Source organism: Lepidothrix coronata, unplaced genomic scaffold (genome assembly GCF_001604755.1).
Source record: "Lepidothrix coronata isolate B3197 unplaced genomic scaffold, Lepidothrix_coronata-1.0 Scaffold134, whole genome shotgun sequence".
Taxonomy (NCBI): Eukaryota; Metazoa; Chordata; class Aves; order Passeriformes; family Pipridae; genus Lepidothrix; species Lepidothrix coronata.
Genome location: NW_016690314.1, coordinates 612,877 through 680,357, shown reverse-complemented (window position 1 = coordinate 680,357; position 67,481 = coordinate 612,877). Strand labels below are relative to the sequence as shown.

General features: G+C 49.8%; 3 protein-coding genes across 5 annotated transcripts in view; all 3 read right to left on the bottom strand.

Annotated features, from left to right (window-relative positions):
- Positions 1–3,029: 3,029 nt before the first annotated feature.
- On the bottom strand, positions 3,030–4,100 carry OXTR (oxytocin receptor). The gene has a single exon (XM_017827043.1). The coding sequence runs from the start codon at positions 4,098–4,100 to the stop codon at positions 3,030–3,032; it is 1,071 nt and encodes a 356-aa protein (XP_017682532.1).
- Positions 4,101–14,597: 10,497 nt separating this feature from the next.
- Positions 14,598–45,585, bottom strand: RAD18 (RAD18, E3 ubiquitin protein ligase). 2 transcript variants are annotated; one of them, XM_017827114.1, is made up of 13 exons: positions 45,479–45,585; positions 44,983–45,064; positions 42,335–42,396; positions 40,894–40,964; positions 36,859–37,211; positions 35,020–35,119; positions 32,453–32,637; positions 31,269–31,345; positions 30,515–30,575; positions 27,930–28,064; positions 24,641–24,797; positions 17,800–17,862; positions 14,598–15,338 (listed from the first exon to the last, which is right to left on the bottom strand). In XM_017827114.1, exons 1-13 carry the CDS (start codon positions 45,536–45,538, stop codon positions 15,230–15,232), a joined length of 1,515 nt encoding a protein of 504 aa, XP_017682603.1. In that variant the 5' UTR covers positions 45,539–45,585; the 3' UTR covers positions 14,598–15,229. The 2 variants fall into 2 exon arrangements, with proteins under 2 accessions (XP_017682603.1, XP_017682604.1); XM_017827115.1 differs by having other exon boundaries at positions 14,598–15,335.
- Positions 45,586–61,294: 15,709 nt separating this feature from the next.
- SRGAP3 (SLIT-ROBO Rho GTPase activating protein 3) overlaps positions 61,295–67,481 on the bottom strand; it is an 84,112-nt gene continuing 77,925 nt past the window's right edge. For both annotated transcript variants that reach the window (XM_017827096.1, XM_017827097.1), the window contains exons 20-22: positions 67,039–67,188; positions 66,244–66,571; positions 61,295–65,370 (exon numbers count right to left, since the gene is read on the bottom strand). In XM_017827096.1, the coding sequence (XP_017682585.1) occupies positions 64,954–65,370; positions 66,244–66,571; positions 67,039–67,188 (895 nt within the window). In that variant the 3' untranslated portion in view covers positions 61,295–64,953. The remainder of the gene's footprint in view (positions 65,371–66,243; positions 66,572–67,038; positions 67,189–67,481) is intronic.

The window sequence follows — 67,481 nt, the reverse complement described above, 5'->3', positions numbered from 1 at the left end:
GGGATGGGATGGGATGGGATGGGATGGGATGGGATGGGATGGGATGAGGAAGGCTTCCCAATTCCCACACACTAACGCAGGCCATCACTCCCAGCCCACATGTCAGGGCACCAGACCCCGAGATGAAGGGAACAATACAAGGGGCACAGCACTTGACAGCCTCGCTGTTCCCTCCCGAGTGCCTTGAGCCAGCTCTGACTCCGAGCTCAGAATGCTGTGTGTGTTCCCTGGAAGGTGTGTGCAGCAGGAACCTCCTTCCAACCTGCGGCCTGTGGAGGACCCCTGGTGCTTAAACTGCCACCTGGATGTGACGTGTGGCTCCAACCCACCTTACAGAGGCTGCAAGTGTGTGTGGCCACCTAAGGAGGGGATCACACTGCCTGGCATGGGGACACAGCATCAGGCTGACACACCCCAGCCCTTCCCAGGCACACAGCAGCCCCACGAGCCTGGCAGTGCAGCTGGGCTCCGAGGAGCTGGGTGCTCACATTTAGGAACCTTCGTCTGCCCCATCAGCCACGGGGAAGGGACACAGAGGAGCTGCCAGGCCTGGGAGCTCCACGGTCCCAGGGTGCAGGGGCCGGTGGTGGGGCAGCAGCCAGGGACCAGCCCCATCCTGCCGCCCACTTGGGCAGGGCTGCAGCCTCCGTGCTGCCCTCACCTTGGTTTATGGACATTGTTCTATGGAAGTGAGGAAAGCGGCTGCAGAGCGGCCAGAGGCAGCAGGGTGAGCCCTCCCTGGTTCTCCCCTCGCTGCTGAGGAAAGGAGGGCACTGCCCTTGTTCTCTTTGCAGCCTGATCTCTCCCCCTGCACATGCAGCTGATGGCATCCTGCCGAGGTGGGAGCCCAGCTCCCAGCAGTGTCGGGGTTTCACCCAGGACAGACCAAGCACTTTGCATCCCACTGCTCCTGCCTGAGCTCTGCGGCTCGTCACGCTCCGGGAGGCTCAGGACAGCAGGGCCCCTGCTCAGCCCCTCATCAGGGCTCAGTCAGGTACAAACAGACCTTTGCTCACCAGGGAGACTGTTTGACATCCTGTGTGGAGAAAGCTAAACATTTTCTAAGGAGGTGACTTCCCTCCCCAGCCTGTGGGATGTGCTGGTCAGCCCCTGGTGCAGCCGTGCCCCCACTGCCACCCAGCAACCCCCTCCCTGCCTCTGCCCTGCCCTCCCTGCCCTGTGCCCACACAGCTCTGAGGTGAGGAACAGCCACATTCCCTTCCCACCACCTCTCCACCTGTCATGCTGCCCAGCCACAGCACCCAATCCTTGGCAAGGGAGGGGATCTGAGATCAAGGCAAAGCTATGGGAATGCTGCAGGCAAAGTCCGTATCCTCTGCAGAGATGTCTGACCCTGCCACCCCTCTCGTGCCTCTGGGCAGCCAGTGAGGGCATGGGAGGAAGGGCTGGGGTCTTCCAGCACTTGCTATCCACAATAAACCCCCCCCAGGCTTTTCCTCCCCATGCCACGAAAGCCTCCATCAAGTGCCCTGGCAGAGCTCCCACCCTGTGTCGCAGCCACGGGCTGCCTGGTCAGAGGAACATGGAGAGGGAAGTGTGGTACAGCTCAGTGGGGCTGGAGCTTCCCTTGATACCTCAAAGCAAAGAAGGAAAGAAAAGGGAAAAGAAAATTGAAAGGGAAAAGAAAATGGAAAGGGAAAGGGAATGGGAAAGGGAAAGGGAACACAAGGCCACTGGCACAGGGTGAGCAAGGGATGTTTCCCGGTGCAGCAGGCAGGCTGGGATGGGCAAACATCTCATCCACCGCCGCTCCACTGCAGGGTCAGTAAAGCAGCAGAGGTTGGGGTGCTGGGAAGGTGTGGGTGCTGCTGAGGAAGGGGAAGCCCTTGAGACTGCAGGATTGAAATACAGCACGAGAGAGCCAGCGTTTCACCCCAGGGCCCATCTAGGAACGCGAGTTTTGATCACCCCAAATCAGGCGGAAAACCCAGGGCCGGCTGCCTGGAGCATCCAGAGGGGTTCAAAAAGCCACACTCCACTTCCAAAATAAAAGGATCAGAGAGAAGCAGAGAGGCAGAACAAGACAGCCTGGCTCTGGCTCTCAGTCAGCTCGGCCCAGGGGGAAGAGATGTGCACAGGCTGCAGGAGACACTGGGTTTTCCACAGAGCACGGTACAACTGGAGTAGGATTGAGGAAGGGCAGAGTGGTCGGTGTGAGGGGCTGGGTTCTGGGAGCAGCTGTGCCCCCACTGCACAGCCCTGTGCCACGGCAGGGCTCTGGGGCTGGCAGGGAGCAGTTCCTCCTCACTCCTTGGCATCCCCAGATCGGGTATTTCTGTTGAGCCCAGGTCAGTCTATCCAAGGAGTTCTCATCCCCAAATACGCTTTTCTGTCCTTTCTCCTACCTCACAAAGTTGTGCAGAGTTTTAGTTTCAGCTCTCCCGCGTGGCTCTCCCTGCAGGGGCAGAGGGAGATGTGGGGAGCTCCGCTGGGGGACAGCTCAGACCTGCACAGACCCAGCTAGGTCAGACCAGGGAGGGGGATATGATTTATTCTACCTGCAACCTCCAGGATGACAGGAGCAGCCAGCCCAGCTATAAGAAATGGCAAATCCGGACACCACATCTTTTAGGAAAAGGCTTTGCCCATTAATCAGAGGCTTTCTGTGGGAACCGTGCTCTAGTCAGAGGCGAAAGAACAGCAGTGCAGTCCCGGGGTGTGTGGAGCGGGAGGAGGGGGAGAAGAGGGCAAAGGAGTAGAAAGCAAAGAAGTCAGTGAGGAGAAAACAATACAGCAAAGGGAGGGAAGTCGGGCTGCACAGCCTTCTCCTGAGCTCCCACACAGTCCCCAGCGTGCCCTGGCACCCAGCATGGCCAGTGAATCTCCAGAGACCCCTGGGTGGCTCCATGAGAGCTGAGAGCAGCACCTGGGGACAGCCACCACCCAGGGACAGCCACCACCATCCATGCAGCCTGACCCCTGAGCGCAGTGGCCCTGAATTTGCCAGGGTTAAGGTAACCCCTGACCCAAGGGAGCTCCAGCACAGCTGCTGCTGCCTGTCAGGGGGTTTACCCATGTTCAGGACTTTCTCCCATCTCCCTCCCAGTCCCAAAACCCAGTTTGGAGCAGAGTTTCCACCGTGGATGTCCCCAGGGCACTGAGCAGAGCCGTCCAGGCACGGCAGGCCGAGGGAGAGGAGAGGCCTTACCTTCCTGCGGAGCATTGGTGTCCCACACAGACCACATCTGCACGAAGAAGAAGGGAGTCCAGCACACTATGAATGCCAGCACGATGATAAAGGTCATTTTGACTGTCCGGATCTTGGCTTTGGAGATGAGCCTGGTGCTGCTGACCCTGGCAAACACCATCCCACTGCAGGAGCCTGAGCCCAGACCCACTCTGGGCCCATGAGCCGTCTTAAGCTTCACATTCTGCCAGATTTTGAAGCTGATTAAGCCATAGCAGACGCTCAGCATCAACACAGGGATGATGTAGACCATGAGGGTGATCCAAGTGACATAGGCTTTCGGTCCCCAGGGCTGGATGAAATCTGCCCAACAGTCATAAACCCCATTCCCCACATCCCTGAGAGAAAATATGTGGATCTGAGGGATGCTGACCAGCAGGCACAGCAGCCAGGTGAGAAGGACAGAGACCCGGTCAGCTCTCCTGTGCAGGGACCTCAGCGGCTGACAGATGGCCAAGCACCGGTCCAGGGACATGAGCAGGAGCATGTAGGTGGAAGCAAACATCCCCACTACCTGCAAGTACTTGATCAAGCGGCAGAGGAAATCTGGCCCGTAGAACCTGAAGGTGATGTCCCAGATGAGCTGGGGCAGCACCTGGAAGATGGCCACGACCAGGTCAGCGATGCTCAGGTGCTTCATGAAGAAGTACATGCGGGAGTGCTTGTGGCGGGTGGTGTGGATGGCCAGCAGCACGCACAGGTTGCCGGTCAGGGCGAGGAACAGGATGAGGCACAGGACCGTCACCTCCACCTTGGCCATGTCCTCGTTCCTCTTCAGGGGGTCGGCGGTGCTGTTCCTGCCGGCGCTCTGGTTCTCCAGCCGGAGGCTGCCGTTCCCCAGGGAGCTGTTGATGGTCCAGGCGCTGCTTCCCGCCAGGTACAGCTTCTCCATGGCCAGCGCCGGCCCGCATCGAGCCTGGGGCGGGAAGGGGGCAGAGAGGGGGCAGAGCCTCTACCGACCGCGTCCCTCTGCGGCAGCCGGGTGTCCCCGCCGCTCTCTCGCCGTGTCCCCTCGGCTCTCAATATCCCACCCGCTCTCCGTGTTCCCCCGCTCCGTGTCCCCAGCGTGTCCCCTCCCGGCCGTGTCTCTCTGCGGTCCCGGTCCTCGTCCCTGTCCCCGTCCGTGGGGTGGCGGCTCCCGCGGCTCCTCCCTGTCCCCTCCCCGGGCACTCGGCGTCTCCGCCGGCCCCTGCCCCGCCACAAGCCCCGGCGCAGGGGCCGGACGAGCGGCGGGGGCGGTGGGGAGAGGCGGGTCCCGGCGCGGCCCCTCGGGGTCCGCCCGCAGCCGCTGGCCCCGCACCCGGACCCGCCTCAGCATCTTCCCCCCTGCCCTCTCCGGAGCGCGGCCGCGGCGGGGCGGGGGCCGGTCCCGCTCGACCGGCGGCCCCCGGGCAGTCCCGTCACCCCCGGGCAGCCCCGTTACCCTACACAGCCCCGTTACCCCCGCAGTCCCGGTTCCCGCACAGCCCCTCTCCCGCCCGCCTCGGCCGTGCCCGGAGCGGGGAGCGGAGGAGCGGCCGCGGTGCCGGGCGGGGTCCGGGGCAGCGGGGCAGGCAGAGCCCCGGGGGCCGCCAGTGCCCGACAGCACAGAGACCTCCCGGCACCGGGCAGGCAGCGGGGCGGGGGAGCGCCCACCAGGCTCATCTCCCCGCTCCGGGCTCATCTCCCCCGTCCCAGGCTCACCCCCAGCACAGCCCTGTCCCGCTGGAGCTGCCGTCGCAGGACCCGCAGAGAATGTCCCCCAGTATCTTCCAGCCCAGCCTCGTCCAAGGAGCAGGCGCATGCATCGGTCACCTGGCAGTTAAAACATCCACCACCAACTTCACCTTTCTTTCAGGAGGATTATTTCAGAGTATTATTTCTATAAAAGAAGGAGAGGTGGCTGTGTGTGACACCATTTGCCACCAGCTCATCAGCACAGTTCACTGGTTTTCCCTGTTTTCAGGCTCTCTACAAGGGACCTAAGAGTGCAGGTGGGATGTTCAGAGGAGCATCAAACCCACCCAGCCCCCTGTCAGCCCAGTGGCAGCTGCCACTGAGTCACCCCCAGACCCTCAAACCAAAAAGGTGTCCCAACCAGCAGGGACCTGCCTGGTCTGGCCCTGAAGGCCCCCAGCATCACCCCCATGCCCCCCGCTCTAAAGCCACATCTCAAATCCTGCTCAGCTCGGCCTTAGGCCCTGAACAAATATCCCTGCAGTTATTTTTAAAGATTTTTGGGAACCTTTAGCTGCATGCAGGATGTAGAAATGTTAAATACTTTGGCAAGTTCTTCCCTCCAGGGTTCACGTTCTTCCTCCTTCAGGCAATAAAACTGCTGTGGGAATCGCTGTGGATCACAGCTCACCATGTGCAATGCTTTTTTCATTGTTCTGCCTTTTTTGGGAGAGCTCTGGAGGAGGAGGTGACTGGGGTAAAACTGTGGCTCCAGTGGAGGCAAGGAGAGGTTTGCCCTTGGCTTCTGTGTGGCTCGTTGAGCATCTCGCAGGCACCGAGGGATGGAAATGTGCTTGAGGATCCAGGTGGGGTGGCAGCACGGTGAGATGCTGCCTCAGGTGAGGCAGAGCAGCCACCGCTCCTCTTTGGCCTTGGAGGAGGTGTCACTCACAGCTGCACAGAGCCCAGCTCCTTCAGACCAGACCTGAACTGTCAGGAAGGAGCCCCCTGCCCCTTGTGCAGCTCCTACACATGGCAGCAGAGCACCTCCAGGGGTGGTTGTAACTGTGAAATACATTTGATTTCAGCAGCGAGTCACAGGTGCTCAGCTGGGGAAGAGCTCTCCAAGGATTCATCCTGTTTCTCCCTGTGCCAATGCCACACACTCCCAGGGCCATGTTCTCTGGCACGCTCTGTGCTGACCCGGAGTGCACGAGTGCTCGCAGTCGAGGTGAAGGATCACACGCCTGGGGACTGAAATTTGGGGTTAAAAGGCCAAGTCATGGAAGGGTTTCATTAGTTTTACTGTAAGTGCTTGGCTCCAGCCTGGGCTCCCTGCTCAGGGGCAGGGACTGAGCTGGGTGGGAGCAGTGCCGTGGGAGCCTGGGCCTGGATGCTCCAGGCACAGCCAAGCCCCGCAGTGCCAGGACAGCAGGACAGGGACCCTGCAGGGCTGAACCTCACCCCTGTCCCCATCAGCTTCAGTCAGGGCCACATGGTGCTCTGGACACAGGGTTGTGCTTCACCACGGTGCCCCTGCCCAGGGCAGGCTGCAAGGATCAAGGGGTCTCAGAAATCCCCCTTCCATGGCACTCCCAGCCAAGGTCCTGGCTTATTTCATCCCAGATCTCAAACTGCTAAGAAAAAAAAGGAACTCCCCCTGCAACTGCAAGGACTGTTACCTGCCCCAGGAACTCACAGCCCTGACACACATTAATTTGGGCAATTAACGCTGGCCCAGGCCCAGGTTGGCTGCAGCTCCTGGAGCCATCCAGCCAGTCCAGCCTCCCCGCCCACGAGGACAATAACACTGTCACTGGGTGACATTAAAATGCTTTACTGCTCATTGTGTGCAGTTGCTGCCTGCTGCATGTTCAACTGTGGGACAGGTTTGGTTCTGCTACTGGAAACCAGCACTGGAGCCAGCACTGCTGGGGGTTCCCTCATAGCAGAAGAGGAGACAGACAAGGTTTAATCATTCTCTCCATATGTCACTTTTCTCACATAAATTACCCAGTATTAAACCCACGAGGGGCTCAGAAATTGGCACTTCTGAACACAAGGTCATTGCTGCACTGGCACAGCCCCAGGCACAGCAAGGGTGGGGAGGCAGCCCCACGGCTGGAGCTTGGCCCCATGGACCCTCTCCATGGGCTCTGGGTGGCCATGGCTGGGTCTGGTCAGGGTCAGATAAAAGGATCCAGCCATAAGGTTTTAATGCCCTTCCCTTCCTCTGTAGTGGGAAGAGAGTGGAGGGAATTGCCATGCCAAAATGTGCCACCTACACCAAATGGGATGTGGGAGCTCAGGACAACAACCAGCTCCTGGTGCCCTTCCCTGGGTGATCCTGTCGGGTCTGGGCACTGGCCCTCAGCAGCCAGAGATGCTCATGGTCCCCTGTAACCCCTCGGTCCTTATTCAGGCAAAGCTGCAGTTGCCCCACAACTAAAACCCAAACACGTGATTTTAAAGCAAAGAATCCTGTGAGAATCAGAGGGTTTTCTGAGTCATCCCCTGCTCCTTCCAGCTTTAAACATTCAGGGATGCCATAGAGCTGGAAACATTCTTATTTTAAAAACACATGCTTTGGGATAATCAAAAGCACAAACACTACATAAAGCTAAATTTAATTGCATGTTGGTTCACTGCTGAATCTGAAATAGCTGTTTTTCCAATAGCTATCTGGAATCCCAACTTTACGGTCCCCATGACACAAGAGGTCTGGCAAAACGTCAAGGCCAGGCAATGGCTTTGCAGATGGAGCTGCAGCTGCCCATGAACTCCTGTGTGTGGCTGTGGCCCACAGCAGGCACTGCAGGCTGCAGAGCCAGGATATTTTATCTGGCTGCTCTTGCATGGGAATTTCTCTTTATCCTAGAAATTGTCCTAGTCCTCACGTGCTGCACTCAGCCTGCAAGAAGGCCAGTTTTGGTAAATTCACTAGAACCACAGAGATGAGCAGTCTCACTCACACACCTTCCTGGAGGAGGTGTCTCTGTGTGGAACACAGAGCTGTGAGGGCTCTGGGCCTTATGTGAGGCCTGGGAATACACGAAGGCCAGAGTAAATTACAAGTTTTCTGTGTCTTCCTTAAATGTGCACATGATTAAATCCCCAAGTCAGATATCAGCTTTCTCCATGGCTCACCAGCTGGTTGTGCTGATTTCCAGAGGAATACAGAGTCAATATTGTAAAATGTTCTGTACTGAAGGCAACAAGGTTTTGGAGACAAACCATGGAAATACCAGCAATGCGCAGAATTATGTGGACCCAAAACTTACTCAAAATTCATTGTGTTACTGAGTTCACTTATCAGGGGTAACATACCTCCATCTGAACATGCTGTGTGGACTGGGTTAACACAGTTACAATCCTGGATAATGTCGTGTCACCCATCACATCACCCACCTGAACTGTGCTCTGGCCGTGGTAATTCTTTCTGTTAGTTAAGAAAGAAAAAAAAAATCAAATGGCAAAACTAGTCCTCAGATTGATGATAGTAAATAAAAAATGAAAAGTACAACTGCAGTCCATGGTCAGTCCCAGCATTCCTGCCCCAGCACATGACCCCACTGCCTGGGCTCTGTGCAGGGCTGGGCCATGGCTGGGGGAGGTTCTGGAAACTGAGTCACTGGAAGGAGAAAAGGAGCTGGCAAAGCCACCTTGTACGTGGAGAAGGGAGGAACAACTTGGAACCTGAAGCCTCGAGCTCTAGACAGCATTCACAGCAGAAAGAGAATTTCCAAGGGTTCACGTATCAAGATCATTTCTTCTGTTCCCTTCTTTTTGTTTATCTGGGAACACGCTGAACTTACTCAAGGAACTCGGTGTTAAAGATCCCTTCACATCATGTCCCCGAAAGGTTCATGGGATTCAAACCACTTCCTTCGAAGAAATCCCCAACTCACCGAAATGTGTCAGCCCCTGCTCCAGTGGCCTCCTGCCCACACCAGTGCTGGAGCCCGGCTCAGGCTCACCCAGCTTTGGGACAGAACATCTGCAAAAAGAGCCTGAATTTAATGGCATTAAGCCGGCACCATTTCTATACCCATCACCACTGGCACCCTAAGGGAAGCCTTGGAGCCTCTGGAGACACACTGGGTTTCACCTGGTGCCCAGAGTGCAGTGGGATGCACCTCCTGCCCCGAGGCCCAGGGATCTCACCTGGGCTATGGCAGCAGTGCTGCCATCAAATCCATGAGCTTAAAGCCATTTAAACCAGAGCAGACTCCGGATCCCGCTGATCCCATAATCCACACTGATCCTATCATTCAGAAAGTCCCATTCAGGCTGGGGCAGACCCTCACAGGGTAGAGGTCTGTGATTTCCACAGGGAATCCCCCCTGCTCCCACCCCCCTGCTGCACGCAGGACACATCCAACCACTGAAAGGGTGACAAGGCTCTCCCCAGGCACCTCCCCAAGGAACTGGGTCTGTACAGGGCGCTGTTTGTGCTAAAATGTTTCTCACTTCATCCTGTTACAGCCTCAAAGCCATAAAAACCAATGGAGCCTGCACAGACCCTGGGAATAACAAGCTGGCCAAATACAAACATGAATCCATACGGTTTTTAACAAAGAGGATTCAGATTCAGCTGTTGGGAGATTATATAATGACTTTACTATTCTGGGGGGTTTTACTGGTTTTGTGAGTAACTTCAGGCTGTTCATTTCGGCTGCCCTGAAATCTCACTCACCAAATAGGAGGAAGACTTGCCTTAAATTAAATATCATTTATTATTAACTCCTGTCAGCAACACAGCACCCTTGGAGAAGTGGCCCTGAGGGACCTTGACCCCTGCCTGTCCCCTGCCCACCCTCGGCTGCTGCAGGTCCATCCCAGGGGTGCAAGGGGACCTCTCCAGTTCAGGGCAGCACATGGTCAGAGCACAGCCAGCCCGGAGCACCCTGTCAGTGTGATGATGGGAATCCCACAGGGATCCACACCCTCATTCCCACCCAGCACAGGCACAGCCCAGCACCAGCTCCAAGCCCCACCGTGTCCCAGCTGGAGCAGCTCGCTGAGCTGGAGCCCATTTCCAGCCAGCAGCAAGGGTGGCTCACAGGATCCAATGGGAGAGCAGAGCCAGCACATGGAGCATCCCCAGGGAGAGGCTCACTTTTCTGGGAAACAAGCAAAATCTGCTCCCTCTGTCCTCTGTGAGGATGGTCGATGGCCCTTAACCCAAGCGGGCGCTGGGCTTGGGCTGGGACCTGCAACCAGAACCAACTACCTGGCTATGAAGAGAGCCAGCATTCAGATCTCAGCCTAGGAAAGGGTTCTTCCTACCCACAGCCAGACACACTCGCTCCCTGAGCCCACAGTGTTACCAGACAGATCCCCCAGGGATGGCAGAGGGGGTTGGAGTGTGGACTGTTTATCTTAGAGAATGTGAACTCCCCAAAACATAGAAATTCAACAAAACATTAGAGCTGGAAAGACAATAGACAAAACCCAAAAGGTCAGCATTAGTTAAAGCGAATCCTTGCTGTAAAAGCCCTCATTATCTGGGAAAAAAACTTTTCTCCCCTGTGAGAAAAGTGGAGGTGGAAATTTTTCAAATAACCTGATCCCAGACCAACTTTCAGAAAACTAAGCCATTTTTCATCTTGTTCAGATTCTGAAGCATCGACCAAACACAGCTGCTGTTCTGGTATTTGTGACGAGAACATCCACCAAAGGCTGGAGGAATTGGCCCATCATTGCAGTTCTCCTGCAAAACCAGAACTTTTGGGAAAACACCAGAAAACACCCTAGCACAGCCATCCCTGAAGCAAAACCAGGTAACCCCCAGCTATCTGATTTGGAGGGGGACATGGGGTGAGAGCACACAGGGAGCCCCATGCCTGTCAGGGTGACTCCACTCCTGCTCTCTCCCATTCCCAGGACCGCTGCCTTTCACATGGCTCCACTGCTGGGCTGGGGGAACAGGACATTTTTATTGTCTGTGATTATTTTGTTTCCAGCTTTGCCCTCCTGCCCTGGCCTGAGGGACTGCTCTGTGACTAAATTAATTTCCTTCTGAATGGATTCGCCGCCCAAAGCAGCCGTTCCCAAAGCCTTCCAGGGGCAGCCCCCCCACATAGCCTGGCATCACCCCAGCCCGGCTGCCAGCACCACTGTGGGCCCCCCAGGAGCTTCTCCCTGCTCCCAACTCCCCAGAGAGCCACAGCTGTCAGGGATCTGCTGGCTGGGGATGGCTGCAGAGGGGCTGGACCCGCAGTGGGGCAGGATGGAGGGTCCCCAGGACCCCACATCCCTGGCAGAGGGTGGGATGGAGGGTCCCTGCAACACCACGCTCCTCCCAGCACAAGGCATATGCTGTGGGTGATGTAACAAACATCAGTCACAAAATGAAAAGGTGCAAGGAGAATGCAGTAACTTCATGATTACTCACTTAAAACCCACCACTGTGGGGTTCCTCCCCTCTCGCTGGGGCCGCAGCTCAGCCACGGCAACGCTGGGCAGGAGGACACGACCCAGCGTCTCACTGTGCATCACCACTGCAAAGCTCCTCCGTGCCGGGACTTCTGTCCCCAGCCTGGCTGTTCACAAGTCCCCAACTGCTCCCACTTGCCCCTTGACTTGGTGACGGAGGAGGGAGCTGCCCAGGGGAGCGAGGGGACAGGACAGCGTGGGGAGGACACTGCGTTTCCTTCCTCGCTGTTGTTTTTTCCCTTACGTTATCCAATTTCTGCGAATTTAGGGCTGGTGAGATGTGCAGCAAGAGTCATTTATGGCACCCAGGGGATCAGCAGCCACTCCCAGCAAAGGCCAGACCTGGCAGTCCCTGGCACTCGCCTGGGGCTGGAGCTGGCCCTGGAGCTGTGTCTGGCAGGACAGGCTGGATCCTACCTGGGCACCCGCTCTGTCAGGGTGGGAATGAGGCATAGGCCCATCAAATCCATGCTTTTTCCTAAGCCTCCACATTGTCCAGTGTGTCTGCTCCATGCAGCCTCCCCCAGCACCTCAACCACTGTGTCACATCCACACGCCCTGCTCAGATTTGTCACCTCTACAAACACCATCACCCACCTCTGGCATCAACTCACAGCTCCTTACAAAAGAGAGGGGGAAAAGCCCCGTCTCTGGTAAAGGTCACCAATTTGGACTTTAAATGGTGAGTTCAACAGTAAGAGATATAAAGAAATGAATCTCCACAGGTTGTCAGGGAGCCAGTTTGATTTACATCCATATTTAACGTGTCATGGCTGTTCTCTCTCCTACTACACCAAGTAAATGTCTCGCTATCTTAACGCCCCAGTTCCTGCAGCAGCTCTTCAGCTCATTGTCAGTGGCAATGGCCTTACCTGCAGCCACACCAGCGCAGGGAACAGTGCTGGGGTAGGACTCGTGTCCTGCTCATCCCCACGCACCAGCACCTTCCCCCCGCGCACCAGCAGCTGCTTTGCCAACGCCTGGAGAAAGCTCTTTACAGTATTATTGCTGCTCTAACACCAAAGGTTTCCCAGTTTGCCCAGTTGTGCATGGCAAGGGGTTTTTCTGAGGAGTAACAGAGAATTTTTATGAGAAAAACTATCACATGTCAGCAGTGAATGAATCTGTGAGTTGCTGTCAGTTTTCAGCGATTTTTAACTACTTGCAAGTCATTTCCTTTCAGTCATGAAGGACTTTGCTGAAATAAACACACTTCCTTCAGCTGCTCTTATCAATGGCACTAAATACAGCAGCCAAGCAGTTTTTCCAAGCAGCAACACTAAAAAAAAACTCAGCAAAAAAAATCCCAAATCCATGAGAAATCAGGTGAGACACAGCAGCAAACACAGTCACCCTCCTGTCCCCATCCCTTGGCACTTGAGGTGTCTGACAGCTGCCAGTGCTGCTGGGACCACGTTGGGGGGACTATTTCAGTGTGCCTCTGCCTATGCTGTCTGGGATCGTGGCTGACATTCAGGCTCCAAAATCTTCAGGGAGTTTAATAAAAAGGTCAAACTTTGAGAAATATTTCAGGGTGTTTTCTTTCTTTTTTATAAAGGTGCCTTTTGAACTGCTTTGGAGGGCAGCTCCTCTCAAGGTTTCCTTTGTCTGAGCTGTATTCCAGCAGGTAAAACACCCCCATGAAAATCCAAGCATTTTCTCATAGCACAGCAAGGTTGTCATCCAGTAAACCCCAGACTGGGAAGGGTAAGGGCTGTTTGCAAACTCAACAGCAAACACACCACCATGGGAGTGTTTGAGGGCTCTCTGAACCCAAACCAACCTCTTCACCACGAGGTGCTTTAGGAACCACAGGAACTCCCCATTCTGCCCAGGCTGCCAAGACAGGAATCCTTGGAAGTGGATTCCAGGAGGGACCACAGAGGGACCGAGCTCTGCTGGAGAAACCACAGTGTGATTGAATGAGCAAAGGAAAACATCATTCCCAAAGCTCATGGCTTTGTACACATTCTCAGCACAGCTCCAAGGACAACACTCTTCCTTGGGTTCTTCAAGAGCCACAGGGGACATATCCTGAGGTCACCACAGCAGTCAGACCGTGACGCTGCTGTCCAGGAGCTGTTTCTTGTCTTGCTCGGAATCCCCGCCAGCCCTTGGGCACCAGGATGCCAGGACAGAACCCCCTGCCAGCCCCTCAGGCACCCAGGACAACAGAACAGAACCCCCCACCAGTCCCTGGGCACCAGGATGCAAGAACAGAACCCCCAGCACTCGGCTCATGAGGGTTCACTCCCCCTTGGGCACTTGCCCAATATTGATTTTTTCTGAGTACTTTCTAGCCCATACTTACTAAATTAGACTATTTCTCCTTCTTGGGTAGGGAAACATATTTTTCTCTCACCTCAGGAGTTACTGCCATTAACTGCAAAATTAACTCTGGGAGACAGGAAGGATCTGCTGCTGATCCGACACGTTTCCAGCCCGTTCCCTGGATTGAAGGCAGAAGTCCCTGGGAGTTAAGATTGCAGGACCCCAATTTTCCCTATAGATCGAGGTAAGGACCTTGTGCAGCACCTGGTGTGCCATTTCCAGGCTGAGCTTAGGCAAGGTGGGCACATGCTCCCTTAGGCTCTGTCAGCAGCAAAACCACACTGCTGACAGCCCAGCTCAGGGTTTATCTGCCAGCAGCACTAACAGAGCTTTCCCAGGCTGTTCTCTGTGTGTGACAGGGGACATCGTGACCATATTAGAGAAAACTCTGCTGCTAACTCAAACAGAAGTAAACCACACCAGCAAACCCTTCCAGGGCTACCCAGCAGCTGATGCAAACCCCATCCACATCGATTCCATGGCCATTCCACACATAAACATCTTTATTCCTCCCTGGCCAACTGCACCCAATTTCAATGCCTTGTGTGAGCTACTGTGATGAAAAGGCAGCCCTAGAACAGACACCAAAAATTTTCTTTCAAAAGGTTTTGTTTAGCAAAAATGAAACAAACACAGTCAGCTTCCTGCTTTGCCTCTGCCCCTCCTCACCTCGTGCAGTTATGATGGTTTATATTTGCCGTCATTCAGCCCGTTCCAAACACAAATGTTCCTGGGAACAACAGCTTGAGGAGGAATATTTCTAAATGCCAAACACCCAGGCCCAGCTACAGTCTGAAGTCAACTGGCACACAACTCTCAATTTTACCCAGATTTTGTGCCTTCTTTGCCAAGCTCCCCTGATGGGCTCTGACCAAAGCTTCAGGGCTCAGCAGAAGCACCTGTGAGTATTTTTCATGGGATGTATTTTGCTTACAAGCCATATTTTTAAAAACGTCCCCTGGTCTTCAGATTTACTTTCATTTTCTTGCATTGCTTTATTTCATTGCAAAATTCTACTACCTTCCAAGGAAGACCAGACTTTTCAACATTACTATTTATTTTAAAGCTAGAATACTTTGTGTCCAATGACCTTCCAACTTCCTTCCAGTTTCATTACTTCAAACCAAAATAACAAAACATAATACCGAGCAATTTGACACAGACATATATAAAAAAGCCTATTTCTGTAGAGCAGAATCCCCCAGCATCCCTCTGCCTCCCCCCACCTCCCCAGCTGCACCAGGGAACTGGGGCACCAGCACCTGCCCGAACCCAAGCAAAACACTGTCCTGCAGCTGCTTCCAGGAGTTTCCACGGGGTATGAGCAGGAGCAGCAGCAACACACAGTCCTGCACTGGTGAGGGGACACGAGGGACAGGAGCCAGCTCACACTCCCACAGGGCTCTGGCACCCCGGGCCCAATCTCAAAGGTAAATGGCCACAGTGCTGTGGACAAACCCACCAGCCTTGTCATTAAGGCAGTTGGAATGGCAGTGATGCATAAATTCAGCGCTTTACTCAGTATTCAGACACACTGAGGATGGGAAAAAGCCAAGCAGTGTTTCCCAGCGTTGAGGATTCCCCATCCCTGCAGCACTAGCTCCTCTTCCGCTTGCTCCTGGGAAGAACTCCATCATTCTCCGGCATCCGCGACCGCTGCGACTTCCTCCTGATCACTGTTAGAGCCAGGGAGCTGCTGCTGCTGCTGGAAAAAAGGAAAATAAGGAAAAAAGGGGGTTGCAAGTGCCCTAAACACAGCACACATGACCCTGCTGAAGCACTGGGAGCAGCACAGGGGCACCACACACGCACGTGTTCCTGGCCATGGGCAGGGAAAGGACCTCAGAGCTCAGCTCATCCCACCCCCCTGCCATGGGCAGGGACGCCTTCCACCAGACCAGGGTGTTCCAAGCTCTGTCCAACCTGGCCTTGGACAATTCCAGGGATGGGGAAATATTGCTCTGCCTTCTCAGCTGAAGAAGATAACAACACCCACAAACCCGGTGTCGTGGTGCCTCTCCTCCTGTCCCCAGGAACCAGTTTGGAATACAAGGAGGAGCAACAACCTCCCAGATTCCTTGTCCATAACTGAGAAGAGCCCCTGGTGCTGAGAAAAAACCATGATGATGTTCTATCAGAAAATGCCAACTTGAGTCACTGTCCTCCTCGGGGGCACAGTCACCCAGGCACAGGACAAGGGCTTGGTCAGGGTTACCCCTGAACGAAAGCGCACAGGACTCCCAGCTTTGCAGACACCCTCCTCATTTATGGACAAAGAATTTTCCACTGGAAACTCAACAAGTGTTTTCTTTTTAGTCACAGAGTTAATTTTAAAGAAAAAATTGTTAAATTAGCCATATTTAAATGAAGCAGCTGATTTCCATCATTCAGCCTCGGAGCTTAAAATTCCACTTATTGTTGACATGAAAGATGCCGCTCATCTGTCAACAGCTTTTCCTAATTAAACATTTCTTATAAATACACTCTGTTTTATACCATCTGCTAGGCTGAACCCATCCTGCAGGGACTATTAATTAGACTTAAACTGGGAATTCACAAATGAAAATAACAGTGGAAAACTCTCAGATGCCCAAGTCCACATCTGCTGACTGTCATGAGACAGGTAACGATATAATAAAGAGATTAGTAGGAACAACTCGTGTTTCAGAGCTGTACCACGATGGAAATGGAGTTCGCACATCCCTGAGACCACTAACCACACCCAGGGAGATCTGTGTGAATCCCAGCTCTGCCAGATCCAGCTGGTACCTCGGCAGTGTGACTGAACACACGCACCCTGAGTGCCAAAGGGAGGGACTACGTGGATCCATGGCCCTGTCCAGCTCTCCCCACTCACACTGTCACAAAAATGAGAGCTGTATTTCTCCCCAAACCATCACTAACAGACTGCCACTGTCACCTGCAGACCCCAGAGTGGGTTAAGCAAGCACTTGTTGCCTGAGGCAATTTGGAATTTAGATCTCCTGGAGCCCTGAACCTGCCAAGTTTCAGGCACTTGTCCCATGCCATGTGCAGCAACACGCTGGCATCAACAGAACTATTCACATCCACAGCTGCTGCCAGAAGCAGGTCACTATCAACACATAGCTGCACAAAGACACTGCTCAGGAGCAGGAACTTAATTTATATGTGAGGGATTAAAACCTCACTCTGTTTCTCAACCTGAATTTACACCTACTTGTCCACCAATAAAGATTAAGTTGCCAACAGCATAGAGTAATAAATAACTGTAGTTCATGGGGGGAACAGGAGATGATTCGAAGATTCAACTTGGGGAATGGGGGCCACAGACCAGAGAAAAAAGACTGACTGTGGCTGAAGGACTCAGCTTATGGAGCAAATGCCTTCTCCTGAGAGCAGTGAGGTGTCCTGCCACAGTGAGCCTGGTTAACACACAGCACTGTGCTGCTGGGGAGCTGCTGCTTACTGAGCCTCCAGAAAGGAAGAGTTAGAGGTGATTTTAATGGAGTCAGGCATGTTCTTTGCTCAAAGAGAAAGGAAGTCAACTATTTTAATAACTAACTACAGAGCATTTAACTCCAAACTGTCTCTCAGTGGAATACTTCAAAAGCACAGGGAAAAAGGTCTCTGCAGGACATGGCTAAACACACACTGAACTGGGACAAACATTTCTCATCTTGGATTGAATTCCACAGCCATTAATAGGGAGTTTTAAGAGCCGCCCCAGTCTATGACCACATACATGTAACAGAAGGGGATTTTTGGTTTAAAGAAGTAAGATGTTAATGTCAGCAACAAGAACTCTTCCCACTTCAAAACAGATGCTCGATTCCAGCATGTTCAACTTGTCAGCCTTATATACAGTTCTGCCAACAGTGGAACTTCAAATACAACAGAAGATCAGATTGAATTTTCCATAAAAATCAGTCTCCTCATTTTTTTCTCAATTAAAATATATATTTATACTCATGTGTACCTTAGAATAATGATCTTCAACTGGGCATTTGTGGATTCTTAGAGCATCCAAGTATTATTTCTCAAGGATTCAAACTCACTGACAAAATCCTGCTTCCCACAACTGTTTCTCCAAGAACCTGACTTTCCAGAGGCATTTGTTTTTCCAGAATTCCACCAACTGCAAACTACTGATCGCAAGGACTTCAGTGCATGGATATTCCACTCACCTGTCAGAGGACACTGAACACGTCTCAGACTCTTCCACATCTGCCAAAATGTCCGAATTGGTGCTGAAGGGGAAAATAAAACAGATGTAAATTATTTTAGCAACATCTATAGCAGGGCTCGACTGGCAGTGGCAGCAGAACCTGTGGATGAGACAAACCCCTCTCATAGCACTGGCAATGAGAAATAACTTCAACCTACAGGACAGGCCAAGAACTTCTGTCTCTGCATTGCTTAATTTTTACTTATTCCCAGGTCTCAATGTCATTACTGAACACAAAAGACAATTCTCTCTGTTCATGTCTCCTTAGTGGTATCTAAACAGCTTTGCATTCCCAGGCACCAGGCAATTTCACTGGAGAGGATCTGCAAGATGCTTTGGTGGGTAAAGTGTAGGTAAAGTGCATTTCTTTTCTAGAAGCTTTTCTTTCAATAAATCAATAAATGACATACAACTTCTAGAAGATGGCAGGATTTTTTTCACCCTTTGCCATTTTGTCTGCTCTCTGAAGTGAGAGTCATCAGCTGTTACTGTGGCAATAACTAATACAGAACCACCAACAGGAACTCAGGTGGACAAACAGAGCCATGTTAGAGGACCCTCTAACTCGTGCACATACAGTCATACAGATATAATAGAAAAAGACACCAAAAATGGATGGGGAAAGTTTTGAAGCTCAGCATTGTTTTTACTCTCAGAATTAAAAGTCCATCAAAAGCTCATTTTTGGTGCACAAACTGGATTCCCAGGGAATGAGTTATTATCATATTTCCAAACTACTCTGATGTTCCAATTACATTTAAAAAAAGAAGTGGGGAGGACATAGGGCTATTTGTGTGCTTTTAGTCCCCTAAAATAGAAAAAGAGCAGGTTTGAGGCCTGAACATGATGTACTTCCCTGCCTTGAAAACCGCAGCATTATCATCATTTATCACCCACCGCGTTTGCCACCGCAAAACAATAAAAATGAGAAAACTTGGCTAACACTCAAACCAATACTGCTTGTTCAGAATTTACATGTGGAATCCTTGGTCTGTGCCTACCAAATTTTTTTAAAACTGAGCACAAAATGTCCTGGAGCGAGTTCCCCCTTGGCCTACACGTGGAGCTGTGAACGGGCCATCAGAGGGTCCCCAGAGAACCCAATTAACTCCTCTGTCCTAACTGCAACGAGACACTGAGGGGCTGCAGTAACTGTACAAACCAGGGTTCTGAACTTCCCAGCTGTAGCTAAAAGCTCTTTTTTTCAGGATTCCTTCCAACATCCCACTGCTCCCCAGCAGCCCCCCACTGAAGTTCTCTGCATCGCGGCTCTCCCAGACACCAGTTTGGGTTACAAAGCCCAAGGAAGGCAGGATTTGGAGCTGAGGTAATTATACACCTTTCTGCCACGTGCCAGGGGACAAAAGTGTCTGAAAATTTTTTAAAAAAAACACGCTTAAATATGCCACAGTTGAAAAGCAATTATCAAAAAACACTACCAACTACGCAAAAACAGTTTTGACCACCAAGTGAATTCATATTTTAAATTAATTCTTTTTCGTCCCCTGAAGAAAACTCCTCCCCCCTCTTTGCATTTAATGATTAGCCCTGAAGTGGAAGAATATGAATTAAAAAACAAACAGCTGCCTTGTTGTGGAGATTGTTTCTATACATTTTAGCCCAGAGGGGTCACAGAGATCACAGAATTTAGAACAGTTTTGTTAATGTCATTGTTATTTTCTGCCTTTTCAATACCCCACAGGTACCTACCTACACTGAGGCCAGGCACAGCAAAACATCATCAGACTTTATTCAGACTCCAAATCCAAGACAAATTCCCACAAGGTTTTCTGTCCTTTTCATTACTAAAGGTCATTACTCTCCCAAGATTTTACAGATCATTTCCAGGGGAGTCAATTTTTACAGCAAAACCATTAAATTTCTGCACCTGAACTGCTCGAGATGCAGCCAGCATCCTGTGCCAGGGTGAGGAGAGGTTTCAGTTTCTGCTCTTATTCAAGGCTCCACGTTGGGAAAAGTACAGCTTCAGTGACTCAGGCCATTCCCCAGCTCCACGTTCCTGCAAGACTGGTTTCCCCGAGCCCTTATGGACAATCAGCCAAGAGTCAGCTCTTCCTTTCTTGACCATCAGTGGGGTTTGATTTCCACCCCTCCTTTTTTTTTTTTAAGATAAGCACACAACTCTCAGACAGAGAGGAAAAAGTTGACATAAGTGTGAGTGACATGTCTTGTTCTAGAACTGAGAGGAGCAAACGGCCCTTTGACCCTGTCTGTGCTGGGGCAGACACAGCTCTCGCGTGAGCAGCCAGCGCCTTTCCCGTCCATCCCGCCCTGCCTCATGGACGTGCCTCTGCACGAGCCCGGGGCATTTCCCCTCAATGCTGGCATGAGAAATGAGCTCCAGCCTGTCTCATTTTGCCAATGTCACTTGGAGGTGAGTGCCCAGTTGAGGAGAGGTAAAATAGTTTTCTCCATCTTGCAATCCTGCTTCCACTGTGTCCTGCCTGTGATGAACAGGATGAGCTCACTGCTAGAACAGCCCAAGCACTGGGTGATATCCAAGATTACCTGTGCATCACAGTGCCTTCCCTGGCTTCCCAGGACCTCCTCTTCAAACCACGCGCCCGTGGTTCATCGTCCTGCCTTCGGAGGAGGGCTCTCGTCTGAAGCAAACCTTACACAGGTTCCACTCACGCTCTCACTGTTCTCCTTTACCCTTTCCAGGCTCCCTGGGCTTTCCATGGCATCCTCTGCAGCCCAAAAACATGCCTCTGAGGCTCTCCCTTTGGAAAAGGGAAAGCTCTGCTGGCTCTATCTGAACTCCTTCCCTTAGGAGCGTGGCAGCAGCTGGGCCATGGAGGCTGAGGCACCAGGAGCACTGCAGACCAGCACTCCTGTTTTCAGGACTCAGATGTCCAGACCCCACAGCTCTCGATCACAGACCCATGTCCTCCTGGACACAGGCTGGATGTAATTGCTTCCCCCAGGCCCAGCTGAGGCCACTGATTGTCATGAAGTCCCCAGGACTCTCTCCACCAAACCTCACAGCTCCTGCCATTTGTTACAGCTCACAGTTTTGGGGAAAAAAAGTATGAATCAACACCATAGCAGAGAAGTATCATCATCCTTCCACAATGAACCCATGTTTGAGGCCAAAATCCACAGATCAAACACTCCTGTCTAACACTGTGATATACATCATCTCTGAGCCAAAGTAGTGCAAGATTTATTAAGTCAAAAATGTACTGAAGAACTGAAAAAGGCAGTTATTGCCCTAATCAACACATTTTCATACACTTCTCTCATCTGACAGCAATGGCCAGGGAGCAGGACAGCGCTGCCTTTGAACTCAGACTGCAGCAACTGCCAGGGAGGAGCTCACACAGCCCTTCCAACCACTCCACCCTGCCAGCTTTGCCAAAGCAACATCTGCCGGGTGGGTCTGGGAGGAGTGCTGCCATCCAGTGAACTCCTGGGTAACTGAAACACAGCTCCTATCTCTGCCTCTTCTGCTGCTGATGAACTAAAGCCCATATTCTGCAAAGCACATAAATCCAAGGATAAGGGACCCGTTAAATCCAGACCCTGGATCCTGATCGATGGCTCCTGAGCTTACAGCCAAAACCCCACACATCCTGCAAACAAGGCCCCTCCCCTGGGCATGAACCTCCCCTGGCACACACTGCAGTGGCTCTGGGCATCCCAACAGCAGAGGCATTTACACAAGCTGTGCAGGTAGCACTTTCCCACCAAGATTCCAGAACTAAACCATCATGTTTCAGTACTTTAGATAAGGTCAGTGTTCTATTTTATCTGCTGTTCAAGTCTCTCACTCTAGTCATCAAGAACCAGCATTTGTCTCTAACATAAAGTTTTAAGAGAAATAATTTGCTTAAAAAACTGTGTATTATCCCCATTACATAAAACAGTTGTAATGGAATATTTCCTCTACTTAGCTCATTAACTGGCTTATCGTTGTCCTTCCTCATTTCTCTCATTTCTTCTCTAATTTCCCTATTGTTTAAGTAGTTATGCAAAATTTGGCCTCAGTCCCAGAAAGTCAAAGAACGCCACAGGACTATTTGTATGGAGCACTGCAGTCCTGTGGAAGCTTTATGTGTAACTGTGACTTCAGAGCTTTGAAAAATTACCCTTTCAAAGCCCTGGCTGTGTTTTGGTGTTTATCTATTACGCACAGTTTGCTCTCTTGGTGGGATCATCAATCTCTGCAGAGCCCAGGCATGTTTGGGCTGATGCTGCAACCTCCATTCCTGCCCTGGATCTTTTCTCCAGCAGGTGTAAAACTCTTCTCCATTAAAGCATCAACTTTTGAATAGAATCAGTTAATCAGTGATTAGTGTACAATGGATGAATTTCTTATCTTGACCAACTGATATGAGACTGACAAAGGACAGGCCTTATGAAGGAGGAAACAGAAGAATTACTGATTTTCTTGAAGCATCTTTTTGCAGAACAGACATTTCACCTCTCCAAGTTGCAGATTGTTCTGTTATATTCAATGTGCTGCTCGATATCCTCGTCCCATCATAGCACCAGACCTCCATTTATAAGTGCTCTCCTCACAGGAACACAGCATGCAGATCTGGATTTTTGAATATATTTCAAGTTTTGACATTTCAATGTGAAAAACATTTACCCTTGGCAAAGGATATCCTCTTAATACTCAGAAATAAAACACAAGCCTCACAAAACCATTACTTAGTACAATAGCACAATGCTACTCAAAGCATCAACATATAAATCATTGTTTGATTTGTGCTGTATTTCTTTCACTACAATTAAAAAGATATCAGCCCCACAATAACCAGAGTGACCAAATACATCTTTTTTCATGCAGTTTATATGACTACACCTACTTGTTAGGGGCCCTGCCAATGTTGATACAATTCATTTTGGATACACCCGACCTCTGAGCAGTGTGCTGGGAGGACGAGCCTCATTCCTGGATGGAACTGTGTGGTCCAAAGCTGGTCCACGGGCACAGCAGGACCCAAGAGATCTCCAAGGGCCAAACCAAGACCTGGGCAGTGCACTGAGCCATCAGCCCTTTTGCTCCTTCAGAGCAGCTACCAAGTAACACGGTCAAGACAAAAAGCACATTTAACTCCTTTCCATAAGTGTTCAGAGAAGGGGTGGTCCCTGTAATCTTTGTTTCTCAGGAGACACAGGTAAACACTCCAAAGTGCTCTTCAGGAAGGTGCAGTGCGGCAGGAGGAACGTGGTGGTCAGGGGAGAGGGGCCTTCCCTCCTCACCAGGCAGCATCTGTCACTTCACTGAGCTTTCACTGCTTCACTGTTGGAGTTTTCATCTCTCTTTGAGCAGAGTGTAAGGCCGGGGGCTGCATGGAAAGCAGCAGAAGCTGCAGTGTGTGATGTCCCAAGGCTCAGGGGGCCTCTCCAGCTGCCTCTGCCCTGTGCAGGGTCAGACCAGAGGGTCACCCAAGCTCTGCAGGTCAGTGTGCCCCACTGAGGGCTGAGGAATCTGCTCTGACCCCACACACCTGCACAGGAGACACTCCAAAATGGGGTATGACAATGTGTGAGGGCTGCAGGAGCCCTGGGCCCTGTGGTAAAGGTAAAGAAACAACCAAGAGAACAGTTCCCTGATCACAGGGAAGGAAAAACTGTCATCATCTGCATCCTGAGAAACTGAGATAAAACTAATCCCACACTAACCTTAACAGCTTGTTACATATGGAACAGCAAATAAACTGATATGCTGTGTTTATCAATTTTACAGTACCAGTTCAGGCAGAAAGACACAGACAGCACAGAGGGGAAAGGCCACGGGAGGAGAAGGGTTTTATTGGTCTATAACGCAGGTCTGAGGCCAAACAGAAATGCAGTGATGCTCTGGAAGGGCAGCAACGACCTTTCCTGCCTCCACACATGCTCTGCCAGCCAGCATATTGTTGTTTACTGACAAATATTTACTGTATGCTCCCATTTATTCAAGCAAATGGAAACAGGCAGCAAAGCCTGATCCTGTAAAACAGACATGTACAATCTGATGCTCTCTAACCCCCAACCAGATCTTCCTTTTCCAGTGTCTCCCCAGGTTTTCACTCACCATTCAACATTTCCATCTGTGAAAGGGAACCCTCGTGACAGCTTTTTAAAAGCTCTTTAGTTTCTGTTAAACTTTTTGATTAGATTGATCTGTTCATAACCAACAATAAAGTCAAGCACTACATTACTTTTAATATTTGCAGAACAAGGAGGAAGAGGCAGAGTGCTATGGCTGTAAGGGGTGGGAAATTGAGAAATGTCACTCCTAGCTCAGCTGATGACCTCCAGTTACTTCCTCTGATTATCTCCCACTTCTAAACCTTTTTATTCCTGGTAATGCTGACCTGCATTCTCCTCTCATTTCCTTTATCAACAAGATAGCCAAATCAGCTCTCTTGCTTTTATATCAAACCCCAATTATTCTGTATTTGTTGTCAATTATTTTTTCATTTTTCCTCCAGAAACTGGGGCCACACTTCCTTACAGCAATACTACTTAAAAGACTTGGGCCGTTATCCATTTTGGGAGATGCACTGGAAGGAATTCACCAAATGTACTCCTGATACCCCAGACATTGCACTCCCTGTTTCTGTCCCAAAAGGGATATTTACACTATCAACCCCCTATGAAGTCATTACAATACTATTTGAGCTCCATCCCTCAAGCCACCAAGCATCCAGGAACACAGAGAATGGATCCGTGCCCACAGCCCAGCACCCATCCTGTGAAGCAGGATACAGGCACTGCCAAGTTTATCCATGTTTGGTCTAAGCTGGCACTAAGCAGGGAGAAGACACCACCTCACTAACCTGCTTGTTGATCCCCATGACAGTGAGAGTTCAGGAGAGGCCGATCTCTGGCCTTCCTCCAGGCAAGGAGATTCACTTCTCTGGCCATCAGGAGTATGTGAATGGAGTTCCTGGGCTTCTCCCAGGACAACAGCTGTGGGATGCTCTTCCTGAGGCTCTACCAAGGGAAAAGGCACAGATTAGAATGACAATACAAAATACTATTGTTTAAAGTCCTACAGCCAGGAGACAGATTTTTAAGAAAAAATAAAGTTATAAATATTTAAATACCAACACCTCATTCCCACTTACTTGTTTCTCAAAGTTTTCCCAGGTTGAATTTTCAAGAGTTTAATTTCTTTTCCTAGATAAAAAAAAAACAAAACAACCAAACAAAACTAACCACCCTCTGAGAACCAGAAATGTTTCATGTTTCATTGTTGAGTTTCAAACAGAAACAAGGAGAGGAATAAAGGGGAAGGATATGTGCTACATTTCATAAGATGGAACTTTATTTCAGAAATTGGCAAACACTTAACAAGACAGTGCTGTTGGCTGCTTGTGGTACCAATCCCCTTCATCCCCTGCATCAAACAGCTTGACAGCTTCAAGTTTTACAGATCAAGTTAACAGGCTTGTTTTCAGTTGTGATTTGTTTCCTTATGCACTTAAGAAAGACAATGTCAATCCAGATAATTGACATTTCCATTTCTATAGGAAAAATAATTTCTAGACAAACACATATGGGATAAAAATTGTAAAACCATTCTGTTGTTTTTATGTCAAATGTTTTGGTCTATGAAAAGATGAACAGTTCTCTGAAAAGATACCTTCTGCCTCTCCAAAGAGAAAACAAATATAGACTAGAAATTAGGATATGAAAAGATCTTTATACCATACCCACAAATACTTTCAAAGTAGTTATTTTACTTGAAAGCTGCCCAGGACATTAAACCCTCCCCAGACCCATCTCACTGACAACTGTGATTGGGACAGTCACAGACATGCCCCTTCAAGGCCCAAGCTCTGACTTTTCCACTCCTCCAGCAATATTTTGGACAGAAAAGGCCAAGCAGAACTGTAACTGGAGTGTGGAAGGGCTCCCCAGACTTTGGATTGAGCTCAGCTTGCCATTTCCCTCCAGCTAACAGGCATAATTAAATATCAGGGGCATATTTTTGTCTGCTGAAAACAACCAACATATTCCAGTGAGTCAGTTGTCCAACTAATGAAACACAATTCTGAAATTAGCAGGGTAAAAATAGCAAAGGTCTGTGCAATAATGCAGACCAGCACAGCCAATACTTATCAAATCAAATTATTTATCACCAGTATTTATCAAATGTTTTTGGCACTTTCCTTCAGGCAAAGCAAAGCTTCAGATTTAAAAGTTATAAAAACTGGAAAACAGACATTTTAAGCTTAAAGATGCAAAGTAAGATGATGTAAATCAGGAACAGGTGATTAAAACACCACCACAAACAGAGTGAGATTTTCAGAGAGGTTAAATTGCATCAACCAATACTACAGGAAAGGGCAGTGGGAGAGATGGAGGGGGGAAAATAAATAAACCGACAAAACCCAACCCCCAAAAAGGTCTGTTTTAATTCTGTACAATTCCACTACTTCCATGAGAAGCCAAAGGAAGTGGGTAAGGAATGCAGACAGAGCCTTTCCATCAGGCCACTGCTGGTTTGTTCCTTTCCTGTACTGTAATTCCCATTTAATACAAAGGCAATTGCTGCTAACAAGGAACCCTGAGGAAATAGGTTTTAGGCATCTGTTCCTTCAACCATAAACCATCTTTTTGTTTTTTCAATGGTTTACAAACAGTCAACTGGGTGCAGATGTTTGGCATAAAACTAGGAACTGCAATTCCAAGGACTATTGGAAGCTCAGTGCACAAAGTGCAGTGGGAATTGTGCAGGTTTGCCGGATCCAGACGAGGTGGTGCCACGGACTGAACATGGCACAGGACGACACACCTGAGCTAAGTTATCTTCTACCTGAGCACTCTTTTGGAAGAACTCCATGGCTTTAATTCAGCTTCTCAGAGCCTGTAGGGCAGCACACACAGGGGAGATGGAAACCTGAAAGCCACAGCAGTCCACCCTGCCAGGGCAGAGCTGGAAATAAAGGCTGTGGTCCCACCATCTAACAACACATCACCTCTGCCTCTGCTATAGATGAGGAACGTCTTCAAATCTTTTATCCTTGAGATTCCTTAACTTTTACCCTTCACACAGAAAGGATTATGCATTGAATCAAGGTCTGCAGGAAATGATCAGGACAAAATTCATATTATTTTACTGGTTTTTCATTTCTTTTCATTCTTGAGGACTCTGCTGGAGGAGACAGTGCGGGAGAGAGACACAGATTAACTCAGCCCAAGAGCACAGGGATTTGTGAGAGCTGGGGCAAACTACACTGCCACGTTTTCCCAAGGGCACAGACAACAGCACATCCCATTCTGGCCAGCGGAATTCCCTCCAAAACTCAAGTGTCTTGAATAGATTATAAATCCACAAGTTCTATTAGGCTGAGGAATGTTCTTCTAAATCCCACATTCAAAGCTAGATGTTCCCTGCCAAAGCAGCCATGAAGCACAAACCAAAGGATCCTGCAAGGAACACGCTCAGAGCACACTTGGTAAGGTTTGATGCTGCAGGGAGGGAGGATCACAAACAGGCTGGATGCTGTCCCTAACTCCTAACAAGTGAGTAACTGCAGCCCTGCATTCCCACTTTTTACTGAGTTCAAGTATATAAACACAAAACAAGGCAAGTTAAAAAGAGAGGCAACATCCTGCATAAACAGCCTGAAAGAAGATCAAGTATTTTATTGCTTCAGCCTCAGGACAAACAACTCCTGGATCCAATCCACACAAATACCTCAGCAGTTCCCAGTTACTGACTCCCTCTCACAGTAGGGATCAGGGAAGGCTCAAAGGCAGCGAGAGCACTGACCATCACCTTCATTCCAGAGGTGGCCACATGCCCAGCTCAGCACCTGCAGCACACCTGGATTGGAACCTGAGACCCCTTTTCAGCAACTGCCTGCAATGTGTCCCCAGACAAAGCACATCCAGACACAACCCACTGAAATCAAACCCAGATAATCATTATGGGTCGTGCTTATGTTCCACACCAAAATCAACGGCAGTCAATCATTTTAGGGGCTGTTTGACCTTTATGCTATTTTTTCCCTTAAAGGCTGTAGGAGAAGAACAACAGGAGAAAACAGCATTTCTTTGGGAACCCCCCACTTCTTAGTGTGGATCCAAGAGGGGACCATACTAAACATCACTGACCTGTGGCTGCTGGCAGCTCTTTGACAGCAACTTCTTCTTTGTTTTGAGCACTTTCTGTTTTCCTCTCACCACTTTTCTTCCACCGGTTATTTACTTGATCCATCAAGAATTTGAATTCCTTTCTGTGTTTGTTTCCTGAAAGGTAGCAGAGCATCACTAACTATCCCCACAGGACTAAGGTACACCATAAACACTGAAAGGAGGGGAAGAGAAATGGACACAAAACACTGAATTAAAACCATTTTTGTTACAGCAACTGAAAACCAACTCAGCACTGCAATATGGTCCATGTTCTATTAATGATCCAAATCTGTGTCTGTGCTTTTACAGAGCTACCCACAGCCAAGAACGCTGGTACAGATGAACACTTCATGTTCCTGTGTCATGCTCATTACACTGCTGAAATTCAGACCCTTTAAGTCAGTTAATAACGCAAATGCTCTTTGCACTTTCAATCACTTGGTATGTTTTAAGCAATCTTCTGGTGTTCAGCCAAAGCAATGTTGTTGTTTCATCTGGATACTTCAAATTCTTTACTCAGAGGCTGGGAAAATACCCAGTGTCCTCAGTCAGACATTGTGGATCACCTACCCCTGGCCAGGCAGGGAGGGAACGCACTGACAAGGAGGCTGGAGCCAGGTGGGGATCAGCCTTTTCTCCCAGGGAACAAGTGACAGGACAAGAGGAAACAGCCTCAAGCTGTGCCAGGGGAGGTTGGGGTTGGACATCAGAGGAATTTCTTCACAGACAGCATTGTCAAGCACTGGAACACCTCCAGGGTGGTGACTCCACCACCTCCCTGAGCAGCCCATTCCAATACCTGACCACCCTTCCAGTGACACAATTCTTTGATACATTCTATGATAAAATAACACCAAGTCCTGCCCCACAGAAGGAAAAAGATTTGACATCAACTCCTTTCCCTGAGCAGCTGAAAGCACCACAAAAGGCCAAAAACTCCATTAAGTAAAAGCAAATTCTGTCCCAGATGCCAAGTCTGAGCCACTTGCTATGGAATTCCTTTAGCATTTCAGTTTTCACAGCACTGCTTTCTTTTGTTTTGCTGGTTTATGGTGTGAATACAAAGCTTTGCAAAAAGAAATGTCCTGGCACACAAGCACTGCTGAGCTGTGCTGTAAATCACCGTGGTGCTGAAATGCCACACCACACACAGCACAGCAACCTGCAGCATCTCAGTAATAAACCAAACTGCAGCATTTCAATAAGCCAACCACAGACAGAACTACAAATATTTAAACACAAGACAAAGCAGTAGACTTCTGAAGAACATTGCAAATGGAAAGATTTATAAGCAGAAAAGGCAATAGAATACATCTTTCAACAAATGTATTTCTTTTCCTGTAGATTTTTTAACTCTTTAACTAGAGACCATGAAAAAAAGCAGAATAGGGTTGACACCAGGGTGAGGGTGTCCCTGAGTCTCCAGCAGCAGAAGGAAGTGACAGTAACTGTAATTGCACCTTCCAGGCATGGACTCCAGCAGCTGCTCCAGCAGAGCTCCCAGACAGCACAGGAACCATCCTCAGCTCCAGCAAGCAAAGTATTAATTGGTATTTCATAAATGGTAAAAAAAAATACCAGCAGTGCAATTCACAATTTGCCAAGAGCCTGGAACAGTGCAAAGAAGCAGAAAACCAGCACTTTCTCCAGCTGTCTTGCCTTTCCCAAGGCTGTTCACAGCCCCAGTGTGTTCTGTTTCATATGGAAATGCAGAACAAAAGTACATGGTGGGGTTGGGATTCTTTATCCAGAACTTACACCAGAGTTAATTTATTCAGCTGGGAATTAGGGACCTCGAGTGCAAATGTTGTAAAATAAAAGAAAAAAAGAAGTTCATTGTGCAATAAAGCTTTTTAAAGTCCATCTGTGGTACAGTGAAAAAACGGCCTTTGATGAAAGTTCTTTTAATCTGTCCTTGAATTTTACTGTACAGTTCTTCTTTCATGCTTATGATTTCCTCCTTATTGCTTTTATGAGAAATAACTACCTGACACCAGTTACTACTTACCTCTTTGATCAACACTTTTTATTAATTTTGAAACCATATGTTCCCGTTAAAAATCTCCTTTCTTTGCTTTTTTCCTATTTTTTTTTATACTTTTAAGTGTTCAGTTAAGCTGCCTGAGACTTATTCTCTTGGAGATCTTGTTAATTTTGAAGCCATGTCCTTTTAACAATACAAACTCAATTTTTCAAAGACAGGAATTTAATTAAGATAGTATTTAATTTTTTTTTTTTTTTCTAAATGTGTATAACAGACCAAGAAAATGAAACCAGAGGCAGGAAGGCCAGTCCCTGGCTGGAGCTCAGGGAGCCCTTTCAGAGCAGTTCTGCTGTGGAGGGTTCCCAGTGACACCACACGACTGCACATCTCACAGCTCAGGGGGAGACACAGACACCCTGCTCTGCTCTTCTGCAGGTCCAGCAAACATGAGAGGACACTAAGAGGGCACAAAGTGCATAAATGGAGATGCACTCAGAGGCAATCAGTGTGTATATTTTAGTTCAAAGGAAAAGAAAGTGAATTTAAGAGCAAAACAAAGTGCAACTTGTGCATTACTCACGATATTCAGCGTGGATCTCATCTATTTCTTCCTCTGTCTGGGCCTTTGTGAAGGTCAAGCTCTACAGAAATCACACAAATGTTTGCTTTTAACAGAAATAAAAAGATGATAAGGCAGCAGACTTTGAAATTAGAGACTTCAAACTGGAAGAAGGAGCAGTTACCTGGTTTTCCCCCTCCAGCTCTCAGCTTCTCATCAAAGACCCTTATACATTTACAGAACACATCCATGGTGTCCTGCTCCACTTCCACCCAGGCACCAGGACCAAGCCAGCCCCTGTCACACCCAGCACATGTGGGCCATAAGATATTTCTTAACACTGTGCAACAAACAGGCTTCAGAAGTCACCAAAGTATCCAATGTCATGGGAAAAGAACAGGCGCTATTGCCCTCACGGAAACATGGAATTTGCCAGCTAAATCCTGCAGGATTCCAGGAAGTAAAACATTCCCCACACTGCCATGGAGGGTCAAAATCCTCCAGTGTGGCCAAGTGGAACATTTCTCAAGAGCTTTTACTGCAGTCAAAGAAGTGCTCCCACTTCAGTGGTTTGGGCAGAAAGCTCAGCACTGCACCAAGGACTGCCCACGGCAAACACGTCGTGAGAATATCGGGTTGATTACAGGATGGCATATGTGAATTCCAACACTGAGGCTGGGAATCCCCACTATAAAGCAATAGGCAAACATATTCAGTGCCCACTCTGCAGTTTCTGCTGGCCACCCCTCTGTGAGAACAAAGATCAGTCACCTACATTTTCACTGGGTTTATTACATTCCAGCTGAACCCGAATCTTCTCATTCTTTTCCAGCTCTTTAACAACCTCTGCAACTGTTCAGAAATAGAAGAAAGGGATCACTGAAACAGGAGCTGTGTAATAAAAAGCTGTAACAGCACTGAATGAAACTACCATGACTTTAAAACACAAACAGCATTGGTGCTCCAACAATGAAAGCTCAGGCTCGAATCCCAGGCAAACCTGCCATCCTTCCAAATCCCACTGAACCTCCTTCCTCCACACTACAAGTGTTTCTGTGGTGCACAGGTATGTCATTCAGAAAGAGTTTCCATTTTAGACTGGATGTTTCAATGAAAGATATAATCATTGCATCTTCTGTTTATCTTATTTTACCCCCAGACCACCTTCCAGTGTGCAGGCTCATGGCCAAAGCCCACAGATGAATCACAACCTACCCCAACGATTATGTCAGACACGTTCAAAGCCTACAAACAGACATAGCTGTGTTTCTTAACATTTAACGAGAGCCACAGCTATGCAGGACCCTGCACAGTTTATTTTGACATTTACTTTTACAAATCTGTTCCTGCATTTCATCATCTCCACAGCACTGCCAGGTAGCTGCAGGCAGTTATCAAAACAAACACTTTCACCAGACAGTGAAGCAGCCAGAGAACAAAAGCTTAGTAAGCTGTGAAGGAATAAAACCTGTTCCAAACTGGTTTAAGCAAACTCCCGGAATTTGGCACCTCTGCTTCCTCAGAAGCTCAGCTACTCCTGTTACATAGTGACCTCAGGCTCACTGCTACTACCCAAAATGCATGTCTGCATCTTAAGTGTGAGTTTAATAATTCACCCTTTGTGCCCAGGGTTTGAACAGAGGAAGAGTTTTGCATTATTTAGGGCAGAGCAGTTGAATTACACTGAACACACCCTGGTACTCTTCCTTTAGTCTGGAGGAACGAGGCAGAGACTTGGAGCCACTTCATCACCAGCACGGAGTGAAGAACCCCCCTGAGTACCCCCCACATCACAGGAGTATTTTGCATTACCCTTGTTTTACACAAGATAAATTCTTCCAGCTCCAGTTCCCCCAAACCATTCAAACCAGTGTTCCTCCCACCCCAAGAGCCAACAGAGGGAGAAATGCAGACAAATGGTTTGTGATGGCAGCAACTTCCCTACAGCTTCTCACTTACCTGATTTGGGACTTAGGGAATCACACTGAGCATTGTACATGTGCACAAATTCCTGGTGTCTCTTAATGAGCTGCTGACGGGTCCCAGAGGTGGACAGACCATGTTCCTTGAGCTTCTTCTTCAGGTCTCGGTCCGACAGCAGGTTATAAACAACTTTAGACATCGGCTTCCTTTTGTGAGTAGAACTGCCAAAGGAAACAGACTTTATTTATTTATTTATAGATTATTATTTATATATTATTTATTTATTTATTTATATATTATTATTTATTTGATTTGTGAAAATCAAAATACTGACAAATATTTAAGGGCATTTCACCCACTCGAGATGAAAGATACCTGAAAGGAACTTGGTTTTTTCACCCTAGTACTGGCCATGTCTTACCTGAATCAGCAGGAGAAGTTTTAAAAGCATTAAAACCTCAAGACAAAACTTGAATTAGGAGAGTTTTCAGCCTTCTGGGAAAACGACTTTCAGAAAAATAGTCATGTACCTGAAGGCAGCAGTTCCCAGCTAACAGAAGGGTGGTTTGGTGACACAGAAAGTGACATTAAAGAGAATTAACAGTGCTCTCAAAGGAATGACATCTAAGTCCAAAGTTTACTCCTTCCCACTGCCTTCTGTCAAAGAACTCAACATTCCTGACGCAGCTGGGGAAAACATTTTAACTACAGGAAACTGCCAGATGAAATTCAAGAGTATAACTTTCTACTATAACTTTTGTCACCTAAAACGAGCAGAACAGCTCCTTCTGCACAAATTGGCTCAGGCTTCCCTACACCTCCTGGTGAGATACTCTCAAACTAGGAAACAAAGGGACCAAAACCCATCAACTGCCTTGCTCATCTTCTGCAACTGCAATAATTTATTAGTTACAGAGGAACAGCATTTCATTAGACACTTTTTGTTCTGCAGCAAAACAAAGTTCAGCTGTACTGCTCTGGATTAGAGAGTAGTTAGCAGCTTTCCATGGTGACAGCAAGAAATTTATTTCAAAACTATTCAGCACTTTCAACTTATCACATTGAAAATAAATTTCACGTTGAAAAAAAGGTTTATACAAAAATTGTTATTAATTCATTTGCTCTCATCCAGCCCCTGTGGCTCAGCTGGCAAAAAGAAGACAGATTACCACAATACACTCTTCAGGGAAACTTTTTTCAGATTCTTTTGAGAAATATAAAAAATGTCATCGAATAATTAAATCTTTTGGAAGTCCTGCAGAAGCTTGGTGTGTATTCCAGTTCACCAACAGCATGACCTAAAGAGTGCCCACAGCTTTGCCAGCAGCCACAGGAAAACAGCTCACAACAGGTTTGGATTTGAATGTTGGTGGGTTTTCCCCACCTTTGAGAAGTGCAGTGTTCTCTAGGAACACACACACACGTTGGAATTACCTTGTGCAGGTTTGGGGGGTTAAATTAGCAGTTCTGCCAAAATACTGCTCAGCCATGTGCTCCTGCTTTGAGAATAACAGAGCTCCCATTCCTCAGAGAAGCACTAGGGATGTGCTGTTACTGGAACCAAACATCACAGCCATAAACCACACCCTGCCAAGAGCCAGCATTTACCCCAGAGAGCCAGTCCCTACGGGGCAGTGTCTGGTGTGACACATACTGAAGATCTAAGCAGTCTAGAGATAAAATAAGCAGAATTTAAAATCCCGCTAGGGACATGAGCTTGACACCAAGGAAAGATCTCGCTTTTATGTGCATTTATTGAGAGCAGAGAAAGCACTAAAAACATCCTAAATGGAAATTAAAATATAACATCAGATTTCAATATTAATTTATGATTTTTTCAACTTCAAAGTCCTTTAGCTTATATATTGCACTTTAAGGATGACTGGGCAAAACAAGAGCTTTAACATAAAATTACTTTCTAATTCAAGTTTCAGAGGACTTGGGAAAATAAGCATTGCAGTACAAGCCCCTCCCATTTCTTCAGCCTGATCAGTCAGAAATAATAACAGCCTACATTTCTGCTGTAAGTAAAACAAACTGAAATCTCCATTTCTGATGTGAATGTGGCGACCGTGACCAATGCTGGGGCAGGGGCACAAAGCCAAAGGAATGCATCAATCTTATGGAAATTAAGATCTTCAGGAAACTTGAACAGCCCCACAGTGAGGAGAGAAAGGTGCAATTTTTATTCTTTAACTTGACAGCTATTGAAGCAAATGTCTCCTGGCCCACCTGAAGTGAGGGAAGTGATTCATTCACTAGGTGAAAAATGGGAATCGGAGTTACCCAGAGGGAATGTCAATGCCAGGGAGCAGAACGGGGACAAGAACAGTGCACAGACTGAGGGCTGCTCCCTGTGCTGAATTCTTTAAAGCACTGGCCAGTGTTTTCTTGCCACTAAAAGCCAAAAAGTAATTCTACTGGCAATCCACATGCTTACTTGAGAGGCCACAATGCCCACAGCGTTTCATAGTGCTCTGTGCAGCAGAAACAAGCCAGAAACAAGCACAGCCCACTGCTATTATACCCCAGCAACTGAGAGGAATTTCAGCAGAGCACAAAACCAGCCACGAGCACGGGAAAGTTCTTAAAGCTGTCCTTACCTTCGGAGGCTGTCCTTCTTCTCCTCTCTGGTCAAGCAGCTATCCAGGTGCTTGTTTATATATTGCTCTGGAATAGCCACCTCACAAACAGGACATTCCACTGAAAGCAAACAAGAAGGAATTTACTAGTGTGGATATAACAGCAAAAAGCAAATGTTTTCATCTGAGAGAATAATTGCTCATTGAAGAAAACAAAAATCCAGAATTCCAAATGTCTTGTTTGAAAAGATCTGGCATGTCTATCCAGAATCTTCCTTTTTGGCTTTCATTTTCGTTCCACAGCACTGAATTCCCTCTCTATGTAATATCAGAGTGGCTCTCATCTTCCCTGCAGACAGATGGAATCGAATCCCTAATAACCTAGACTAACACACATCCTACAAGAAAACCCAAGGGCTAACAGAAACAGCAGCAGATGTCCCTGTTAATGCTTTCCACTTTTGCAGTATTTCACTCCTAAATAAAGGAGGCTGCCTCTTTTTGACAAAACACTATAGCACCGCTTTCATTCTTGTTAACATCGTGTTCCCAATGTATGGTTCTCAGGACAGTCAATCCACGAGTTAACTCAGCCTCACAGGAATCCCATAATCCAGCCAGGCCCCCCACTCATTTCTGGATTCTGTGCCTGGGCTGGAGGCTCAGGAACATCCCATGGTACAGGCCCACCCCACTCAATCACTCTTGCATCATATCTGCAAGAGGCACCTATAAACACTGCCTGTCAAGGCAGACAATAAACACAGACTTAAAACATTGCTCTTTAGCAATCAGATTTCATCACAAATGGCTAATTTTGAATGAACAGAATGAGAGGCTTTAACTAACACCCTCTGTGTCAGTGTGAGGGAAGCCAGCTCTGATTTAAACAAAACAAAAACCAACCTCTGAAATGCTGGTTTTTCACAACTGTGAAATATTGTGGAATTTGAGAGTTCTCTGGTAATACTGCTCTGCAACTCCTGACTCCCAACCACGCCGTATTCCAAAGGTTAAACACCCCAAACAGTTGGGACAGTAACAAAAACCAGGACAGGTTTCCCATGGCTCCTTTCCTGGCTATGATACATCTTTAAGAAGGATTTACCCAGCTAATGAATCAATATGAACTTCAGAATTGAATACATTCTTAAACAAAAGAACAGATAAATCGGAACTAATAAGAACCAGGGTTGTACTCCTACATGGTCTTTTATTTTAATTTAGGCTTTTAGCTGGGTCGATAGGATGGCTGTCAGCACGTCAGGACTAAGAAGGTTCTGCCACTTTATTGTGGTTTATTAGTATAAATGGGCATTTTCGTGCTTCAAAATAAATTAACCTTAACCCTGTGGAATTACAGAAGAATGAAGTAGATGACTCTTTTGGAGAGTGTATGAACAGGAACATTAACAGAACTGCTGCCATGTTCACTTCGAGTTTGGGCTCACCCCTCAAACAACAAACACATTATAAAATAACCTGCATCTGGGTACTCTAGGACATAAAGGCAGAATGAATGTTGGTGTCTGTCTAGTCACTGGGAGAAGGAGAAATTGCTTCATTTTTACTGAGTAAGTCTGTTGCACAACTATTGTTTTTTAGCATTGTTACTCAAAGCAAAGGAATCTGTAAGTGCTGAATTCCATTTCATTCCTTGTCAGCAGCCCAAGCTTCCTCATCAAGAACATGCTTGGAGCAGAGCACGGCCAGTTAAAGGGGAAGGAGCTGCATGTGCCAACAGGGATCAGAACCAGGCAGAGAAACAGGATGAGTGCCACGTTCTGAGGGTCCTCTTACACACACAGTCGGCTCCCCTGGCAGAGAGAGCAGGGCATAACCAAAACCTAAACAACTCACCTTTCTTGACTCCTTTGACCACAGATGTAGAAGGCTTTTCATGACTTTTGGTGCACTCAGGACTCTCCTGTGATCCCACTTCACTGTCTGTATCACCAGCCTCTGCAGAAGTGCCGTGAAGGTCACGGTGTTCCTCAGTTTTGAAAGTCCCCTGATCAGTCCCTGCCAGGCCCCCTGCCTTTGCCGAGGTGCAGACTTTGTCCTTTTTCAAGAAACTGTCCATCACTGGCAGCTCCTTTGACTCTGGCTGAGAAGCAGGAGCCCTGCCATGGCTCTGGGCAGCTGGACTCCTGCTGCAGGCCAGCGGGGCCGGAACCGCGGGAGCATCCAACATCAACTGGAACAGCTGCTGCCTGGGAGCATCCAGGAGAAAGCACGCAGTTATCCACGTTGGACAGTGCTGGGGTTTTTTTGGAGAAACGAGAATGCAAACTGATGGAGTTTTTTCCCCATTCCCTCTCCCCCTTGCTCACACGCAGCACTCGGGGATTGCCCATCCCACAGGAACCTGGACCAGGAGCCAGCCAAGCCTCACCACACTCTGCAGAACCTCAGCACTGTCTTCCTGATTTCAAACTAAATACATTGCATTTTGCAAATGCAATGAAATGCCTCTCAAAAGTCACATGGAACACAGCAGAGACCCAAGAGCCTTCCCCCTCACTTGAACAGCAGAGCATTTTCAAGCCAGAGCACCTCAAACAAGGTGTCACCCAGCTGTGACAGAGGCCCCTGGAGCCAAGGGCTCAGCAGCAGCCACTGCCATATTCCATTGCTCTGTAGCCAAATGCCGTGGCTTTACAGCTCTGTGTGACACAGTTCACTGCAGCTGGGGTGACAAAGCCCCTGAAAGCACACAGCTGTGGCTCCTCAACTTGCAAGGTTTTTAACTGGGGAACACTAAATAACAGCAGAAACAACTTGGATTCCCATTCCTTTAAAAGAAGGGGACTGTGAGTGATATTCCTACAGAATGTGCACACCACAGAAGTCTTTCTCAGAGCACTTCCCTGAAGCCCCAAGGCCCACGAAGAATGAGCTCACATCACATGCAGGGTGTTGGCTTCACATGAAGGCAGACAGGATGGAGAAATCTGAACAGAAACTTCAGATTCTCTAGTAACAGTTGGCTCAGTAAAATACAACCTCATCTAAGATAAAGAAACTGGAAAAACAGTACAAAACTCAATCTATCCTAACAATAATTGAATAACAAACATTGTTTTAATTACACCACTGATCTACAAAAAATCCTGGGAGCTTTTCTTCACATCGAAACATAAAGACTTGGGAATAGACTTTCCAAAGGGATCTGATCTTGGCACAGAATCAGTGGAAAGAACACCAGGACGAGAACTTGAAAACTTTTTTGCCAAAACACACTTTTTTTTTTTGGTGGGAAAATACAGAAAACTCTAGTACTGAATGCAAAAGAAGAGAGAGCAGTCCCAGGCTGGCTTTTCCCAGAATGTGGTATTTTGGGCTCGTGAGCAGCTTCCCTGGCTGGGTGATGACATCTAGTGGTCCCACCCCATGGATGGAAGAGCTGGGACGCAGCCCTGAGCTCTTGGGTAGCACTTTATCACCTGCCACACCTCACTCAGCCCCAGTCCTTGTCAACAAGGACTACTTTTCTACCTATGCAACTGTAACTCTAATTTCTATTGCTAAATTTTCTAACAAGGTGATGCAAAAACTTACAAATTTTATCAAAATAATCTCTTTATTAGAGGACAATGAAATTAATTCTTTACACTTCACACAAAACTTTACACTTATTTTTGAAGACACTGGCCTTACTGCAAGTGATAAAAGTTCATAAAGGACAGCTGGCACAAATACTGCTCCTCATCTTTCTCTCCTGACATGTCCAGAGCCAGGAATTCCATCCCAGAGCACTGGCAGGTGAGGGAAAACAAAACTGCTCATGTCAATGCCCCCCTGAGCTCCTGTGCCCCTCACACAGGGCACTGTCCATTCACACCCATTACAGCCTGGTCAGAACTGCTCCTCTGCCTTTCACACTGAATAAAACATCGACGGGCCATGAGGAATGACAGGACACCTCCACTTTCACTGGGAAACAGGACAGCCCTCTCCCTGGATGGGGAGGGAGCAGCATTCCCACACATCACCCCAAGCACACCCACACCAGCTCACCCTGCAGACACTTGGGCACAGGGTGTAAAGCAGAGAGCAGAGTACAAACGGGATCAGCACCTGGCCCTGGCTGGAATGATTCCTATTCCCTGCACACGCTGACCTTGGAGCACAACTTGCACTCTAGGTACCACCAACATTACCATTTTCTTCCCCTCCAGGCCTGACTTAAGGAATGGGTTTGCACTTTGTGAAATGCTGAGAAGATTAAAGGCCTAATTTTCATAAACACTAAACCACCCAAGGCTCAAAGTCAGGTCAGGACAGACTTGATCTCTGAAATGTGCTGAGCTCTTCAACCCCTGCACTTTGGATTTGTTTTGGGGAGGGCCACAGGGAAACAAAGCAGATGGGGAAGCAGGGGGGAGACAGAAGATTTGTCCTATACCGACATCATGAGGGCAGAAATCAGCAATGAGGTTCTGATTCAATGACACTCATCCCACACATTGCTCTCTGGCCAAGCCGTGTCCCCTCAGCCCAGGACATGGCAGAGCAAACCCAGCCCGGGGGGTGCCCAGCACCTGACTCATTATCTACACTGCTCTGAGGGGTCTGTCTCATTAGAGCAGTCATTAGTGAGCCTTCATCGTGGGGCCTTTCCCACCCAGCTCCAGAGCAAGCCCTGTGCCCGCTCCCACCCACCCCAAACGGAGCAGGGGACAGGGCACCACCATCCTACTGATCCCACCTCATGGGAGACACTGGCTGAACTCCAAGTCACACAAGGAAAGGTTATTAAACTACTCTCACTGCTAAGATTTATACTGATCCATTAAAGCAGCCAAAGAAATTAATGTTTAAGATTCAATATCATAATGGATCCAAGTCAGCACTACTTGTTCCCTACAAAATTAGATATTACCAAAAAAATAGTAATCCATTTATCACTAGGAAGCACCAGAGTTCAAGCTAAAACAATGGAACTGTAGGATTTAAATTATTCAAATAAATCACTTCAGTCTAGCAGTGGTCATGTAGGAGATTAGATCTATCTACATTCTATGGTTTTCATCACAGAAAAATTCTCTCATGAAACAAAGCCATCAACTGAACTCTGCTTCCTGTCACTTATGAAGCCAGGTCTCATTGACTTCCAGCTTCAAGTTAATTTCAGAGAAAAAAATGAAAGTGCATTTATCTCCCAAAGACACAGGAATACCCACAGAATCCCCAGCAAACACTGAGCTGCTTCTCATCAAAAGGAAACAGATAATACAAGGAGCCTCATGCATCTACTGTGGTGAGAACTTACCAAGTCAAACTCATTCTGTTGTTCCTGTCTTTTAAAGGGATGAAATAAAAAATGAATTAAACAGGAAAGTAGCTAAGAAAACCAGATGAAAGCAGAGCACTCCATTACTTCTCTTCCCCAGGAAAACTCACATTTGTGGTCCTTCAATACCTATGTTTTTCCCAGCCAGTGACTTCATCAAGAGAATTCTCTTGCAAGTTGATTGTTACCACTGGACAAAATCTTTCTGTTCAGAATTTTCCCTGCACACATAGCAAAGATCTTAGCAGAAAATCTTTATTACCATTATTTTTCCCACAGAATCCTGACATATCTGCTTGACTTCCTACACACTGGAAGAGACTGCAACTTACAGGGCAGTTAACCAGAACCAGGACCAAAATAAGCTTGTAGAGCCTCCACACCTCACCAAGTGGGCAGCAACCTTCAGCCAGAACCCTGTAGGATTTCTCCAAAAGTGTAAACATCCATCTTTGACAATGTTTCTGTGACACCACAATTGTTTTGCTCAGTCCTCACACCACTGCTCTCCAAGGACTCCAAGCCTGGTCACACACAGGCAGTCTCTTCTTTCCAGCTGCCAAACTAGAGAGAGAGTGGTCATAAAATTACATCAATACCTTGCAGAATTGAAGCTCTTCACTAGATCATCTAATGTTCGGTTGTTTTTCAGGTCAGATTCCGAGACTGCCTGTTGGAAAAGAAAGAGAGAAAAAGCAAAAAAAAAAAACAAAAAACCAAACAAACATTCAAATGTAGTGAAAACAACAAGTGCCCAGAAAACGTTCAAGTGATCAATAACTTGCTTCTTGGCTCAGCAACTCAACTACCCCCACTAAAGTGCTATGAAGATGAAGATGTATAAAGGGTAAACGCTTTTTCCTGAAAAATATGTCATATTAAAATAACTGCCTGAGAACTGTAAGTCTGGAAAATTAGGGTAATAGATAAAAATGAAGCATAAAGCCAAAGGAACAAAGCCCAGTGTACCCAGGCTCCAACAATGGTTTATCGTAGCACAGGTCTAATTATTTTGAAAACCAAATCAAGGATTTTATGAAGGTGATAAGAACGTTAAGCAACAAAGCATGAAAACCCATGAAGGGAAATGTTAATCTTCTGATTATGGAATTAAAATATGAAATATGAGATGACTTTGTGCATTCAATTCATTCTTTTGAAACAATTTCTGATTTTTATCTCTGTGAGTTTTAAGCAAGTGGCAGCAAAATGTACTTCATCAAGTAGTCTGCACTTGTTTGGATGTTTAAAAACTGGCAAAGCCACAAATAGATCCATTTTCCAGTCTTGAAAGGTCTCATCTGTTTCATGCTTTAGAACACAGACCAAAATTACTCCTATTTTGCCAATATTCCTGAAGCACCATTCACTTGTTTGAGTTACTGTTTTTAACCACTTTCAGGAGGTCGATAAACCCCAATTGGCTTCAGGAAAAAAGTTAGATTAAGGCTTAGAAAAAATTGCATTTCATGTTCTTTAATCAAAAAAGGGCTTCAAGTGAGATCCCAATAACAAGCACCTGCAGAGCAGCTCAACCTGCCTCCAGTGCTCTGCACACTCAGCCTCCTGCTCCTGGCAAACACCTCCTCTCCCCAGAGCAGAACAGAGCCCTCTCATGCCCAAAAAGGCTACACCAGCCACTGTCAGGACTAGCAGGTTTGTGAACACTTTTAAAGACTCCTTGAGAGATGAAATGAGGCCACTCAAATTTAAGTGCCTAAGTTTCAGCACTCCTGGTTTAAACGATGGTGTATTCTGACAAATTAATATTAAATGTTTTGTGACAGACTGTATGCACAGCCCTGAGCCAAACCCCAGGCTTGATGCTCCATCTACTTCCACCTGTGCTGACAGAGAACAACTCTGGAGCAGAAGAATTCCAGCTGTAAGAACATCCCACTTTGCCCAAAGAGCTGCTCACCAAACAGAAAGGTGGTAACGTGATCACAATTATTTAGCACAGTCCAAAGGGAAAAGCTCCTGAGATTTGCCAAAAAAATAAACAAAAAAACAAGCTGAGGGGGAAAGAAAAGCACTTACCACGCAGCATGTTGGACACTGAGTTTTGTAGGACAAAAACTTGCGGATACAAAGGGAACAATCTGGAAAAAGGAAATACGTCATTTTCAAGAAGGCATTCTTCCAAAGGCAGTTTCAAGTTCTTACTTGTGTATTTTCTTATTGTACAATATGTGCAAGCTATTCCACAATACACCAATGTTGAAAACACACCATCTTTCCATGGAATTGAGATTATCATTGTAGCAAAAAAAACCCAAACGTATTGTATGCAAACATATTTCAGTACCCAATGTCAGTCCCTCTGTCAAAAGATGATGTTCATTTCCTTTTGTTTCCCAGTGCAAGACAAGAAAACCTTGGTCAGCCAGCACCACTAAAGCCATGCTTGCACTGCTCACTCCCCCCACACTGGGTTTTTGACATGACTAATGTGGGACCACTTCCATCTTCCTGCACAGCCCCAGACACCCTCTGTCTCCTCCTCTTCCCAGGCTTTTCTGCCCCTTTCCAAAACCATACCAACTTGTTAGTGAAGGAAAAGGCTAAGCAGAATGGAAGCCAGCACTGGAAGGCTGAGAGACAGCTTAATGTTTCCCAGGGAAAGCAAGTCATGTCATCGTCACAGGATGGTTCAACAGACTGTGGTGAAACATGCCATAAGCTTCATTTTGTCACAGTAGATTTCTGAAATTGTTCTACTTTGTCAACTTATCTATGAGCTTTCACAGCCACTTAAAGATATAAAGTCTCATCACTCTCCAGTAAAACAGACATTCACTCACTAGATCATTATGGGTCAGAGTCTCAGCATTTAACACTCAGCAGCAGCTCCCAAAGCAGATTTATATTTCACAGACCCTCTGGGAGTGAGTCTGAAAAGCAGCAGGAGCATTAATCACAGACTGGTTTGGGTTGGGAAGCCCCATCCAACCTGGCCTTAACGCACCAAATAACACTTAAACCCACAAATCCAGCTAAATACTCAAAAGTTACTATATCTATTAAGAAGTTATATGGGGTGGGAAATCCATAAAAAAACCAAATTAACTTTAACTGTATGAATATGAATGAACTGGCAGATCCAGCCTGCTGACATCCAGCACACCAACACCAGCCTGCAGACAGAGCTCATGCTCCCATACCAGGTATAAGAAATCCCAGGGCCACAGTTCCTTCCATCCATGCTAGAGAAGACATTCACCTTCAGATGCCTTTATCATGTGAAAAAAATATGGATGGCACATCTATTCTGTCAGTAACAACACAGTCCAAAGCACCAGGACAGTTAAACAACTATTGTCACATGAGCTACTGAACACTCCCAACACCCAAGGAGCAGAGGAGGAATTTAAGTGGCTACAGGTGCAAACACATCACAGGGATGTCTAGAGACCCTGGAATAGATCATTAAGAAAATGAGAGTCAGCAGAAAGGTTTGCAAGCAGACATACTTCATTTTCATCCATTCACAAACAATTACTCATTAAAGCAGAGAGCTTTTGGCTTCGCTTGTCCAACCTCAGTTGACTCAAGAGATTACAGAGACAAGCAACTGAAAGTGCTTCAAGAAATCTTGAGCTACTGTAGAAAACTTGGACCTTCTGCAGTTTGCATGGGGAAATAAATGTGTAATCTGTTAAAGAAAAGGCAGACAGATTCTTTCCAAAGTTAAGGGCCTCTGAACCCCACTGTGTCACCAGCAAGTAGAGAATTTCCAGTGCTCCCCACCACAAGAATACTGGTTTCAATGGTGAGAGCTTTGCCAAACTAAACTAAACTTCACTGCCAAACTACAATGACCCCCTTCATGGAAGGAAGGGGAAGTGCTACAGTTTCTGAAGCAAACAATTACAAGCTTTTATTTTAACATGAGAAAAGCTAACATATTTCCCTCTAATCTGGCTTTCAGCAAACTGCTTGGGTCCAGGTTCCAACAGATATCAGCCCAAGGCAGGCAGAGCAGCACGGAAAATTTTAGCTCATAATGCTCTCCACATACAGCTTTGCTCCACCCTCAAGATGTTCAGAAAGATATTTAAACGGAGACTTGTAGAAATAGGCAGTGTTTTAAGTGCATTGATCCAGATGCCACGTGTTTATGCTGCAGCAGGAACTGCACGAGGGAAGGTTCTGGCTGCTTCCATCTCACAGACCTTCTCACAGCTTCCATCCCAAGGAGAACCATAGAATGCTGGAATGGTTTGGGTTGGAAGGGACTTTAAAGCCCATCCAGCTCCACCCCCTGCCATGGGCAGGGACACCTTCCACCAGCCCAGGTTACTCCAAGCCCCGTCCAACCTGGCCTTGGACACTTCCAGGGATGGGGCGGCCACAGCTTCTCTGGGCAACCTGTGCCAGGGCCTTCCCCACCCTCACAGCAAAGGATTTCTTCCCAATATCCCATCTAACCCTACTCTCTTTCAGTAAGAAGCAATTCCCCCTTTTCCTGTCACTCCAGGCCCTTGTCAACAGTCTCTCTCCATCCTTCTTCTAGGCTCCCTTCAGGTCCTGGAAGGCCACGATTATGTCACCCTGGAGCCTTCTCCAGGCTGAACAAACCCAATTCTCTCAGCCTTTCCTTACACTTCACACTCAGGAGGTTCACACAGGAGGCAGCAGGACTGGACAAGTCCCACCAGAGCAACAACCCCTCCCAGCAGACTCACAGTTGTGGGAGCACTGCGGGATGATCACGGCGATGCTGAAGTAGTCGAAGCAAATCCCACAGCGCAGCAAGTCATCCACGTCCTGCAGGGAGAGCGGGGTCAGCCACGGCCACGGCACGTGTGCCCGACACGGGGGAGCGGTACCGAGCGGGGGTGCCCGACACGGGGGAGCGGTACCGAGCGGGGGTGCCCGACACGGGGGTGCCCGACACGGGGGTGCCCGACACGGGGGTGCCCGACACGGGGGTGCCCGACACGGGGGTGCCCGACACGGGAGGTTCGCTGTGCGAAGGGGCCGCTCAAGGCAAACGGGCTCGTGGGGCGAGGGCGGATCCACCAGCAGCGCCGGGATGTGCTGCCAGGGCCGCCCCGCAGCCCCCGCCTGCTCGCAGGGCAGAGGGGCCGCTCCCGGGCCCCTGGGCCCCGCCGGCCCCCGCCCGCCGTCCCGCCATGCCCGGGGCCGTGTCCCGCCATCCCCGGGTCCCGCCGCACGCACCTTCAGCGGGGCCAGGCTCGGCGGCCAGGGCGGCTCGGGCAGCGGCAGCGCCAGGGCCATGGCGGCCCGGCCCGGTCCTGTCCTGTCCTGTCCCGCACGGCCCGAGCGGACCCGGCCCCGCGCGCTCACCCCGCGCGCGCCTCCGCCCGCGCTTCCGGCGGCGCTTCCGGGAGGAACTGCCGGGAACGGGCCTCGGGAACGGGCCTCGGGAACGGGCCTCGGGAACGGGCCTCGGGAACGGGCCTCGGGAACGGGGAAGGGGCAGAGCCGCCGCTCGCCCCCGGCCCTGTGCGGTACCCCCCGTTCCCCAGGCCCGCCCGGCGCCCCGGTGGCCTCCCAAAGGGCGGGGTTGTGCCACAGCTGCAACACCTTCCGTGCTCGCTGTCTAATGATGCTCAATTAAACACCTGCGCGGGCAGGTCTGAAATCCTGCGGATGGACATTAACGGGGGAGACCCCAGCAGGGTCTGCGGCTCCTCCCGAGGGGCAGCTCCGACCTCTGCTCGGTGTGAGCAGGGACAGCACCCAGGGAAGGGCTGGAGCTGGGACAGGGCAGGGTCAGGCTGGATCTCAGGGAAAGGTTCTTCCCCCAGAGGGTGGTTGGCACTGCCCAGGCTCCCCAGGGCAGTGGGCACAGCCCCAAGGCTGCCAGAGCTCCAGGAGGGTTTGGACAACGCTCTGAAGGACAGGGTGGGATTGTTGGGGTGTCCTGCGCAGGATGATCCTTGTAAGTCCCTTCCAGCTCAGGATATTCTATGATTCTGCAATTCCAACCAGGTAGCTTTTCAGCACTGAATGAATCATCCACCAGGCATTTCTACACCTTCTCTCCCCTGTGTGCCTCTCACCCCTGGAGGAGCTAAAATAACAGCACCGGTCTCTGTGCATCCCATGTGCCTGTGGAACTCCCTTGGACAGCTGATGGATGGAATAGGATTCTCAGAACTCCTGTGCTCAGCTGATGGATTCTCAGCCACTGTGATCAGTTGTTTACTCAGGGGACAAATGAGATGTGTGTCTGAGTGCTCCCATAAGATGGGCCTGAGAGTCTTCATCTGTGTCTCCCAGGAGATACTAACTGAAAACACATCTAAGACACTGTGTGGGTGAGATTTGGAAATGCGCTCACCCACCTCACTCCCTCCTCAGCGACCTCCCACAGCCCAGCCCTGTGCTCTGCACAGGTGCAGGTCAGCCCCTTGCCGTGGGAATGCCCTTCCCCACAGCCCTGCTGGGTTCCCATGGGAATGGGCATCATCCCCAGCACCTCTGCCCCGGGCATGGCCAGATCTGCCTCTGAATTCCACAGAGGGGACAGCAAAACCCAGACTAAAAATACACGGCCTGGTGACTGCAAACCACCCCCAGGGCAGGTGGTGACTGGGGCTCAGTGCTGCCCTGGGCTCTCAGGAGGGCTCAGAACTGCCGGGGAGGTCAGGGAAATGAACGCACTGCCCAAGTCACAGAGGATAAAATTGCAAAGCAAACTGCAGTGCCTGGGTGCAGTTCTGGTTTCCGAGGGCAGGTACTGACCCAGGCTGTGCCCAGGCACTGCCCATCACACACGGGGCTCGCTGACCCCCCTCCCCTGGCAGGTACTCTGGCACACTCTACACTTACAGCATTCCTGTTCCTTAAATTTGTTGTAGCAGAGGTTTTCAGACACGCACACAAGGCACATTTAACCATTTTTTATAATAGTCTATGGAACAGTAACAGCTCCCTTTACTTCCTTAGTTACACAGGTCTGAAACACTTCTTCAGCAGCTGGTGACTCAAATGTGCTGTTCCCCAAAAGCTGTGTGTATGTGTGCCTGGTTTTTCCTACGAGTTTGTTTGTAGTAGTGTAATTTCCATGTGCTTGCTCTTGATCTGTGCTAGTCTGATTTTTGAATTGGATAAAATCAAGCCAAGCTCCCTGAACTGGCACTCAATATCTATATATAAATATATAGCTATATAAAAGGTGCTCCATGACCCACACGATGGGGAAGGTCAGAGGAAATAATCACAATGGTCTGTGCTGGCCTTGGGCACTATGAATCTCTGAATTTATTTATTTGAATGGCTCTGATTACTGCCTGCCCCTTGCCAAAAGTGCTAGAATTTACAGAATAGTGTCACTTAAGTGCCTGTTCTTTTCACCTTAAGGAATCCATTTCTGTTTTCCCTGTGAGCTGTGACAAATGAATGTATCAAACTCTTGTAATTTTCTGTTCTTTCCCTTCCCTCACACACGTGGCCACTCTCAGTCCAGGTTCACTCATATGTATCAGACATGAGCTTATTGGGTGGGAATTAACTCACCCCCCAGGAATGGGCACAGGGGTGCAGGTTCATTCCTGCAGCAACATGTTTATTTTTTATTTTGGACTGATGAAGAGCAAAGAGCAGGGAGTCTACAGCCAAACACCATCCACAGAGACCACTACTGAATAAAAACACAATTTAAATTATTTCCACTGTAAAAGCACCATATATATATTAAAAAAAAAAAAAAACAACTTGGAAAACCTGTGCTTTCACCTGAATCCTGTACAATGGCAAAGCTGGAGAGCATCCACCTCCTTAGGCTGTGTGCTCAGATGATCCCCCAGCCTGTGGTGCACAGCCTGGTTATCTGTGGGCATTGTCCCATTGGGATGAAGCCCCTTGGGCTCTCCCACCACAGGAGAGGCACTGGGAAGCCTCTCACACCCCTTCAGCCCTATTGCACTGCCCGAGGACTTGGCCAGGCAAAGCACTGCTCAGCTGGAGCCTGCTGGAGCATGACGGGTCCCAGGGAGCAGATCCAACCCACAGAGTCCTGCCGAGTGAGGACACTTGTCCTCACTGTAGGAATGCTTCCCACTGTTTTATTGGCACTTTGGGCTTTGGTGTAGCAATACTAAACTGGTTTATTTTGCTGAACAACCAAGTTACAACTTGTTATTATACACAGAACACCAAACATATCCCCTCCTCCCAAGCCCCTGAAATGCTCATTTAAATTAAAATACCAGGAAGACCCAACTGCATTTCCATAAGCTTGTTGCCCTGTTCTGTTAGCAGAGAAATGTGTGAAAAAGCTTAGTAGGAAGTGTAGTAGCCTGACACAAAGAAAATCTCCAAAAGCAACTTATTTTCACATGTTCTATTGAGACAAAGAAAATATTTTCGTGAAGTTTTACATAATTCCCAGCTGGTTGTGCACAACTTAATAATGTAAAGAGTGTTTGTTCCCCCGTGGTGCCCAGTGCCATGTGCAGAACTGTTGTTTTTCTCTGTGCTCCAACAGACAAACGGCTCATCCTCAGCTGCCCTTCACCCACTGATCTTAAAACTAAAAACTGACACTCCACCTCGGTCTGCCTTACATGTCTGTGTGCCCCTGGACATTCTTCATTATAGGTGTACAAATGCACCACAGAAAGAAGCCTCTGGGACACCAGCGTGTAGATTGGATGAAAATCTGCAGAAGAACATACTGTACTTCAAAAAAAAATTAAACCCCAAAACAGAGAACGTTTTGAGTTAATTGTTTCTAAGTATTTTCAGAGATTCCTTAATATTTAAAGCAGTGGAAAGTTTCTCATCATGTCATTCCCAACTGGAGAAGCAAAGAGCCTGAAACCATGGGCAAGATTGCCCAGAAACATTTAACATTGACCTTGCTCTGCCCTTGTGTGAAAGTTGGCAGCCATTTATTGATTTCTACAGGACTAAATTTAGTCTGATGTTGAGACTTTCAGAACAAAAAGATCTCATGTTGCCGTGGTTTAACCCCAACCAGCAGCCAAGCCCCAGCAGCCACTCGCTCACTCCCCCACCAGTGGGACTGGGGAGGGAATCAGAAGGGTAAAAGTGAGACGACTCATGTGTTGAGATAAAGACAGGTCAGTAGGTGAAGCAGAAGCCACACACATAAGCAAAGCAAAGGAATTCATTCCCTGCTTCCCATGGGCAGCAGGTGTTCAGCCATCCCCAGGACAGCAGGGCCCCATCACATGTAACAGTTATTTGAGAAGACAAAGCCATTGCTCCAAACGTCCCCCCACCTTATTTACTGAGCATGACATCATACAGTATGGAGTACCCCTTGGATCAGTTGGGGTCACCTGCCCTGGCTGTGTCCCCTCCCACTGTCCCACACAGCCCCAGCCCCCTCCCCAGCGTGGCCGTACGAGGGGCAGGAAAGGCCTTGGCTCTGGGTAAGCCCTGCTCAGCAGTAACAAAACCATCTCTATTATAACCACTGTGCTCAGCACAAATCCCAAACACAGACCCATACCTGCCACTGCCAACAAAAGTAACTCTACCCCAGCCAAACCAGGCACAGGACTGGAGCAGTCAGTGAAGTATCAGAGTGCCTGTGAGGGGTGTGAGCCAGCCCTGCAGTACCTGCTGTATTTTTGCACATGTATAATTCACTGTGCTATTTAAAGATAACAGACTGCAGACTGCTGGTTTTGCCTCCGTGTCATTAGTTTTTGGCTAAAAGCCTCTGGTGTAACAACAGTCCCACCATCCCACCGCCGCTTCCTTGGCAAGCCAGCGATGCCAAGAGCCTCAGTCACTGCCCTCCAAGCACAAACCACCACAGGGAAATGCTAACAACCTTTCATTAGTCAAAATGCTCCCAGCCCATGTGCTGAAGTGTATTTATCACCCCAGCATGGTTGTGTTGGCAGGTACCCCACACCCAACCTTTGCTGCTTTAGCTGTGCCACAGCTCCACGAACATCAGGTCATTTCACACAGAAACGCCTTGAAAGCACAAACAAAATAATTTTTTCTTTTTTTTTTTTTTTACTGCAATGTTTTTAGGTCAACGTAAATCACTGAAAAACACGTTACAGAGCAGCATAGAAGCTTCCTTGAAAACATCATGAGAGTTAGTGGCTGAAGGAGCCAGAAATAATATTTAAACTTTCTCCTGGAGTGCTTTGAGACAGACACGATGAGTAAAATGACTCTGGACATTTCATAGTAAACCAATGCTGATTGAGTTGGGCCTGACCTGAGGGCAGAATGAGATGACAGTGGCTGCTAGATAGGCAGCCTGGGGAGAGAAGGCAGCAGATGAACCAGCACAGCCCTGACCCGAGACAGGGACACAGGTTCAAACAATGAGCCATCGGTGAACTGGCCTTGGCTGGGTTTGGCCTTTTGCCACAGCAATGCTTGTTGACGTTAGAGAGACGTTGTTTTGCACATGCAGATACCTCCTGTTTGGCCACTGATGCAGATCCAATGAATGTTAAGAAAATCATGACTAATCTCACTAGCTCTGAGTTACTCCAGTATAAAAACTCCTGCACTGATAAGCCATGCACAGTTAGATGCAATGGTAGGTCTGTAATACCTTCCATTCTCTTGGATTTTCTCCAACAGCATATTCCATTGCCAGCTTTGTGGCTTAGAGTCTCTCTTTGTCTGCTTGGTTCGTAGCCTGAGTTCCTTTCTTCCACCCTCATCCCCCCACTCCAAAAAAAAAAGCTGAACTAGATTAATTCAGCTACTTACAGAAAAGTGATTCTGCTGCTTTTGAGAACCAGTATGAACAAAAAGAGCCTACAATTAGCATCCCACTCCAGGAAAGGCTAAGACCCTTCTCAGTGGGAAATGACTTTACTTTCCAGTGATGAATTTCTATTAGTGATTGGCTGTGCAGTTATTCCATGTCTCTGGGTGGACACAATGCTCAGTGCTCTGTAACCTCTTCAGGGAGCTGTGATGGAGGTCACAGACAGGGGCTATCAAATAGGAAACAACCTGCATTCCTATGCAGAGGAAAAATGGGTAAACCAGGTGAAATCCAAAGGTAAGTGTCAATAAGTTAATAAAGTGTTTCTCTGTTGATATTCCAATTCTCCTGCACAGATTTAGCCTTTTTCAGCTGAAGGACTCGGGAGCAGAGTTTGAGTACAAATTGTCCCCAAACCCTTGTGCTGTACAGCTGCTGATTTGCCACCAAAATATCCATCACTGGAACTTCATTCCTTTGCTAAATATTGTTTGTATTGTTCTGCTGCTGTATTTATCACTTCATTGCTGCCCTCCCTGTCCCCAAACATTAAGCAGATCTCAGCCTTTGCAGTGCAGAGGTAGTGCAGCTCCCTGTGCTCCATCTCTGTGCCAGGGTAAGACATTCCCCAAGCCCACCCTGCTCCAAAGAACATTAATTTATTACTCCCTTTAATTATTGGAAAGTGCAAAAGAGGCTGGACAGCTTCTCACAGGGCTCTGGCCCCCTCAAGCAACTTCCCAGCTCCTGTTTAATTAGCAACACAACTTTTGCCAACAAGCCCTACGTGCTTTCCCATGGATCATGAACTTGTGCCTCTGCACTTTCTGCCTGGAGCTGCCCAAGGGCAGAGATCTATCCAGCCTCCACCAGCCCCGGCCCTGCTTCTTAGCACACTCCAGCAGTCCCCAGCGTTGTCTCACCAAGGTGCTGATGAGTCCCAGCAGCCACTGGAGATGTATTTCCCTGGATCACAGAGCCTCAGCAGAGTCTCCAGCTGCTCCTTGTGCTGCTGTGTGTCACCTACAGTTCAGCTCACTCTGCTGCTCATCAAACAAACAGGGGTAAAACGGCCAGAACATGGAACCGTGAACAGGCAATTTCAGCTTCCACCCAGCTTAGCATGCTTATGCCTGGATTTATGTGTCAGAGTGAGACTAAACAGGGGAAGAAGGAGCCATTTGTCACCAGAGCACCTGCAGAAAAAGCAGCTCCAGTCCCTCTGTGGCACTTGCAGCACAGCAGCCATCTCTGGGAGGGAGATGGATGGACACCAGTGACTCAGCTTGCAGAGAAAACTCTTCTTGCCAGGCTAGAGCCAAGATTCCAAGCCTGTTTCCAGACAAGTTCAATAGGACTGAAATGTACACCTAGGGGGGGAAATCTACAATTTATAAAAAGGGTTGGTTAGGACTCACCAGACATCGTCACAGCAATTTGAAGCACTTCTACTAGTGCTGCTTCTAGTTTGCCTTTCCCCTTCCTATAATTCAGTCCTCCAAGTAAGGAGGACTGAATTTAAAACAAAGCGTTTTTCTAATCAGCCCCTCCCTATAACACACAATGGATTTAATACTTGTTTCCCCACCAAAAATTTCACTGAACATTTTCAGTCAGCTTTATCTGCAGAATCAGGACATATGAACTTGTGCGATATTGGCCCTTCTTGAATTTGCAATTTAATCCAACACCTGTGCTAAGTGATTATCTGTGACTGAACAAGCAGCAGCAAATCTGGCCCCAGCCAGATGTTTGTAATGAAGTCTCCCGATACAAATACATTCATACACTAACTCATGACCTAACTGGGAAGGGCTACAATTGACACTGATGTCCCCTGGCTGTTTTGTGCTGCTGTGGCAACAAACTCTCCCATATATTGTTAAATTTACTAACCATAGGTCCTTCATGGTCCTGTTTTTGCTGCTCTGCTCCTGCAAGGGCATCCACACTCGGGCAGCCCTTCAATGGAGCACTCCTTGGTCCAGGGTCCCTGGGTCCCACCAGCCTGCCTGGCAGAAAGCAGGAAAAAAAGAAAAGAAAAATGAAATTGTGGATTGTTTGTATTTCTAGGATGTTTGTGTTTCTGAGCTCCAGTGAGTGCTATAAACAGCAAAGATGACAAATGAAATTGATTTTTAAGTAGCCATTAAAGCAGCTGCTGTACACACCCCCACAGCAGGTGATTCCCAATCCACTGCTGTGGGGTCCCCCCAGACCCCCAAACAGAGTGTGCAAGGGGAGCTGGATCCCTGCAGGGTCTGTGCCCGGGGCTCTGTGCCATGGCCAGGGGCAGATGCCCAGCAGCAGGGGCAGGTCCTGTGCCTGCACCCCAGGGCTTCCAGCCAGGGGGACAAACCATTTTGTGACCTGTTAGAAAACATACTCTGACTGATGCTTCCAAAGCAGAATCTACCACCTGGAGTTCTGACACCTTCCCAGATTCCTGACCTGTGTGGACAGAGGCCTGTCATGCTCTGGTCATGCAGCGCTGCCCAGACACCAGGAATCCTCTGCACGGCAGGGAGGGCAAACCTGGGATCCGCTCTGTCCTCGGGGCTTCTCCCTCCTCCTGGCCAGCACAGCCCAACCGTCCCTCAGACCAGCTACAGGGGAAGGTGAGCTCAGGGGCACAGTGGTGCCCAGCTCCTCACATCCCCCCTCACCCACCCTGACCCACGAGTCCAGGGTGAGACACAGTGTCAGGATTGACGCCAGTGCTGAAAAACAAAACCCCTCGTGTGTTGGCAGCTGAAATGCCAGGTAATTACTTAATTGACTCCATGATTTCCACGTTGGAGCAGCAGCCTGCAGCACTCAGGCTAAAAGCAGAAGGCCATTAGTAACGCTGGCAGCAGTTTATGTCCCAGCCCATGGAAAGCAGAAACCCGGAGCGTGTCCTGGTGCAGGATTTGGAGGCCCGAGAGACACCTGCATCCATCCAGCTGCCAGGAGCACTCACCTCTGCTGGACCCAGCTCCTGCTGCTCTAACCAAGACACAGACCCAGAGTCCAGAACTGAGAGATCCACACAAGGAAACTAGAACAAAACTCAAGCAAGGCATACCACTAAAAATTCAGCATAGAAGTGGTTTAGCCCAGTTCCCCACTGGGTGGTACTGGGCAGACTGGCAGCAGCAGCACTTCCACCAGGATATGGTTGGAGCCTTGAGCTGGGCAGGGGCACCTGACCCACCTGAGGTTTAAATCAGCATCAAGAAGCAAAAGAGTCAGCAAAGTTAGAAAGATGCTGCAGAGCAGCACTGCCAGAATGGGGAAGTTCTGCTGGAACAAAACCATGTCTGGGGGCCAGATTGGCTGTGGGGCCTGTAGAACACTTCCTTGCACTTCTCAGACAGACCAGCTGCCACAGAACTTTCTAGGCCCTTGCCAATACACATCCTCAAACCAAAGGCATGTGGATCCTGGGCTCTGCCACTGTATTTAATGCCATCAGCCTTGTCCTGGGGAAGGCACTGCTCCCCCGCCAGGCAGGGTGGTCCAGAGGGCACAGCCAGTGTCACCAGAGGCCACCACAGCAGGCACACCCCGGGCACCACACACAGCCCAGCACTCAGCTAATTCAGCTGTCAGCACTGTACATCAATAACCTCTGCTTTCAAACACAGGTAATTGTCCCAGCTAAGCTGACTTTGGCAGGAATAAATCCACCCTGGCACCAGCTCACCAGGGACAATGGGTTTGGGCTTTGCTGCTCTCAGCTCACAGCAGCAGTACAGTGAGGCCACAGATCAGCTGGATCCAGAGCCACGAGCAAACAGGGCAAGGGGTGGCTGAACATGAGGCTTGTCCCCAAAAGCCCTATGAACAATGTATAACTTTTTACAGGAAACAATCATTTATATAATTCCCATGGACTTCAGTTGCCACACCAGGGAGGAGGGAAGGCATTAGTCATGCACTAGCAGATGTTTTGACTTACGTAAGACTTAATTTTTTTTTCTTTCTTTTAAGAAAAAGGCTTTATCTCACCCTGGAGCCTTCTTGAGAGCCCACTCACTCTCGGCCATTGCCATGGCCCCTTTAGCCCAGTGCTGCTCCACTGTGTGGTGGGGCTCTGCTGCCTTCAGTGCTTGCCCAGTCACTGCTAAGTATATTATTTTTAAAACAGCTTTTTTAAAGGGGATGAAAAATGGACGTGATGACAGTTTAAAGACAGAAATTCAACACTAGTTTCACCAGTGTTCAGCAGCAGCACATAGGGGTGTGTAACACTGTCAGGGACAATTATTTCTTGCCAGCTGAGACACATTGAGGGGGGGAACAAGCTCATTTGCTTTGAGCAGTGTAGGAAGGCTCGGGCTGGTGATGAGCATCCGCCACAGCCCTTCCCTGGGGGAGCGTGGCAGGCAGCACAGGGCCCTCACCCCCCATCCTGTCCCATCAGCACCCCAGAGACTGCAGGAGCTCCCTGGAAGGGCAGCTGAAGGATCTGCACCAGCTCCCAGCCGAGCTCATGCTCATATAATTTTCTGAGTGCCGCAGGCAGCTGGGTATCTTAATTAAGATATTTATCTTCATTAAATAGAACCGGACACATTTGCATGTCCAGAGACGTGTCTTGCTCACGCTGTTGGTGCTCGGGTGGAATGAGGAGCTGTCAGAGGGTGTCTGGCCTTTGGATGCTGTCAGGAAGGTGTTATTAGATTTAAAGGTCTGGGATAAGCTTTGCTCCAGAGCTGGAGCTCTGTTTCTAAGACACAAACCTCCACTAACTTTGCAGCATCAAGGACTACAAGCCCAAGTCTCTGGAATATTCCTGAGGAGGGAAGTGGCATCTCTGTGGCACAAAGCAATGCTGGTTTACCTGCAATACTTACAGTGATCTCAGTGCATGAGATATATTTAAAATCCAGACAATTATACTTTTATCTCATGAAACACTTAAACCAAAACACTTCAACAGCTGCTGCCCTCCACCCCACCAGCAAAGGAAGTGATTCCAAAGCACAGTGGGAATGTGGTGCTGCTTTCCAGCTGAGCTGTGATCATAAAAAGGTTTCCAACAACACACAGCTCTGCAGTATTTACAGAAGATGGATAATGCTGCAGTCCCCAAGGCCTGCTAAAGTCTGGTTTCCAATGTTTCTATAGTGAGGCTGTAGGTGTATATTAAGTGGAAATAAAAAAGTTATCAAAAGTTGGGGAAATGCTCTTATTTTTCCCTCTGTGCCTGTGCTCTGTGCTCAGGCACAGGAGACAACACAACCTCCCTGATGGAGCAGGCACACAGCCCTGTCTGCTCCACGTCCCACTGGAGCCCAGCAGTGGGCAGGGAGGGTGGGAGCAGCCGAGGGCTCCACCAGGGGCACTGGGAGCACCCCCCCAGCAGATGGGCTCCCCACAAATCAGTACTGATGAGCCTAGGGAAGGGCTGTGCTCCAGGGAGATGGGGACATTGTTCTGGCTTGTGCTGGAACAGGGAGAGAGACATTCAAAGAAAAAGATTAAAATTAAAACCAAACCCAGAATGCACCAAAACCCAGCAGGACCTGACTAGCTGGTGCCAGCCCCCTCCCTTGAGCTACCCCCAGCAGGGCCAGGGGGAACTGACTTCTAAAAAACACTTCACCAGTTTCGAGAATCAGTCTCATCGGGTAAGTCCTTTCTCCTCTCCACAAGAAATTAAACATATGCTCACAGAGACAGACTCCAAACATATGGGTATCCACACAGTAAAATATCTGCCACGTGCCTGGGGCTGTGGTCGCTTCCACTGCTCTGCCCTGGGGGATTGAACTGCTGGGCAGCCCCAGACACCAAGGGCAGAGGGGATCAGGGAGGAAAAAGGGCACTAAGTGGCCCAACATGGGCACAGTCCAGCCACAAGTGATGAGGGTGCAATTAATATACACCCTTAGCAATTAATACACCTCCTCAGCAAACAAGCCAATGCAACAGAGCATCTCTCAAACGTCCACAAGACAAGGGAAGCTCCAGGCAGGTCAGAGCTGCTGCCCAAAGGGCCCCACAGCCATGTCTGAGCTGAAACAACAGCAGGGGCTGTAAAATCCCTCCAAACTGGGATACTCAGGTTAAACCACCACCCTTGGGTGTCCCCAGACCACCCCACAGGGCCCTGGCTCTCACTGGGAGGGGATGCTCCTCTCTCCACCTGGGCTCGATGGTGGCTCCCCAGGTTGGCCCATGGCTTCGTGCAGATGCCCCTGACAGAGCCATTCCCAGGGCGCTGTGGGACAGGCTGCAGGAGAGATGGGTGGCCGTGCACAGCCTGTGCCATGAGCTCACTGCAGGCTCTGGGCACCCACAGCAGTGTTCTGTTTTAGTTTTAAACATGGATGGAAAATCTTTACCTCATTTCCTAAAAGCACTTTAATGTCTTTTCACAGGAAAAAAAAAATACTAAAACGTATTAGTAATTTGGATTATTTAATTCAGTCAGCAGGATTGAGAGCTCTTGCTGCACTTCAAGTCCAGGTTCAAAGCATTAATCACTAAATTCTGCATCGTTTCCTTCACATTTCATTTCTATCTCATTTTTTCATTCATTAGCCACGAGCATGACAAGTGCCAGAGTGCCCTTAGGTGCCCCTACAGTGCATGGTTCTTGGATCCATCCAAGTATTCAGTTGCTGGACCCACCTAAATCAAAGGTGAATCACCCTCAGAGCATTCCTTGGCAGTCAGTTACCACAGGGATGAGTGGAGGAGGCTGAGGGTTCATTTCAGCACCTTAGGGGGGTCTAGAGTTAAATGAGGTCCTGGCGAGGCAGAGGCAAAGCCGGGCACTGCCACACTCCAGCACTGCCATGCTCCGGAGCCCCATCGGTCCACGAGCACCCACAGAGTCAAAAGCAAGTGCTGTGCTATTCCTCTTCACCAGAGGAGAGCAGGGCTGGCCTGGAACATACCTGGAATACACCAAGAACACAAGTACAGCACACCTAAAACACACCTGGAACATGCTTCCGTATATGTCCAGGGTGTGTTCCAAACATGTTCAGGCATATTCCAGGTCCAGGTGTGTTTGAACATAACTGGAAACATATTCTGGGCATATTCCAGGCGTGTTGTAGGTGTGTTCCAGCTGTGTTGCAGGGACCTGCATTCCTATGTTCCAGGTACATGTCGGTGCAGTGCAGGTGTGCTGGATGTGTGTTCTAGATGTGTCATCCAAATGTTCTGTGTTTGCTCTCTGTGTCCTGACCAAACATTCTAGGTCCATTCTAGGTGTGTCAGGTTTGTGCCGGGTTGCTCTGTCCCCAGGAAGGAATCGTTGGGAGCTGCTGTTTCTCCCTCACTACTGTCTAAGCCCCAACCGTGTCCCACTGCAGATCCTGGGTGCTGCCACACAGCTGCCCCTGCTCAGCCCAGGGCCAGCCCCGGCCCCGCTCCACGGTAACGCTCTCAGCAAGTTCTCTGTGCAGGCACTCGGCAGAGGTGACGTGCTGGGATGCACACATTGCACTGTGGCTGCCTGCGCTTGGGACCCACAAAACTAAACACAATACAGCTTTGGCAGGAGCTCTTATTCACCCGAGTGCTGAGACGGGCACAGAGCCGTGATTTAACCTCCTCCTTTTTTATCACCTGCTCTCCAGAGCCCCGTGGTATCCTCCAGCAAGGGGCATCAGCAAGACGCACCCCGCATGCACCTCAGACTCACCCCGAGAGCCCCCACTGCGTGCCCTGCACCCCGCAGCTGCTCCCCAAACTGGGACAGGCCGGCTCAGCGCGCCCATTCTGTCGCAGGGCACCGCAGGCACCTCCCAGGCGCGGGTTCCTCTGGCCTCGCGTTGTTCCGATGGGCTGGGGAAGGAGCGGAGCAGCCGCCCCGGATCGTTCCCACGAGCCACACCGGGACTCCAAAGCTCACCGGGACTCCAAAGCTCACCGGTATTTCGGACTTCAGAGGGAACCCAACACACGTGTCACCGAGCAGCAGCGTGGAAAGCGACTTATAATGCAAATGCTGCATTCGGCCCGTGGAAATTAATGAATAAACAACTCAGTGCGTTGTTTATGCCCAGAGTTAATGATTACCGAGCGGGGCGGGGGGAGCGGCCGGGACGGGCGGCCCCGAGACGGGTCGGGGCGATCCCGAGGGGGTCGGTCCGGAACAGGGGAGGGTCGGGCCGGGGGGGGATGTCGGTGCGGTCCCGGGGGGTGGTCCGTGCCGGGGGAGGTCGGTCCCGTCAGGGCTGGGTCCCCTCCCGGGGTCGGTCCCGTCAGGGCTGGGTCCCCTCAGGGATGGGTCCGGTCCCCTCAGGGATGGGTTCCCTCCTGGGGTCGGTCCCCTCAGGGATGGGTTCCCTCCCGGGGTCGGTCCCCTCAGGGATGGGTCCGGTCCCCTCAGGGATGGGTTCCCTCCCGGGGTCGGTCCCCTCAGGGATGGGTCCGGTGCCCTCAGGGATGGGTTCCCTCCCGGGGTCGGTCCCCTCAGGGATGGGTTCCCCCCCGGGGTCGGTCTCTTCCCGCCGCTCTGGGCGCGCGGGGCGCTGCTGCCCCCTGGCGGCGCCGGGCGGACACGGCGAGGGGACCCCGGGCCGGGCACCCCCCGGGCCCCGCACGGGAAACGACACGAGGAGCGCCCGGCACCGCCCGGCACGTACCTGGCACATCCCTGACGTGCTCGAGAGTCCGCTCAGGGACCCGTCCCTCCACACGCCGCTGCTGCCCACGGACCCGCTGGAATCCCCCCCTGCTGTCCCGCAGGACCGTGTCCAGGAGCCTCCCGGCCCGGGGCGCCCCTTCAGGGGGTACCGGGCTGTGACAGCACCAGGCCCCGCCGCTCTTGGATGCTCTGGCTGCTCGGGAGAGGCTGGGTGAGGGGTACAGACCACGATGGGACTGGTAGCCTGGAGCACACCCGGCACTGGGGTCATTAACCGAATTTAAGGAGGGATGATGCAGGTCAAGCCCCACCTGCGGCTGAGCCAATCCTCCCGCGGCTCCTGGCCCACACAAACCTCTGCTCGAGCATTGCCACCTGTGTCTGCAGCAGCCCCACCTCGGGGATGGATGGATGGATGGATGGATGGATGGATGGATGGATGGATGGATGGATGGATGGATGGATGGATGGATGGAAAGAAAGGACACAACTCCTAGGGCCCATTTACTATCCCAGTTGTGGCACTAAAAGCCTCATCAAAGGGAGGATGAACAGCTTCACATGAGCCTGGATTAGGAGTACTGGAGAACAGGGACTTTTATTTGGAAATCAGTTGTCAATTTACTGATAACAGTGACATTTACTCTCAGGCAAAGGCTTCATTTGGCTCATTAAGTGCCAGCATTGCTGTGGGGACCTTCCCAACTCAGAGGGAGCCCAGCACACTGATTTGGATGCAGGATAGACCCTTGATTGACCCAGCAGTGCAGGTGCATCAGAAAGCTGTTTAAGTGTTGCTTTACTGTATCTGGTGATGACCCGGGTTAGAGCTGCAGTGCAGCAGAGCCTGGCTGAGGGGTGACTGGCGTGGTGACCAGGCAGTGATGATAGGGGCTGGCAGGGCTGGGCAGGGCTGTGCCACCTGGGCACCTCCCTGGCGGGACACCAGACACACTGCGGGGCTGAGCCAGCATGGAGCGGGCTGTGATGGACGATGTCCTGTGCTCGCTGCAGTTCTCGTGTCACTGACCTGGCTCCAGTTGATTCTATAAAACCCAAGATGGGCTGTCCCAAGGGCTGGGGTTCCCATTGGGGACCAACTGCCACCAAGCTGCTCAGTCCTTCCTTTTGGGAGGTCATTGCTCTTGTCTCATTTGGCACGGAGTGAGCACTAAATTGCTTTTAAGTTCATTTTTACATCTACTTTTGTCTGACATCACTTGTGCATTGCGGGCATGGTCGCCTTCCCAGACCTGTGTGATGTGTCCCCAGTGCCAGGGCAGGGGGTTCTCAACACGGGGGGACATTTCTCGGCTGGCACAGACCAGCATAGGTCTGGCCATGCTAATGGAAATAGGCAAATTCTCACCCCTTGGAGTTGGTGGGTGGGTTTTCTATTGGCCTACGTCCCTCTCCCCTGCGTGTTTGCACCATAGGCCCAGGGCTGAGAAGAGCCCATCTGAGCTCGGGGTGGCCCATCCAAACACGCAGCAGGACACACAAAGTCAGCTGGTGAGCATCCATGGGCATGGGGAGCAGCTACAGGATCAGCAGAGATGTGGCCACTGGTACCACGGCTGCCTGCCGGTGCAGGAGGGATTACGGGCTGTGGCACAGGCCTCTGGAGGACACCTTGGCCACCACCTCTGGCCAGGGCTGTGGGATGAGGGCTGGGCAAGAGGCACAGGCAAGAGGCAGCAAATCATAGACAGCGTTTTTGAGAAAAGTTAAGCAGTTTATTCAACGGGATGAGTCCACACCCAACCAGTTGCTTCATCTACATGGCATCACCAGCACACACAAGGACCCACTCAGACACTCTAGCTGACGGCATCTCACCATACGTTACAGAGACAACACCGGGGAGGAGGAGGATGACTGGTACAAGGGGCAGCAGCCACAGTCTCCCACGGCTGCCCAGCGTAACCAACCCCGTCCCCACCACAGCTCACGGCCCAGCCACGCGAAGCACATCAGACTCGGGACATCTACTGCCGCCCCCGAGAACCACAACACCGCTAGTTAAATGACACACCCGGGGTTACAAAAACGACCTACCAGGGGACTTCAGCCTAAGGAACAAAGTGCACTGTCATCGCCGCCCCGGCACCGCGCGCGCCGCTGAGGGTCTGTACAGGGAAGGGGCTCTGCTGCGGTACCATCACACTTGGTCAGCACCATCGCAGGCCATGCCAGGCCCTGGTGAGGGCAGGCGAGGGCCAAACTGCCCCGGCACCATGGCATGGATGGGGCAGGGCCGAGGGAGCCGGGCCAAGGTTGGCGCTCGCTCTGCACAGCAGAGGAACAGCCGCCCCCCCTCAGGGCTGGGGGTCCCGGGGGCTGCGCGGCCCCTCGCCCGCGGTGCTGCAGGGGGGCAGGAGCACACCCCACCCCGCTCCCGGCCCTGGGCTGGCACAGGGAAACTCTGTGAACTCTGAGGCCCACGCACAGTCTGTGCCCTCGGGGCAGTACCGAGGGTCAGGGTTGGTTACTCACAAACCATGAGCAGGTTCCAGTTATGATGCTCCTACAATGTACGTGGCTCAATTTTGTGCCAAGTTCGCTTACAGAAAAATACATTTCTTCCCTTAAATTTACAGTAGTTAAAACTACACTTGGAATACTGTATTACAAAGGGGGAGTTTATTCTCCAACAAAAAGTCTTGGTTCCCTTTTCATCAAACAGAAAAATGGAAGGACTTTAAAAGCAATCGCCCCCAGCACAACACAGCTGCCCAGACGAACCCATGTGTGTACAGCTCCCAGGCCTGAACTCCAACTGTTTGTTCTGGTGCTCAAAAAGGCACTTAAAGATAAGAAAACAATTGTATTAAAAACCCACAACAAAACAAAACAAAGGAAAACGAAAGGCAATAATTTAATAGAAAGACACTGGAACTTGTACCGTATCTCCAAAAGTAAGAAGGGAGGAAATAAAACCCCTAGTGAACATAGGTTTGCTCTCAAGTCATCTTGGAAATAATATTAAAAAAAAGGAAACTGGCAAAGTGAATGTTCTCCAGGAACTAAACGGAAACAAAAATAATAATTACTGGCAACAGATACACAGCGCTCGTGCCAAATGGGTCCTTCCCTTCCCAGCACACGGCCCTGAGCAGCCCAGCCTGGTGGAACATCTGCTGCCACTGCGCTGGGCCGGGCCAGGGCCTGCGCCAGGAAAGGGGGATGATGGAGAAATAAACACCAACATGAACCAACTGTGGTCATTACAAACGCCAAGGACGTTCACGGACAAGCACACACACACCGTAGTCCCTGCCAACGTGACAGGGAGGGACACGGGCAGAGCTGCTCCCCCCGGGCTCTGAGAGGGGCGCCGGCGGCTTCGCTTCCCTTCAGGGTTACTATTATTATTACTGGGTTTATTTTTACATCGAGCTACCTACTAAGTGCAAAGATTTGGTGAGTGGCATCGGCTTTTATCTAATCTTAGCCTATTTTTTACAGTTTACAGGTTAACAGTTACTTTCCAGCAGTTAAGCAAGTAGGGCAATATATACAGGGCTGGCAGAGCAAGGGGACACGTGCGCTGGGCACGGGACAGGGACAGGCACCAGCCGGTCCCGACGGGTCTGTGACCCCGCTCCGTGCCCGGTGCGTGGAGGCACAGGCGTGGAGGGGCAGATATGAAGGTTCAGGTGTGCAGGTATGGATATGGAAGTGCAGGCGTGGAGGGGCAGGTAGAGAGGGGCACATATGGAGGTGCAGGCGGCCTCACATGAGGGTGAGCTCCCAGGCTGAGACACAAGCCCTGGCAGGACCAGTGGGCTCTGCTGCTCTGGCCGGTGCCTCCTCCACCTTCTGGAAGTCAAGCTGCTCCTCCTGCAGAGCTGGGGTCCGCAGTGGTGCTGAAGAGGTGAGGAAGATGAAGGGGAGACAAAGCAAAGGCCCGGGCAGGGGTGGGTGGCTGCTGGGTGAGGCAGGAGGGTTCGCGGGCATCTTTGCCCAGGCACAGACAGAGCAGCAGGGTCAGAGATAGCAGGGAGGAAGGATGGACATTAAGGAGCCATTAGTACATGACCATGGGGAAGTGACAAATCAAACCATGGGGTATTGCATGGAAATCTGTACAAGGAAAAGCTGCAGGAGAAGCACAGAGCGTCTTGGATTCAGCGCTTAGAGCGGAGTCTGGATTATCAGAAAGGACCATGCAATCCCCAGCTTTCTGCATATTTTTTCTCTGGGTAAAACAAAATGTAGGTTCCTTTGCATAACTCAAACAGTTGTATTATATGGTACAGTACAGAAAGTGCAAAGTGTCACCCATCAGATCGGTTCTGCATCTGACACGGTCAAATATGGCTCATGCTTCTCATGCAGGATGACACTCTCTGAACCGAGACCCCCCTGTGCCGCTGGGCAGCTTCACACCGAGGAACGTGGTGGTGCCAAAGCCTCCTGACTGCTTATACCTGACTGTAGAGAGACCATTGGGTTGTCTTCTTATTAATTAAAAAAAAAAAAAAAAGAAAAGTGTGCAGGGAAAGGGAGATGAAGGATCTCCAAACTGTGTAAGTTACTCCATACTTTACCACAGGTTTGTCACCAGTCCTTGTTCACTCTGAAACCTTCCAGAAAAGCAGCGTTCCATGGCCTCAGTGCAGCACAGCATCCTCCTCCTGTGTGGAGGTGATGGTGCACACCTTGCTCTGTCCCCACTCATGGCACACAGCTCACTCTGTCCCTGCTGCCCAGGGCGTCACAGGCACACAAAGATGTCTCAGGATTCAGGACTGAACAGACTCCAGCTGGCTGGACGCACACCATCATTTATGGATTTCCAGCTCTTCTCTACAACCCAGCAGTGAACAGACCCCACTGTATCCCCATCCCTTTTTTTTTAAATGCCAAGAGGTGCAGAAACAAAATTCCAGGATGGCCTTGTATTGCTCGATGCATGGCTGCTGCAGTGTGGGCCTCCACACGTGCACAGAGTCTGGGAAACCCAGCCCAACCCACCATCTCCAGAGAGGACATTTCAGAGCCAGTTTCTGAGGTAAATCTACTGTTTTAAAAAGTCACTGAATTCTGTACACTTTGTTTTTAATATATACTCCTACAGAGAGTATGTGTTCTCCAGTGCCGACACGCAGACCCGCTGTCTCCTCCTGCCGTAGGACTGCAAGCTCGGGAAGTGTTTCTGCATGGAGAGGGTGTGTGCACACATATGTACATATACACACACTCACGTATGTACAGCACCAGGCCCAGGCTATGCATGTGTTCCCTTTTGGAGAGGCTCCCCCCAGCAGGGCTCTGACCCCCGGCTTGGCCCAGAGAGGCTTTGCCGTGTCGGGCCCCACTCCCGCCATCCGGGCCCCGGCTCTCCCACTGCGGTCCCCGCGCCCCAGCCTACATGGTGCCCGATTTATCCACCGAGCCGCTGGGGAAGAGCTTCTCGGTGGGGGTGACAGCAGGGCTGCCCACCCCCGAGCTGCTGCTGCTGCTGGAGCGGTGCTGCACCACCGGCCGCACCGGCCGCATGGGCGGCGGCCGCAGCTGCGCCCCGGCCAGCCGGGCCGACAGTGCCGGCTTGAAGGTGGTCATCATCTCGGTGGTGGAGCTGCTGCTGCGCCGCATGGCCGCGTCGGGGTCCCGGATCAGGATGGTGTGCAGGGGGCTGGCCGGCTCCGAGTTGGCGGCGCCCATTGGCGGGTTCTTCATGGGCTCCAGCGTGTCCAGGACCACGTCGGGGGCCTGCTTGGCCGTGTTCTGCCTCTCCAGCTCCCGCAGCTCGTTCAGTGCCGTGCTCATGGTCTTCTCGATGTCCTGTGAATGCCAAAGGGATGTCAGCACTGTGCTACAGCATGACTCGCTCTCCTCTGGCTTCCCAGCAGCCGTCCACTCCACCTGGGCATCATCCACCATCCCACAGCTGCTGTTCCTGACATGAACCAAACTGCTGGGATTGGGGGCACTGAACAGCCTGTCTGTCCACAGGTTTCCAGCCCCTGAGCCCCAGTCACGGTGCTCAGACACAATGGGGGGGGACTGTGCCTGAAAAAGGTGGTCTCTGAAGTGCTAGAGAATTCCACAGCCAGTTCTCTGAAAGATCCATTCTCTGGGATGTGAACAGGTTCACAATAACCTGACTGATTCCTAGTTGGGGCCTGCCGCCAGCAGCAGAGAGAGGGACCTGGAGCTACATTGGGGTCACAAGAATTAAAGGAGCCCCATGGATCTGATGGCCTCATGTGACACCAATGGCACCACATGGATGGAGGCACCACACTGGGATCAGACTCACATTCTGAGGTCACAGCAACAAAGAGCCAATACAGAACTGCAGCACCTTTCCCCAGTGATCATCAGTCCAGTCAAACCGATTCGGCAAATCCAGTTTCCCCCCTGCGCTCCTTATGAGATAAAGCATTTCCCTCCCTGCAGAGGCAGGAGCTGCCAGTGCCTTTTGGTGGTGGATCCAACATTTCAGCCTACTGTTGGGCAGACACCAGGATTGTATAAGGAGCAGTATCTTCCATCACACCAACAGATACAGCTGGGCAGCAGACAAGCTGTTGGCTGCTCATTTTAACCTTTACACCACGGCAGCACCGTAACTCTGAGTGTCTGAGGTGAAGGGGCTCTGAGCACTCCCCAGTGACCTCCCCTTTAGTCTCTTGGTCCCTTCCCAACACTTACCTCAGCAAGAGCTTCTGCTTCCAGAGATTTCTGGTCTCCAAGGCTGCTGTGCCGGGTGGACCCACAGGTTGATCTCAGGGGGTGGCCATCAGCCAGGGTCTTCCTGTCTGGAAAATTGATGCTGCCCGCGCTGCCAAACGTCGCCATCCTGCGCTTCTCAGGACTCTCGATCCTGCCCCTGTTGAGGGGGATCTTGTGGGGGCTGCTGGGGCAGGCTGCTGCTCGAGGAGGGGTGTCTATGCCAGGCCCCATCCCTCGGGGCGGGCTGTGGGTGTCTCCCCCGCTGCGGCGCCGAGGGATGGCTGCGCCGTCAGACCTCAACCTCACCCTGCAAAGAATCCAGCACCTCAGGTCACTACCTGTCAGCCCTAGCACAGCTGGCTATGGGCTGCAATTGCTCAGCTCTGAGTTCGGCTCAGACCAAACTCGAGCCTTTCAGCTCCAGAAGACCCAGGCAAGAGGGAAGACAGACACTTCAGTCAGCACCAAGAAAGTGACAGCACTGAATCACAGAATCCCAGAATGTTTTTGGCTGGAAACTTAAGGATTTTCTTGTTCCAACCCCCTATCATGGGCAGGGACACCTTCCCCTGGACCAGGCTGCTCAGAGCCCCATTGCAGCCTCTGTACATGTTAAATCCCCGTTATCAATGCACAGGAAACCCCCTCCATGTTCATATTACCCCACAGTGCTTACTGGACCGTCCCCTTCCATTCTGCCCCACCCCACACACTGACTGTCCCCACATGCGATGGTGACCAACTCCATGCTCACAGGAAAATGAGTTTCCCTACCTGCCCATCACTCCCCCGAAGCCATAGTCCATGATATGATCCGTTGGAGACTGGATGTCGTTCTTGGAGGAGGCTTTATCATCAAGCAGTGGCCCACTGCTCGCCTCGCTGTCTGCCTTCTGGCTCAGGCTGTCAGAGAACGCGTCATCCCTAGGGCAAGGAGATCCCATCAGTGACAGGGCCATGTCCCTGGGAGAGCCAGGGCCCAGCTGCCACACAGATCTGAACATCCCCACTCCAGCAGCTCCAGACTTTGGTAACAAAGGGCTGGACCAAGGCTATCACTTCACTGGGAGCTTGGAAACAGCTGCCATCCTGTCTCCACACCTCCTGTGCTGTGGCTGCCATTGTAATGACTCCAGGTACAGCACTTGTAAGAGAAGCAGCACCTGCGAAGGGCCCTGGGATCTGCTCCCAGGCCAGGTGGGCACTGAACAATCCAG

Coding starts and splice junctions, on each gene's coding strand:
- OXTR (XM_017827043.1), bottom strand. CDS start 4,100: ATGGAGAAGCTGTACCTGGCGGGAAGCAGCGCCTGGACCATCAACAGC.
- RAD18 (XM_017827114.1), bottom strand. CDS start 45,538: ATGGCCCTGGCGCTGCCGCTGCCCGAGCCGCCCTGGCCGCCGAGCCTG. Junction 32,638..35,019: donor AAGAAGGACAGCCTCCGAAG/GTAAGGACAGCT, acceptor TTCCTTTGGCAG/TTCTACTCACAAAAGGAAGC. Junction 24,798..27,929: donor AGAGCTGCCAGCAGCCACAG/GTCAGTGATGTT, acceptor TTCCCTTGGTAG/AGCCTCAGGAAGAGCATCCC.